General features: G+C 36.2%; 1 protein-coding gene, 1 non-coding gene and 1 pseudogene across 2 annotated transcripts; 2 read left to right on the top strand and 1 right to left on the bottom strand.

Moving 5' to 3' along the window:
* Nucleotides 1-17,149: 17,149 nt before the first annotated feature.
* On the bottom strand, nucleotides 17,150-17,255 carry LOC140854220 (small nucleolar RNA R71). The gene has a single exon (XR_012137353.1). It is a non-coding gene; the product is annotated as a small nucleolar RNA R71 (small nucleolar RNA).
* Nucleotides 17,256-35,645: 18,390 nt separating this feature from the next.
* LOC105058281 (uncharacterized) lies at nucleotides 35,646-44,571 on the top strand (annotated as a pseudogene).
* Nucleotides 44,572-46,599: 2,028 nt separating this feature from the next.
* Nucleotides 46,600-48,207, top strand: LOC105058124 (nuclear transcription factor Y subunit B-3). Its single transcript, XM_010940921.4, has one exon. It carries the CDS (start codon nucleotides 47,291-47,293, stop codon nucleotides 47,930-47,932), a length of 642 nt encoding a protein of 213 aa, XP_010939223.1. The 5' UTR covers nucleotides 46,600-47,290; the 3' UTR covers nucleotides 47,933-48,207.
* The last annotated feature ends 23,882 nt before the right edge of the window (nucleotides 48,208-72,089 follow it).

Raw genomic sequence — 72,089 nt, 5'->3', positions numbered from 1 at the left:
CCTATAAAAAACCAACTCGGATACCTAGTGAGCCATTTGAGCCTGAACCAACCTTTGAGAGCGAACCTATCCCTGAGTGTCCACCAGCCAAAATGTCAGCAAAACACGATCAGATTGAGAGAATTTTGGATGAGCAGATTTTTTCCACCCGGAGTCGAGGCTATCAGCGGTATCTGGTCAGATGGCGAGGTCGACCGGAGTCTGAAGATACCTGGATCACTCAAGAAGAGCTGCAATGCATTGATCCCGATCTACTTGAGCGTCACCAGAGCGGAATCGACCCACACTCGACAGGGTCGAGTTTTTTCCACCTCGGGAGAATTGGTGCGGACACCAGAGCCATCAAAAATTGGCAACATGATTTAAGGCCATACTTGAATTTGTCCACGTCACCTTTGGAGCCACCACTCTCCACATGCCAAGAGAAGAAATATGCATGCCAGTATGTGCCGTGCTCATGCCAAATTGTGTCAAGCATCAAGCACCCATATGGAGTTCCATTTCTTCCTTAGAATTCCTTAAGAGTTCTTGACTACTTATTTTGTTGAAGGCTGATTTCTTTCCTATGGTAGATTATAATGCTTTACTTTTTTGTGGAGAGTTGATTTCTTCCTTGTAAAGATAAGAGATTCCTAAACAAACAGGACCCTTAGAGTCCTATATAAATCCTTGTATCTTTTATGAAAAAAATAATGAATGATTTTACAAACTCCACAAATACTTGTGTCAATCGCTCCGAGAGGGAGAGGGTGTGAGATCCAAAATTACCTCACAAGGGGAGGGTGTGAGGCCCACTTTCTATCCTATTCCTTCTACTTAAGATTCAGTGTTCCTGCGACTCTGATCGACTCCACCATCTATCCACGCAAGCCTATTCCGTCAAGAGAAGATCTGTCTCCTCCAGAATTTTCATCTGTCGTGCTGAGAGAAGGAGTGATTTCTTATTCTACAGATCATATGCTGTCAAGGACCTTCGTTCCTTAACAGTTGATCTTTGATTTTTTTTTTAATCCGATGTTGGTAAAGACCTAGTTCTTTATCGATAGATCTGTTTGGTTAAAAGATTAAGAGCCCTAATCAGAGTAGTTTCTTAACTACCACGATCCAGATTCTTATCATCTTTTTGGATTTTCTCATGGGTTTAATATTTTATTTTCTCTCATTCCATTCTTATTTCTTTTTTTGCATTTACTCGTGAGCATGTTTAATTTCTGCTATCTGTTTATGAAATTTTATATTACTAATTGTTTACTAATCTCTCGAATGGCATTCGTCTGTATCATTTAGATTGATCTCGCTTTAGTCTCGTATCAATCAATCACGCCTCCTGAGCAGAGTATAGGCAACTATACTGTCTGTCCTGGGAATAATGAGCCCCTGGCCGGATGTGATTTGTTGTTGATGAATAGAAGAGAGCTTGATTATTAGGATTGATTTTTTTTTTTAGGATTGTCCCGCATCATAAATACTAAAGTATTGATGATGAAAATAAAATTTTTGCTGCAAATATAAATTATTGACGATAAAAATTTTTATCGTTAATATTTAAAAAAATTTAAAAATTATAGATTATTTGTGATAAAAATATTACACCGTAAATAATCGAGTATTTACAATGGAATACTAATTTTCATCACAAAATATGAGATGATTTACGACAAAAATTTTTTATCGCACTACAAGAAAATAGAGTTTTTATGATGAATTTATTTATGATAAAAATATTTTCATCATCAATAAGGATATTTATGATGAAAAATTATTTTCATCATTAATAATTAAATATTTATGATAAAATTTATTTTTCATCATAAATAGCTCCATATTTACGATGAAAAAAAAATTCATTGTAAATACCTATTATTTATGATGAAAATAATCATCATAAAAAACAAATTATTTATTTTAATTTTATGTTTTCAAATATTCATGATGAAAATATTTTCATCATAAATAATGTTAGTATTTGTGAGGAAACCATATTTTTTGTCTCAAATACATGTTATTTACGATGAAAACTTTTATCACTAATATTTGAAAAAAATAAAAACTTTAAAAATTTAAAAATTATATATTATTTATGATGAAAATATTACATCATAAATAATGAGTATTAGCGATGAAAACTAAACTTCTATCATAAATATTGAATTATTTACGACGAACAATTTTCATCGCTAATATTTGAAAAAAAATAAAAAATTTAAAAAATTTAAAAATTATAGATTATTTACGATGAAGATATTACGTCATAAATATTTGAGTATTTATGATTAAAAAAATTTTCATCGTAAATATCAAATTATTTACGATAAAAATATTTTATCACTAAGACATGAAAAAAATTGATACATATTAAAAATTCAAAAATTATAATTATTAGTGACTAAAATATTACATCACAAAAACTTGATTATTTGCAATACAAAAGCATTTTTGTCACTAATATTTGAAATAAAATAAAAAATTTTAAAAATTTAAAAATTATAGATTATTTGTGATAAAAATATTATATCGCAAATACTTAAGTATTGAAGATGAAAAATGATTTTTCATCATAAATACCTGAATATTTATGATGAAATTTTTTTATCGCTAATAGATAAAAATATCAAAAAATTTTAAAAATTCATAAACTACAGATTATTAGCAATGATTATTTTATATCACAAATAATCTACTATTTATGATGAAAAAATTTTATTGCTAATATTTAAAAAGATAAAAAAAATTTAAAAATTTAAAAATTACAGATTATTTATGATGAAAATATTATATCATAAATAATCTAGTATTTATGATGGAAAGTAGCTTTTCATCGTAAATACCTAATTATTTACAACAAAAATTTTTCATCGCTAATGGATGAAAAAATTAAAAAAAATTTAAAAATTCAAAAACTGCAGATTGTTAGTGATGAAAAATTTTTTTCATCATAAATAGTCAATTATTTATGATAAAAATATTTTCGTTGTCAATATTTTTAAAAAATAAAAAATATAAAAAATATAAAAATTATAGATTATTTGTGATGAAAATATTGCATCGTAAATAACTTAGTGTTTGCCATGAAAATATATTTTTCAACATAAATAGTTTATTATTTACGATTAAAAAAAATCAAAAGTTGATCATTATTTGCGACAATACTTTTCCTCTCTAAGTTTCTCTGAATCTGTCTCATTGCTCAATTTTGTATAAGTTGTTGAATCTATGGATTGACCAAAGGTCACAGAGTATAAAGATCTTGTATCTGCCCAAGAACATAGAAAAGAGATAATACTGGATCTTTATACGTTAAAATATGATCCACAAAAAGGTTATTCATATGGTACTTGATCTTCATAAAGAATAAAATTTTATTAATTTTCAATTGTATAAAGAACAAAACTTTATCAATTGTTCGATGGACTAAATTGTGTCATATACTTCTAAACTATATGCAGAGGGCCTTTGTTGGGTCCTTCAGTATTATTTTTCAAGAGTGCATTTATAGTCTTAATTGGTATGCGATGATTGTTTATCGCAGATACTCTCGAACTAGCTGAACTCTTATTATTGCTATCTAGTTCAAGATTTATACTAAGATTGACATATTCTTGAGCAGATATTATCCTTTTTACTATGCTACTTTTGTATCGGATCTCAAGGGTCTTAGCTGCTTGCAGATTAAATTTGAGTTCGGATGTCCATTCAAATCTTTTCGATCAACTCATGACAGTATTGCCATCAAAAAGATAAATCTAATTAGTTAGATTTTTTAATTATAAATTATGTTTGATTGTTAGTTAACATCTACAATATATCAGTAGAAAAATACTTCTCATCCGATGGTACATGATTACGTAATTTTTTTGCGTACGTAATTTTCTTATGTATGTAATTTTTTTAGAGAAAAAATTATAAATTAACTATTTATATAATTTTTTTATTAATATTTTATTTTTCATCATGAATATTTTTTTAATGTCATTTTTTGTTGTTCAATTTTTTGAATAAAAAATTTTTTTAATGAGAAAAATCTAAAATTAAATTTTTATGAAATTATTATTAGAGAATTTTTTTTACAGAAATTATTTATGATGAAAACTATATTTACGTTGCTAATAAAATTATTAGTGACTAAAATTTAGTTTTCATCACAAATAATTTTTTTATAAAATTTTTTAAGATAAAAAAAAATTTTAATGGAATTTTTTTGTAGAATTATTGGTGATAAAATTTTAGTTTTCGTTGCTAATAAGATTATCGATGATGAATCTTTTTTGTTGTAAATAATTTTTTTATTTTTTGACCAAATTATTAATGATGAAAATTATTTTTCATTGCTAATAAGATAATCAATGATGAAATATTTTATTTTCATCACAAATAATTTTTTAAAAAATGGAGATAATTTTTTTGTGAGAATTATTAGCGATAAAAATTATTTTTTCATCGCTAATAACCTAATTAATGATGCAAAGCTTTTCATCATAAATAATTTTTTTTGATGAAAAAGTTTTTTAGTGAAAAAATGAGATACTTCTTTTTTTTTTTTAGCGAGAATTATTAGTGATAAAAATTATTTTTCATCGTTAATAGTCTTATTAATGATGAAATATTTTTTTCGTCGTAAATTATTTTTTTGCTGCAAAATTATTTTTATCAAAGAATATTTTTTTTGAATTATTAGTGATGAAAATTGATTATTAGCGATGAAAATTTACATCGCTAATAGTTTACATTCCATCAAGTCCCATCGCGAAACCCATTTTCTTCCCCTTCCCCCTGTTTCGTGCGAAATCTGTTCCCCCTTCCCCTTCTCTGCTCTCCCCCTCTCCCCGCCACCGCATCCCGCCATCGCATCCGCCACCGTCCGCATCTGTCTGCCATCCGTCGCCATCCATCGCTGTCCGTCGTCGGAGGTAAGGATTTATTTTTTTTTTTGGTATTTTCTCAGGCCACCGGGGGCTGGGTGGGATGGGGCCAGGCCGGGCCAGCGAGGATGGGACCAGGCCGGGCTGGGCTGGCGGCGACTATGACCGGGCTGGCAGTAAGGATTTTTTTTTTGGTGTTTTCTCGAGCCATCGTGGGGCCGGCGAGGATAGGGCCGGGCCGACGAGGATGGGTCGGGCTGGGCCGGCAGGGATGGGCTGGGTCGGGTCGGTTCGACAGTGATTGTGATCGAGCTGGCAGTAAGGATTTTTTTTTTTTTTGGTATTTTCTTGGGCCACTGGGGGGCCAGTGGGGATAGGGCCGGGCTGAGCCGAGCTGGCGGGGATGGCTCTAGGCCGGGCCGGGCCGGCGGCGATTATGATCGGGTTGGTGGTAAGGATTTGTTTTTTTTGGTATTTTCTCGGGCCACTGGGGGGCCGACGGGGATGGGGTCGGGCCGGCGACAACTGTGATCGGGCCAGTGGGGATGGGGTCTGAGGCCGGGGAGGGTTTCAGCAGTGGGGAGGGAGGAAGGGAAGAGAGAAAGGAGGGGGAAAAAGAAAAAAGTGAAGAAAAAAATGAAAAAAAAAGAAAGAAAAAAATGGAGAAAAAAGAAAAAAAAGAAAAAGAGAAGATCAGGTCAGGGAGGGGGCGACCGATGGTGTTAGAGACGGGGCTGGAGAGGGTGTCGGCCGGTGGAGACGGGGTCGGGGAGGGGGGATCGGGGTAGATGGAGTCGAGGAGGGTGTCGGCCGGTAGAGACAGGACCGAGGAGGGGGCAACCGGGGTAGACGAGGTCGGAGAGGGTGTCAGTCGGTGAAGACAGAGTCAAAAAAATTATTTGATTAATTATATTTGTTGCATAAATTTTTTAGTATTACTGCTGAAATTATTTAATTATTTGATTAATTATTTTTTTCACTAACACAATGCACATTGCTGTTATTTATTATAATTTAATTATTTTATGTATTATTTTATATACTTTTATTTATTATAATTAAATATAAAAAATATTTTTATTTTAGAAAAAATTTTATTAAAATTTTTGATGAAAAAATTTCAATGCGGAGTTATTCTTTTTTGATAAATTAGAAATCCATCTTCGAATGCATGTTCAAAAATAGTAGTTAAATTATATTGAGCCATAGAATGTAATAATGATATGCGATATAATTGTATTCATTAGAATGTAATTTATTTTTTATTATTATTATTCAATATTATATTTATTTATATATCAATTATTACAAGATATGGCATCAGGAGACAGATGATGACGTTCGTATTCACAGTCTACCCCGAAGGTTGAGGCACCTTCACCGATCTCCATTGCCACACCGGCTCCATTGTTAAAGGGTTCTTGATCATTGTCGTAGGTGGTCAAAAAATAAAAATTAACTCAGACTATATAGATAAGGTGAGTTGGGATCGTCTCCATAGAGATTTAGAGCGATTATCTTTTTTTTTTATGAAAAAAAAAAATAAAAGAGAATTGATTGCAGAAGGATTAACAAGAAATAGAATAGCAAGAAATCAAAAGTGTAAATTAAATTATGAAAGAAAATAATTCAGAGAAATAACCCAGGAATTCTGAATCCACCATGCAAAAAGATTTATTTTCTTTCTTTTTTTATATTGTAATATTTAATTCTTGTAATTATGATATTAGTATAGTTTATCTCTAAGGGATACGAACTGTATCAGTAGATCACAGCTCGTCCTATTGGAGTATAAACTATCTAAACTTAATTACAGGATATAAGATTTAATCTAGCATACCACGATCTATCTTTCCTAAGCACGTACCATATCCAGAGATCACGGCACGTCAAGAGAAGGTATAGGTCATGTAGGCTGGATCAATACTTCAGAAAAAAATAAAAAGATATGAAATAAAAGCAAAATTTTATTGCATAAAAATTAAATACAAAAAAAAATCCCTTTACAGGCTTCATCATATTTCTGGATTGAAGGGATTTAACCTCGCATCAACCTCTCTAGCTCCATAATCTCCCAATAATTGATCTCTAAAGCTCTTTGAATTTTTTTTCTATTTTTTCCTTGCTTTTTCTCTAGTTTTTTTTCCTCCTAAAGCTTATTTCCGAACCTCCTATTATAGATGAATTTTTTATATTTTTTTTGGTAGGAAAAGGAGTCCTAAAATCCTTAGAAATCGTATAAAAATATTTAAAAAATTTTTTGACTATCGGATCAGGCTTGGACCACCCAGATCTGTCCAAAAATCAGCCTTTTACTCCTTATCAGGGTCGGATTCGATTCTGACCATCCGATCGTGCTTCAGATGAGATTTGGATCGTCGATCAGTGCTTATGATCTCCTATTCAAAGTCAGAAATATCCTCAGCCATCCGATCGCATGATAGATCACTTCTGGACCGTCGGATCGCATAAAAGTTCTCTTATAAACCGACGACGAACAGCAGCCGTTGGATCTCGAGATGGATGAACGTAGATCATTGGATCACATAAAACAAGCTTCCGCCATCGTGGATCGCATCTGTGGACCATGTAACTATTCTTGTGGACCGCGCTCTGGCTCTGTGGACCAATCGGCCGGTCCACCGTGCATCGGAGGATATTTTTAGATTTTTTTAAGATATTTTGGCTCCATTTTTGCTCTGATTTTTACCTAAAAAATTAGAAAAAATATGCATTAAATTTTTCAAAAATTTTTCTTCATTTTGGTAATTAAATTACTCAATTAAATTAATATTTTATTTTTCATAAATATATCTAATTTCATTTTTTTTCTAAAATTACTTATTTTTAAAAAAAATTAATAAATTCATGAAATTAGATTTTTAAGAAGATGTTAACACCATTAATTACCAAAAATATATACAATAAATATAAAAATATACCACTTATCACACTTTCCAACTTGAACTTTGCTCGTCTTCGAGTAAAGAAAGAATTTAGATTTAAGTACTATTTAACTTAAAGTCTCAAATTTTACCAAATAATTTTGAAAAGGCCACTGATATACAGTAGAGCATGAGTGAGATATGTCATTGGAGTATTAATACTAATCAATATAAGAGTTAAACTAAGAACACTAAATTTTTTCTGAACTTTTTTTAAATTATTTCTACCTTTATCTCTAAATCATTAACCTTCTTATGGATAAGTACATTGTTACTTCCATCCTTCATTTATTGAACTCTTTTTTTTTTCTTAATATTGTACCGCTATTGAGTATCTTAACCCCTTAAGCTTTCTGTTTGACCCATGTAGCGAGTTTTCAGCTAATGACTCTCAAATCAGATGGCTTTAGGGCACTAGATATAGAATACCCCTCGGACCTACTTGCTTGAATCAAACAGGCTATGAGTTAAAACTAGCTTTACAACAAAGCTTCTTTGGCCTTCATACCGTTTGACGTGAAACTCAATGCTTGCTTAGACAAAGAGGCTCGATTACTCAGCATGAAATATTTGAATTTTTTTTTTAAATATACGAAGAAACGTATAGTTACCGTACACAAGTCCATAAGAAGTAAACTCTTCTTTGATGCTGGTAGAAAAATTTAAAAATGCTCAAAGAAAACTGTTTAAGTTCTAAACTTAACTCCTTATTGAGTTTTCTTAATACTTGATCCCTCGATATCTCACAAACTCTCTAGTCTGTACATCAATTTTTTTTAAAAAATACTTGGTTTAACTCAATTCTTAAATATAATCTAATGCTTAAATGCTAAATACTAACTTACTTGAGGACTTTTGAATTTTTTTTTTATTCTTTCCCCCCAACTTAATCGACATTATCCTCAATGGAGTAGGAAAAATGAAGGGTGCATAAAAAGAAAAAGAAAAAGGAGAGATGTCACCAGATCCAGAAGTTTTTTTTAAAATTAGTGCTTCCCTTATCTTAGCTAATATTGCCTTCAAATCTGTATAAAAGATATAAAGTAAGCCTTGATTAATCTGAACATAATGCAAAAAAAAATAAAAGCAAAAACTGAAAATTGGGTTGCCTCCCAGAAAGTGCTAAGTTTTAAATCTTCAGTCAGACTGAACCTAGGATACAGAATCAATTAGAATAAATAGGCTCATGGAGAGCCATGGCCTCCTCCTCAATTTTAGTAAGCAATTTCAAGAATAGTTTCAATCGTTGTCCATTTACTTTAAAAGTAGCACCATTACTTAGATTTTTGATTTGTACAGCTCCATGAGAAAAAATCTCTTTTACAATATAGGGTCCTGTCCATCTAGATCTAAGTTTTTCAGAAAATAAGTGTAGCCTAGAGTTATACAAAAGAACTTTTTGACTAGATGAAAATAATTTTCTAAGGATTGCTCGATTATGAAATACCTTAGTTCGTTCTTTGTATATCTTAGCATTGTCGTATGCCTTATTCTTGATTTCCTCAAGTTCATCAATTTGTAACTTCCTATGTTGTCCAGCCTCATCTAGGTCCATGTTTAACTTTTGGATGGCCCACATAGCCCTATGTTCAAGCTCTACTGGCAAGTGACATGCTTTACCAAACACAAGCTTGTAAGGAGACATTCCTAAGTTGGTTTTGAAGGCAGTGCGATATGTCCAAAGAGCATCTACTATCTTCAATGACCAATCTTTTTTATTGGTATTTATAGTCTTCTTTAGGATTTGCTTGATTTGATGATTTGAAACTTCAACTTGTCCATTAGTCTGGGGGTGATAGGGTGTGGCCAATTTATGGGTGATGTTGTATTTCTTCATCAGGGTTGCAAAGGTTCGATTACAAAAATATGTTCCCTAATCACTTATAATGGCTCTAGGGATTTCAAAATGAGAGAGAATATTTTTTTTTAAAATTTAATAATAATTTTACTATCATTCGATCTACACGACACAGCTTCTATCAATTTGGACACATAATCGACAGCCACTAAGATATATTCATTTTCGAAAGAGTTTGGACGTGGTCCCATGAAATCGATTCTCCATACATCAAAAATCTCAACAACTAAGATTGGATTTAATGGCATCATATCTCTTTTTGTGATCCATCCTACTTGTTGATATCTAGTGCAGCTTTTACAGTACTCATGTGCATCTTTAAACAAATTGGGCCAGTAAAATCCACATTGAAGAACTTTTACCGTAGTTTTCTTGGCTCCAAAGTGGCCACCACAGGCTTGATCATGATAAAAAGACAAGATACTATTGATCTCGTGGTCCGGGATACATCTTCTAATGATTTGATTAGGACATTATTTAAACAGATATGGATCATCCCAAATAAAATACTTTACTTGGGCAAAGAATTTGTGTTTGTCCTGAGTGTTCCAATAAGAAGGAATCCTACCAGTGGCCAAATAATTGACAATATCAGCATACCATGGTTCTTTGGTCACGGACATGAGTTGTTCATCAGGAAAAGATTCTTCTATTGATGGTTCGTTAGAAGGTGCATCAGTCAATCGGGATAGGTGATCAGCCACTATATTTTTGATTCCTTTCTTATCCCTGATTTCTAGATCAAATTCTTGAAGAAGTAAAATCCATCGGATCAAACATGCTTTTGCATCTTTCTTTGTCAAGAGATGTCTAATGGCTGAGTGATCAGTGTATACAATGATATGTGACCCAACTAAATAAGATCTAAACTTTTCTAAGATAAAGATAATAGCCAAAAACTCTTTTTCAGTGGTTGAATAGTTAAGCTGCGCATCATTAAGGGTTTTACTAGCATAATAAATAACTCGTGGCAGTTTATCAATTCTTTGTCCTAAAATAGCTCCGATGGCATGATTAGATTCATCACATATGAGTTCAAAGGGTTGAGTCCAATCAGGTGGATGAATGATGGGTACAAATGTCAGTGTCTTTTCAAGATGCTCAAAAGACTCGAGGCACTCAGAAGCGAAATTAAATTTGATGTCTTTAGCAAGAAGATTAGTCAGTAGTCGAGCTCTTTTGCTAAAATTTTTGATGAACCTCCTATAGAAGCTAGCATGTCCTAAGAATGAGCGAATTTTTTTGACTGATTTGGATGGTGATAGATTTGCAATCAAATCTACTTTGACTTTATCTACTTCAATTCCCTTCTTTAAGATAACATGGTCAAGTGCTACGCCTTCTTTGATCATAAATTGATATTTTTTTCAATTAAGCACTAAATATTTCTCCTTACACCTTTCTAAGATCAATCTTAAGTGATGTAGGCACTCAAAGAAGGTAGAGCCAAAGATGAAAAAATCGTCTATGAATATTTTTAGAAATCTCTCAATTCTATCAGAAAAGATGCTGATCATGCACCTTTGAAAAGTAGATGGAGCATTACATAAACCAAAGGGCATATGTCTATAGGCAAAAATTTCAAATGGACAGATAAATGTGGTCTTCTCTTGGTCCTCTAGTGCTATAGGAATCTGATTATAGCCGGAATATCTATCAAGAAAATAATAGAACTCATGTCCAGCTAACCTTTCCAATATTTGATCAATGAATAGTAGGAAAAAATGATCCTTTCTTGTGGTCGTATTTAATTTTCTGTAATCAATACAAACTCTCCATCTAGTTTGGACTCTAGTAGGTACTAACTCATTTGCTTCATTTTGGACCACTGTTACTCCAGACTTTTTAGGCACTATTTGAATTGGGCTAACCCATGAACTATCTGAAATAGGATAGATAATTCTATTATCTAGTAACTTGAGAATCTCTTTCTTCACTACCTCTTTCATAGCTAGGTTAAGTCTTCTTTGGGGGTCTCTGATTGGCTTGACTTTATCCTCTAAATAAATTCGATATTGGACAATTGAAGGGTTGATCCCTTTGATGTTGGCCATGGTCCAGCCTATGGCTTCCTTATTCTCTTTGAGGACAGCTAAAAGTTTCTCCTCTTGGGTTTGATCTAGGTCTGATGTGATAATTATGGATAGAATTTCTGATGGACCTAGATATGCATATTTGAGATGCTGAGAGAGTGTTTTGAGTTCTAGTTTAGGTGCTTCCTCAATTGATGGCTTGTGTATAGGTTCATCCATCCTCATAAGTAATTTGACAGATGGTTGTCATTGTGGATGAACTCTCTGATCACTAGATGAAGATATTTCATAAGCTATTTCAAATTCTTGATCTGATCAGAGATTACAGTCAAAATCTTCTCCCCTAGGTCCATGGTTTCATAGATCTCACCCTGAATCAGATTTACATCAACGAATTGGTATCTTTTTTTTCAAGATTGAAAATATTAAGATCAATAGTCATATTTTTAAATGAGAGTTTCGTGAGTCTATTATGATAATTGATTAGGGTATTGGTGGTCGCTAAGAATGGTCTTCCTAAGATTACTGGAATGTGACCTTTTGGATTAATCACTGGTTCAGTCTCGAAGATCACAAAATCCACAGGATAAATAAAATTACTTACCTTGATTAACACATCTTCCACAACTCCTTTGGGGACTCTCACTGATCGATCTGCCAATTGCAATGTCATTTCTGTAGGCTTTAATTCTCCTATCCTCAATTTTTCATAAACCGAATAAGGTAGGATATTCACATTAGCCCCTAAGTCTAATAAGACTCTGTCAATGATGATTTCTCCAATAACATAAGAGATTGTAGGAGATCCTGGATCTTTGTACTTGACAGGCATGTGGCTTGATAGATATGAGCTTACACTAGCCGTCAAGAAGGCTTTCTTGAGAACATTGGTGGTCTTCTTCTTTGTGCATAGGTCTTTGAGAAATGTGACATATGTGAAAACTTGTTGGATCATATCTACTAGAGGGATATTCACTTTCACTTGTTTAAATATTTCTAAAATTTGATCCATATGGGCTGAGTGTTTGTTAGACCTAAGTCTATTTGGAAAAGGAGCTATAAGATTGGTAGGTGATATCTTGAATTGCTTAATCCCTGACGTGAATTCTTCAAGTGACTTGGGTGGTTTGTTAATCTCTGTTGACTCCTTAGACTTATCTGGATCCTCAAACTCGGTCTGATCGATCACTTGCTCATGAGGTGGTTTAGCCAATAGTTCATCTTGATCTTCAGGTGTACTGACATAGTTGTCTACTTATTTTTCAGACCTTAAAGTGTGAATTGCATTTAATTAGTTGATCTGGGCTCCTTGTTGTGGTCTTTGATTGTTCTGGGTCCTAAGATTAGCCTCGGATTGACTCGGTAGTTTATCTTTTTCTCTTTCACTTATAGCCATGGCTAATTGACCTAATTGCATCTCTAAACGGATAATAGCCTGGGTGTTGGAAGTTAAAAGCTGGCTTGTGGTCTGCATAAAGTTGTTCAGTGTAGTGTTGGTGCTAGCAGATGATTTTGCTAGGATTTTCAGACTCTTTTCTAGTGAGTTAAGCCTTTGATCATTGCTGAAACCTGATGGGGTATTTGATGATTGAGTGAGTCTGGGGTTGGATTGAGTGAAAGCAGGTCTAATTGAGTTTGACCCTTGTGATCAAGAAAAATTGGGATAGTTCCTCCATCCTGGATTGTATGTTGGTGCGTAGGGGTCATTTGTGGGTCTTTAATGGGTTGCGTTTACCTATGCTACTTCATTCTCTTCTGGACCCATCAAGAAAGGACATCCTTCCATCGTGTGGTCTGTGGCATTACACCCATTGCAAGTTGTTGTTGTGACTTGGTTTACTTGGGTGTATTTCTTGAGTTCTAGAGCCTCTATCCTATGGATCAAAGATGCGAATTTAACTTCTTCAGCTAGGGAAGGTTGAACTTGATATACACCCCCTCTTGAAGGTGTGTGTCTGTCGGATTCCCTAGTAATCTCTCATTGTAGGCTCTTTTCTGTTAGGTCCTCTAGAAATTGTTAGGTTTCTATGAATTTTTTATTCATGAATTGACCCTGACACATAGATTCTAACATGATTCTTGAGTTTGGATCTAGTCTTTCATAAATGATTTCGCACAGCCTCCAAGTGTCTATTCTATGGTGTGGGCATTAACTCAAAAGATTCTTAAAGTGATCAAAGCACTTTCAAAAAGACTCACCTGGTAATTGATAAAATTGATTAATTTCATTCCTAAATTTGACAGTCTTATGGTGTGAAAAAATTTTTTTCAGGAACACTCTAACAAAATCTTCCCATGATGCGATGGATTGATTAGGAAGACTGTATAACCATTTTTTGGTACTATCTTTGAGGGCAAAGTTGATCAACCTAAGTTTTACAGCATCCTCAGTGAGCTGTTGAAGCCGCATCATGGTGCATACTTCCTCAAATTCCCTCATAAAAATATATGCATCCTCGATTTTGATGAAGTTAGGAAGCATGTTTATGATCTGAGGTTTAATTTCAAAATTGGTATCAGTTTGTAGCAGTCGGATACATGAGGGTTGGGATATCCCAACTGGATAGCAAAGGTCTTTCAAGACCCTAGGTTCATGTTCGGGTTCACCCATGGTGGGCTTAAGGTCTACTGGACTCGATGCAAAGTTTAGATCTATTCTCACTAATCGACCAGATAACCTTGTCCACGAAGAAATTTATGAATTTTTAATTATTTTTATAATTATTTTTATTTATTTTTTTTAGAAGAGGAAATAGATGAGAAAAGAATTTTAAAGATGGGGGCCTAAGGAGTCCTAAATCTAGAGACGATAGAGAAGAGCATTTTAATTAGGGTTAATATTTATAGGTTAGTAGTCACGTTATACAATCAATCCTAGCTAAGGATAACCCTAAATCTAGACAGCTTCTAACTTGTTAAGGTTGTGATAAACACTTAATTTAAGTCATTTAAAGCAAAAAATTATATTTAATTTATTTTATTTATTAAAAATTTGATACTTTTTTTATATTTTACAGGAAAGGTGATCGTCGATACAAAGAGTCTGATTCGCAGATCAAAAAGACTCAAGTTTGAAGAAAATTAGACTTAAAACAAAATTAAAATAAAAGAAGGATGCATCCGGTATTATAGAAAATGAAGATACTATGCAAGGAACCCAAAAAAGATATAGACATCATTTTAAAGAAACAAAAGTTTCTTTTTATAATTTTCTAATAAAAAAAGAGCGTAAGTGGTTTCCTAACAGCTAACGGGTCCGTGAAAGAAGATTGTGGGCGCGCGGCATTGCGGGTGCGCGGCATGGCGGGTTCGCGTGGAGTTTGTGCTGGCGGACACAGTGGCGACAGACGGACGCTCATGATAGCAGATGGATCTGAAAATTAAAGGAAGAAATATAATACTTGAAAATACTTCAAGAGGAAGAATTTGTATTTTCTTTATCTGCTTGTGATCTTTCCATCTCATCCATCCATCTTTTAGTTCTTAGTACTTTCTTTAGTCCCACATCTAAAAATCATGTAAAACTCCTCCCTCCTAACACCTATAAAAAGGCTCTTGTACTTTCATTTGAGGATCATCCCAGAAATTCTTCTAGAGCCTTGCATAAAGGAAGAGAAAGGGACTACTCCATGAGCAGCTAGGCTAGCAGTCTCGGAAGTGGAGAAGAAATTTTGTAACGACACAGAGTGGGTTTATTATTCTAAACTTTCTTGTATTTCTTTATATGCAATAAAGATTATACTTTTTATTTAAATCGTCATGAGTTCTTTATTTGCTCTCTTTCATATGCTTTAATTTATGCTAGATTAATATTAAGAATAACTTTTATTTTTCGGAGACGCACCGTGATCTACGGGTACGGAACGTGTCGAAAAAAGAAGAGTTATTTACCTAGTACTTTTCGAAGACGCGTCGTGATCTACGAGTACGGAGTGTGTCAAAGAAAGATAGATATTTTTTTTAAAATTAATCGCATCTATTTAATTAAAAAAAAAGGGATACAACTCTACTAGTGCAAAATTAATTCAAAACTCCCGAGCTCTTTATTTTCTAATTACATCAATTTTAAGATAATTTATTTTCTAAATCAAAACAACGCTTCTTTCTTTTATTTTGCAATCTCAACTTAGCCCAAGGTCCCTGAGGATACGAACTCGACTCATCCTACCTACGTAGTAAGTAGAGTTCTTTTTGGTGCTATCAACGACTACGCATCAAATTTTGGCGCCGTTGCCGGGGACCTTGGCACGGTTGAATTAAAAAAAAAATCACTGATATTTCATAATACTTAACTAAAATAGCGTAATCTCAAATATAAAAATTTCTAACTTGATTGGACACCTTATTTCTTTGCATTGCATCTCCATAATTAACTTTAAGGGCACAACCCATTAACTAAGATAAGGTAGAGATTTGATCACCCTTCCTTGGCCCACAAATCACTCCCTTGCATTTGTATAACCTAGACCTTAATCTAAAATTAATTAGACATTGACCCTAAGGATTTCAAGCTCATTAGGATAAGTAACCCTGAGAGTTGAACCAGGTTAGACTTGGTCAGCTAGCTGGTATCTAGGCAAGTGGTTTGCGGGACGACTAGACCCGAAGGAAGGTGATTTTTAATTGGTTCCGTTCGCTGACCTAGCCAATTTAATTGGTGTCTAAGGAAAGTAACGGAGGGACTCCCACCGACCTTACACTTATCTGGCCAGTTGGTTGGTCAAGCTCCGACTTGGAGGGCTTGAAAGCTAACTACAGTTAGGAGCTGTCTAGAACTAGGATAACTTTAGGATAGAGAGTCCACTGCGTGCTAAATTGATTGTAATTAAAATCTAACCACAACTAATTCTTCTATTAGTTTTAGGACTTCTTAGGATCTCTTCTTTAGAACTCTTTTCTCTCTTCTCTTCTCCTCTTAATAAAATAAAAACAATAATCCTTAATAGACTAGGATAGTCCTACATAGACCTTTTAGTTGCATATTAGGTCGACGATCACTAAAACCTGACTTGCAACCATTAGATGAAGAATTAGAAAAGACTCTTAGGACTATCCGAGTTAGAAATATGGCTGCACCTGGTGAGGCTAATCCTCCACGCTCATTGAGAGAATATTTCACTCCATCCTCGTATACCTACTCTCCATGCATTCAAGCACCTCCAGTAGAAGCTACCCAATATGAGATTAAGTCTAGCATTATTCAAATATTGCCATCATTCTATGGACTTAGTAACGAGGACCCATACAAACACTTGGATGAATTTCTTGAAATTTGTTTCACAGTAAAAATCCAAAACTTCTCCGATGATGCCCTTAGGTTGAAACTGTTTCCTTTCTCACTTAAGGACAAAGCCAAGTATTGGTTAAACTCCTTAGACTCTATAACCATTTCAATTTGGGATCATCTTCAGAGAGAATTTCTCAAGAAATACTTTTTAATTGGAAAAACAAATCAAATTAGAAAAGCTATCACTAGTTTTTTCCAATTAGAGGGTGAACTTTTTCATAAGACATGGGAAAGGTTAAGGGACCTCATTCATAAATGTCCACACCATGCTGTCCCTAAATGGCAATTTTGTCAGTATTTTTATGATGGTCTATCGGAGAAACACTGACAAATGGTTGATGCATCATATGGTGGGACATTCATACTAAAGAGTGAGGATGAAGCCTGGCAGCTTTTTGAAACACTTAGTGAGAATTTCCTACATCATATGTCTGCCACCTCTAGAGAACAACCCATGCTTCAATAAAAAAGAAGTGAAATTTATCAAATTGGAAACGTCATAGATATCCACAGTAAGGTAGATGAACTGTCCCAAAAATTAGATCATTTTTTAAATACTGGACAATCCCCGATTCCACCTAACCCAATCCAAGAAGTTTGTGCATTGTGTGCAAGTCTGAACCATTTTGTTAGTGAATGCCCAGCCACACCTCAATTTTTTGAGTTTATGCATGAGCAGGTTCAGCAAGCTCAAGTCCAACAAGCTCGCAGACCAAGAAACGATCCATATTCGAACACTTATAACCTCGGCTGGAGAAACCATCCAAATTTTTTCTGGAGACCACAACCAGTGGTTGGCCCTGCCGCACCTCGACCTCAATATCAAGACCCAACATATAGGCATGGACCATATCATCAATTTCAAAATGCTCCTCAATCGTCTACTACTGGTCACAGCTCAGTTTTTAAGGAAAAAGTTTTGAAAGCACTAGAACGATTAGAAGTCAACACTCAGACCCTTAACTCTCACACACAATCCATTGCTAAGCTAGAGACCCAAATAGGTCAACTAGCGACTGCATTCAGTAGGAGGGAAGGAGAAAAATTATCTAGCCAACCCGAGAGCAACCTAAGAGGATAATTTGTGATTGAGAGCTCTAATACCCCAGAAGCTTTTTCTGAACACGCCAAATCAATCATGACTCTGAGAAGTGGGAAGGTCATTGAACACACTAGTAAAACCAATTTGACCGACTCTAAATCTCTAACCGAAGCCAAATCACCCAAGAACAAGAAGGACCTTAAAATAGAAAATGAACCAACTGCACTGGAATCATCTTACTTGCCTAAAGCTCCATTTTCGGATGCCCTGAAAGCCCCTCTTCCTGCAGATAAAAAGGAAGGAAGACTCGACGAGATGTTGAAATTGTTTAAGCAAGTCCAAATTAATCTTCCCCTTCTAGATGCAATCAAACAGGTCCCTGTTTATGCCAAATTTTTGAAGGATTTGTGCACCCAAAAAAGTAAATCTAGATCACAAATCTCAAAGAAAGTACGCTTCACTGAACAGGCTAGTTCTGTCTTCCAGCATGTTACTCCTCCAAAGCTTAAGGACCCAGAAGCCCCCATCATTTTCTGTGTTATAGAAGATTATCACATTGAAAAAGCTCTTCTGGACTTAGGGGCAAGTGTAAATCTTTTATCTAGTTCGGTGTATGAACTTTTTGGATTCGGAGAACTGAAACCCACATCAGTCACACTGTAATTAGCCGACAGATCAATTAAGGAACCACGTAGAATGCTTGAGGATATCTTGGTCAAAGTAGATGAGTTTTACTTTTCAGTTAATTTTCTGATTCTCGACATGAAACTAAGTGGCAACCCAAGATAAATTCCCATTATCTTAGGACAACTCTTCCTAGCTACGGCAAATGCATGCATTAATTGTAGGACAGGAGTCATGGACGTATCATTTGGGAATAAGAAACTGAGACTGAATGTGTTTAGTGCTTCCCAAGGACCATCAATGGATAGTTGCTTCGAAGTAGATACACTAGAAGACATTATAGAAGATGCAACATCCATAATTCTAGCATCAAACCCCTTAGATACTTGCTTGGCTCACTTTGGAGTGTATGATTTTGAGGAATATATGAAAGAAGTTAACACCTTGTTGGATACACCATACGATAAAATCACTCCTCCATGGACATCAAGTATGAGCCATTGCCCACATTAGCCAGTACACCAATAGTCCCATCTTTAGAATCACCACCTACATTAGAATTGAAACCCCTTCCTACTACACTCAAGTATGTATTTCTAGGACCCAATGACACCCTCCCGGCAATCATTGCATCAGACTTGACCCCTAATTAGAAAGCACAATTGGTTGGTATTCTGAAGGAACACAAAAAGGCTATCGATTGGTCCATTGCCGATTTAAAAGGAATTGACCCCTCCATTTGCATGCACCATATTCATTTTGAGGCAAATGCCAAACCCCATCGAGATATGCAGAGGAGATTGAATCCAAACATGCGTGAAGTAGTAAAGAAAGAGGTGGTAAAGTGGTTAGATGCTGGAATCATCTCCCCATATCCGATAGTAAATGGGTCAGTCCCACTCAAGTAGTACCTAAGAAATCAGGTATTACTGTGGTTGAGAATGAAGAAAGTGAACTACTTCCCACTCGCATATCATCTGGATGGCGAGTATGCATAGATTATAGAAAACTAAATGCCGTTACTAGGAAGGACCATTTTTCATTGCCCTTCATCGACCAAATCTTAGAACGGTTAGTAGGATAAAGTTTTTTCTATTTTTTTGATGGTTATTCAGGGTACAATCAAGTATCTGTATTTTCGGATGATCAAGAAAAGACTATCTTCACATGTCCCTATCGCACCTTCGCTTTTCGGCGTATGCTATTCGGGCTCCGCAATGCACCCGCTACATTTCAACGGTGCATACTGATCATTTTTTTGGATATGGTGGACAAATATCTTGAAATTTTTATGGATAATTTTTTTGTGTTTGGAACCACCTTTGAGGATTGTCTCCATAATCTTTTCAAAGTTCTTAAACGGTGTATGGAGACAAATCTCATCCTAAGTTGGGAAAAGAGCCATTTCATGGTGCAGAAAGGAATTGTATTAAGACATATTATTTCTGAAAGAGGGATCGAGGTAGATAAAGCCAAAGTTGAGGTCATTTCAAAACTACCACCCCCTACTTCAGTCCGACAAATACGATCCTTCTTAGGTCATGTCGGATTTTATAGACGCTTCATCAAAGACTTTAGCAAGATTTCAAGATCCCTGTGCAATCTGTTGGCCAAGGACACACCATTTATCTTTGACGAAGACTGTTTGAAAGCATTCAACACATTATGAACAGTCCTGACAATAGCACCCATAATAAAACCCCCTAACTGATCCATTCCATTTGAGATTATGTGTGATGCCTCTGACTTTGCAATAGGTGCCGTCTTAGACCAAAAAATTAATAAGGAGCCACATGTGATCTATTATGCTAGCAAGACTCTTTTCGATGCCCAATTAAACTACACCACAACAGAAAAAGAACTACTAGCAGTAGTGTTCGCCCTTGAAAAATTTTGCTCATATCTGTTAGGGTCTAAGGTTCTAGTTTACTCTGATCATGTAGCTCTGAAACATCTCCTCTCAAAGAAAGATATTAAACCACATTTGATCATATGGATCCTTCTTTTACAAGAATTTCATCTGAAAATCCGAGATAAGAAGGGTTCCGAGAATGTGGTAGCTGATCACATCTCCAGGATCTTAGTTGAACACACGATAGGCATAGATGAGGTCAAAAAAAAATTTTCTGACGAACAACTTTTCGCAATCTCCTCTAGCCGTCCTCCATGGTTTGCCCATTTTGTCAATTACTTGTCAACAGGACAAGTACCTTCTCACTGGATAAAACAAGAAAAGGATCGATTTTTCTCGCAAATTAAACATTATTTCTGAGAGGAACCTGAACTATTCAAATACTGTCCTAACCAAGTTATTCGCCGTTGTATCCCTGAGAGTGAATTCCAAAGCATTCTCACTTTTTGCCATTCTTTGGCATATGGGGAACATTTTAGTGGAAGAAAAATTACAGCAAAAGTGCTGCAGAGTGGATTTTATTGGCCAACGCTTTTCAAAGATGCACATGAATTTGACCGAAGTTGTCTGCAATGTCAGCAAACAGAAAATTTATCCAAGAAGGATATGATGCCGCTGACCCCCATTTTAGTAGTAAAAATCTTCGATGTTTGGGGGATTGATTTCATGAGATCTTTTCCAGCCTCATTTGGATTTGAATATATTCTGGTGGCAGTTGATTACATGTCAAAATGGATGGAGGCAATAGCTACACGGACTAATGATAATAAAGTTGTAACTAGTTTTATCCAATGAAACATCATTAGTCGATTTGGCTTCCCAAGAGTGATCATTAGTGATGGGGGGACTCATCTTACGAATAAACATTTTGAAGCACTTATGAAAAAATATAATATTACATACAAAGTGGCCACACCATATCACCCACAAACTAATGGTTAGGTAGAGGTGTCAAATAGGGAGATTAAACATATCCTAAAAAAGACGGTTAAGCCCGATAGAAAGGATTGGTCTCTTCGCTTAGATGATGTATTATGGGCTTACCGTACAGCTTTTAAAACCCCTATCGGTATGTCACCCTACCGATTAGTTTATGGCAAAGCTTGCCATCTGTCGGTTGAATTAGAACATCGTGCACTCTGGGCCATACGAATGTTTAATTTTAACATGAAGAATGCAGGTTCTAATCGAAGGTTGCAAATCAATGAACTGGAAGAACTTCGCAACGATGCATACGAGAGTTCATGAATTTACAAGGCTCGAACCAAAGTATTTCATGACAAATATATCTCTAGAAAATCATTTGAGTTAAATCAAAAGGTATGGCTTTTCAATTCCAGGTTATGCCTTTTTCTCGGTAAACTTTGATCCCGATGGAATGGACCTTTCATTGTCACACAAATATTCCCACATGGAGCAATTGAAATTCATGACCCCCGGAATGGCAATACATTTAAGGTAAACGACCAACGTTTGAAGCCATATATAGATGAAATTGCACATAAAGAACGAATCGACACCATCTACCTGTGTGATCCACTTTATAATGAATAATAAATTTGACGTCTGGCTGAAGACGTAAAACTTAGCGCTTGTTGGGAGGCAACCCAACGATTTCATATTTTTTTTACTTTACTACTGCTGCAGAAATTTAGAACAAGAGCCTATTAATCAATGAAGCTATCTTCAACTTTCGAAGCAAAGTTATCTCAGGTGTACTCTCTTCTTTTATTTTTTTTGCTTTCCTACTCCATTGAGGACAATGTAGATTAAGTTGGGGAGGGAAGAAAATTAATCAAATCCTCGAGTATGGTCAGAAATAATTAGTTTTGTGTATCCAAATTTTATTTTGATTAAGAGTCAATTAGGAATCAATGAATGATTAACGGTCAAGATAATTTTAGAGATACTGAAGAATAAATTATTAAGAAAACCCAATGAATGGTAGGGTTTAGACTAGATCAAATTTTAGGAGTGATTCTACAACCCTCTTCTTACTGATCTCAATAAAGAATCTGCTTCATGAGAGATTGGGTGGAAAGGTTGAGGTATGCAAAAATTCTCTTTAAAATTTACTTTAAAAAAAATAGTGGATAATAAGGAGACTAAATTGCAAGAAGATAATAAACCTCTCTCACATTAAGTTAGAGGATTTAAAGAGTAAAGTGGAGAGTTGGTGAAAGAAAAGCTCTTGAAATTTCTTTAGTTAATACTCAGCCACTAATTGGGTCAAATTGATAATCCAATGAAGTATCTCTTTAATGGTTTGACCAGGTATCATTTACCTTTTGGGATGCCTAACTTAACTTTTTATTCAAGACCGAGTCGGTACATAATGCTGATACATCTATTTTACTCGAGGACGAGCAAAATTCAAGTTGGGGGGTGTGATAAATATTTAATTTAAGTCATTTAAAGTAAAAAATTATATTTAATTTATTTTATTTATTAAAAATTTGATGCTTCTTTTTATGTTTTACAGGAAAGATGATCGTCAATACAAAGAGTCCGATTCGCAGATCAAAAAGATTCAAGTTTGAAGAAAATTAGACTTAAAATAAAATTAAAATAAAAGAAGGATGCATACGGTATTATAGAAAATGAAGATACTATGCAAGGAACCCAAAAAGGATATAGACGTCATTTTAAAGAAATAAAAGTTTTTTTTTTGTAATTTTCTAATCAAAAAGGAGCGTAAGTGGTTTCCTAATAGCTAACGGGTCCGTGAAAGAAGATTGTGGGCGCGCGGCATTGCGGGCGTGCGGCATGGCGGGTTTGCGGGGAGTTTGTGCTGGCGGACACAGTGGTGAACAGACGGATGCTCATGATAGCAGATGGATCTAAAAATTAAAGGAAAAAAAATATAATACTTGAAAATACTTCAAGAGGAAGAATTTATATTTTCTTTATCTGCTTGTGATCTTTCCATCTCATCCATCCATCTTTTAGTCCTTAGTATTTTCTTTAGTCCCATATCTGAAAACCATGTAAAACTCCTCCCTCCTAACACCTATAAAAAGGCTCTTGTACTCCCATTTGAGGATCATCCCAGAAATTCTTCTAGAGCCTTGCATAGAGGAAGAGAAATGGACTACTTCATGAGCAGGTAGGCTAGCAGTCTCCGGAGTGGAGAAGAAATTTTGTAACGACACAGAGTGGGTTTATTGTTTTAAACTTTCTTGTATTTCTTTATATACAATAAAGATTATACTTTTTATTTAAATCGTCATGAGTTCTTTATTTGCTCTCTTTCATATGCTTTTATTTATGCTAGATTAATATTAGGAATAACTTTTACTTTTCGGAGACGCACCGTGATCTACAGGTACGGGGCGTGTCGAGGAAAGAAGAGTTATTTATCTAGTACTTTTTGGAGACGCGCCATGATCTACGGGTACGGGGTGTGCCAAAGAAAGATAGGTATTTTTTTTAAGATTAATCACATCTATTTAATTAAAAAAAAAGAGATACAACTTTACTAGTACAAAATTAATTCAAAACTCTCGAGCTCTTTATTTTTTAATTACAATAATTTTAAGATAATTTATTTTCTAAATCAAAACAATGCTTCTTTCTTTTATTTTGCAATCTCAACTTAGCCCAAGGTCCCTGAGGATACGAACTCGACTCATCCTACCTATGTAGTAAGTAGAGTTATTTTTGATGCTATCAACGACTACGCATCAGGTTGCCTTTGAGCACTCCAGATAAAAGACTAGCCACTCAACTGGTCAGGTAAGTATAAGGTCAGTAAGGGTCTCCTCATTGCTTTCCTTAGACACCAACTGAGTTGGTCAGGTAAGCGAACAGAATCAATTAAATAACCACCTTCCTTCAGGACGTAGTCCCTGAACTACTTTCGTAGACACCAATCAAACTGACTAATCCTAACCCGATCTTACTCTTAGGATCTCTTGTCCTATTGAGCTCGAAAGTCCTTAGGGGCCAACGTCTAATTGATTTTAAGTTAAGGTTTAGGTCAATGCAATATGCAGGATGGTGGTTTGTGGGCCAAGGAAGAGTGATAAAATCTCTATTTTATCTTATTTAGGGTTTGTGCCCTTAAGATGTTTTATGGACTTATGTAATGCAAGAAGAAAAGATGATCAGATTTGATAGTTAGTTAAGAGAAAATTGATTTATTTTTTTTTTTAGATTTTGTGATTAAATATCTAATTTCTTAAGTAGATTATGAGGTATCAATATAGAGATTTTTTTTTTGAAAGAAAGTAAGTTTAACTAAGAAACTAGATAAGTTAGAAAGAAATTTAAAAAAAATTAAATTTTTTTTTAATAATCGTGCCTAGATCTCCGACAACAGTGCCAAAATTTGATCACTGTCATAGGCAATCAAAAAAATAAAAATCAATATAAACTATATAGATAGGATGAGTCGAGATCGTCTCCACAGGGATTTAGAATGATTATCTTTTTTTTTATGAAGAAAAAAAATAAAAGAGAATTGATTGCAGAAGGATTAACAAGAAATAGAATAGCAAGAAATCAAAAATATAAATTAAATTATGAAAAAAATAATTCAAAAAAATAACTCAAAAATTCTAAATCCACCATGCAAAGAGATTTATTTTCTTTCTTTTTTTATGTTGTAATATTTAATTCTTCTAATTATGTTATTAGTATAGTTTATCTCTAAGGGATACGAACTATATCAGTAGATCACAGCTCGTCCTATTGGAGTATAAATTATCTAAACTCAATTATAGGATATAAGATTTAATCTAACATACCACGATCTATCTTTCCTAAGCACGTACCGTATCCAGAGATCACAGCACGCCAAGAGAAGATATAGGCCATGTAGGCTGGATCAATACCTCAGAAAAAAATAAAAAGATATGAAATAAAAGTAAAATTTTATTGCATAAAAATAAAATACAAAAAGAAGAAAATAAGAATCTATTTATAGGCTTCATCATATTTCTGGATTGAAGGGATTTGGCTTCGCATCAAGCTCTCTGCTCCATAATCTCCCAATAATTGATCTCTAAAGCTCTTTGAATTTTTTTCTATTTTTTCTTTGCTTTTTCTCTGATTTTTTTTTCTCCTAAAGCTTATTCCTAGACCCCCTATTTATAGGTAAATTTTTTATATTTTTTGGTAGAAAAAAGAATCTTAAAACCCTTTAAAATCATATAAAAATTCTTAGAAATTTTTCTGGCTATCGGATCAAGCTTGGACCGCCCAGATCTGCCCAAAAATCAGTCTTTTACTCCTTATCAGGGTCGGATTTGATTCTGATCGTCCGATCGTGCTTCAAATGAGATTTGAGCCATCGATCAGCGCTTCTGGTCTTCTATTCAAAGTCGGAAATGCCCTCGCCGTCCGATCGCATGATAGATCGCTTCTGAACCGTCGGATCGTGCAAAAGTTCTCTTATAAACCGATGATGAACAGCAGCCGTTGGATCTCGAGATGGATGAACGTGAATCATTGGATCGTGCAAAACAGGCTTCTGCCATCATGGATTGTGTCTGTGGATCGCGTAACTATTCTTGTGGATCGCGCTCTGGCTCTGTTGACCAGCCGATCGGTCTATCATGCACTGGAGGCTATGTTTAAGTTTTTTTAAGGTATTTTGGCTCTATTTTTGCTCTGATTTTTACCTGAAAAATTGAAAAAAATATGCATTAAACTTCTCAAAAAAAAATTTTCATTTTGGTGCTTAAATTTTTCAATTAAATTAACATCTTATTTTTCATAAATATGTCTAATTTCATATTTTTTTCTAAAATTACTTATTTTTTAAAAAAAATTAATAAATTCATGAAATTAGATTTTTAAGAAGATGTTAATACCATAAATTATCAAAAATACCTACAATAAATATAAAAATATACCACTTATCAGTTCTGCACCGGTAGGTCCCAGTGAGGCAGGTCCCAGTGAGGCAGATCCGAGTGAGATGGGTCCGAGTGGTATTATTATACTTTTTATATAATAAAATTTGATTCTTTTATTTGGACAGCTATCATACTAATGATTTATTTATTGTTGCTTCAGGCCAGACTTCACCTGTAGTGAAGCGAGGGCGAGGTCCATTGAAGAACCTCGCTCTAGAGCATTGGAGATGCGAGCACCCGGGACAGCGTCTCCATATCGAGATACCATCCGGCTACACCAGGCCCATTAGAGGATGGTGCGAGCCGTGGCAGACTGAGCTGGGCATCATATGCCGCAGCTATGCCCCCGTGACACTCTTCGATTGGCGTCACGTTCTACCAGCTCAGAGAGAGATTTTGTATATCTAGTTACAGATAAAATAAATTATATTATGAATATTTAATTTGTATAGTATTCTTTTAATATTTATTATTGGCAGGGTGTATTCGACATCATTGATTTTGAGGAGGATCGTGTGAGGTGAGCTGTGGACACTCATTTATCATTGCATTTCAAGGATTATCGCCATCACATGCATCAGCATTGGTACCATGTGGTGCAGGATTATGGGGAGGAGGCAGCGTAGCAGTAGCCCTATGACAACATCACTATGGATGACTGGACTGTCATATGCCGGCATTACGAGGATCCGACATACCAAGTTACAATCCAAACTTTTTTTTTTTTAGAGTTTAATGATTGAATTATTTATTCTTAAATTAAATTTATTATCTACTAATTTGACTGGTAACTGTACAGAGAAGATGTGCCCAGAACATCACAAATCGAGCGAGACAGACCGTACCATATTATGGGGGTTCGAGGTTGTTCTCTCATCACATGGAGCACATAGTAGGTAATTTTTAATTTTTAATTAATATATAATTCTCTAATTATTTAAAAATTTTTTAATTAATTCTCAAATTGTAAAGAGATGCTGAGAGTGGCGAGCTTCCTGGTAGGATCGATATCTACCAGCGAATCCACCAGTGACGGTCAGAGGAGTGGACGATGGAGAGCCAGGAGCTCTTTGTAAGTTTTTTCAATTATTTTTTTATTCGTACTTTGATTTTTATTATAAAATTAAAATAGCTATAACTTTAATTTTCAGGACTGTATGACAGACATGAGATCCTAGCCTACCTTTGAGGGCTCGACCGCTCCCACAGATGATGAGATCTATGATCAAATGCTTGTTACGAGATCCTGTTATGTTAGAAGTCTAAGATATGGGATCACTGCTCCCTCATCCTCACACTCATCTAGGACTGACATCCATTCTGCGTGCGAGGCTCGACTGACGGAGGTGCAGAGGCAAGCTGCCAAGGATCGACAATAAGCTGAGTAGCGAGCTCAGGAGTTGGTTGCACGCATTGATGAGTATCAGCAGCTTCAGATCCAGATGATGGAGTGGATGGCATAGATGGAGCAGACGATACAGCTGATGAGACAGCAGCAGACCGGTCCAAGCTCTTTCGAGCGCTCTCCTTCCCTAACTCGTTCTCCAGATGCGACACTTGATGGCTTCTTTATGTACTTTTTTATTTTTATTTCAAACTTCTTATAATTTTAATTTAATATAATAAAATAATAAAATTTATTTATCTATTTATTGTATAAATTTTTTATTTTATTTTTTTAATTTATAAAAAATATTATAAATATAAATTAAAAATATATATTCATAAATTATTTTTTTAAAAAATATATTTAAATTATTAGTGATGAAATTATTTTTGATGAAATATTGATCGCCAAAAATATTTTAGTATGATAATTTAAATTTTTAATAAATATAAAATTATTAAAATTTTATATATAATTAATAGCGATGAAAAGTTTTCATCGTAAATAATTATTAGTGATAAAAATTTTTATCAAAAATTATCATATTGATGACGTAAGTATTTCATCGCTAATATTATTTAAATTTAATTTTTAAAAAATTTATTATTAAATTAATAGTGATAAAAAAAATTTGTTACAAAAAATTTTATTTGCGATGCAAATTTTTTATCACTAAAAATTTTTAAAAATTTTATTTCAAAATTTTAATTAAATTAATAGTGATGAAAATTTTTTCATCGCTATTAATTTTTTATTTATTAGTGATGTTATAATTTATCGTAAATATTTTTTTATATCATTAAAATTTTTCGTTAAAAATTTTTAACAATAAAAATTATTCATCATAAATAAATATTATTAGTGATGAAATATTTTTTTCATCATAAAATATTATTAACGACTCGATTATTTATGATGAAAAATTAGCAATGAAATTTTCATCGTGAATAACTATTAGCGATAAAAATAGGTTATTAGTGATAAAAAATTTTTATCACTAATAACCTATTTTGTTGTTGTGTTGCTAATATGTGAAAAAAATAAAAAAATTTTAAAATTTAAAAATCATAGATTATTAGAGATAAAATTTTTTTATCATAAATAATTATATATTTGCAATGAATACCAACTTTCATTGCAAATACTCTAATATTTACGATAAAAAATTTTCATCATTAATATTTAAAAAAAATAAAAAAATAAAAATTATATATTATTTATGATAAAAATATTACGTCATAAATAATTGAGTATTTATGACAGAATGCTGATTTTCATCATAAAATACGAGATGATTTACGACGAAAATTTTTTATCGCTAATACATGAAAAAAATAAAAAATTTAAAAACTACAGATTAGTAGCGATAAAATTTTTTTATTATAAATAATTATATATTTACGATGAATATCAACTTTCCATCGCTAATACTCTAATATTTATGACGAAAAGATTTCATCGCTAATATTTAAAAAAAATTAAAATTAAAGATTAGTTGCGATAAAAATATTATATCGTAAATAATAGGTATTTTCAATAGAAATTTACTTTTCATTGTAAATACTCATCTATTTTCGATAAAAATTTTCATCGCTAATATATTAAAAAAATAAAAAAAGTTTAAAAATTCAAAAATTTAGGATTATTAGTGATGAAAAATTTATTTTCATTATAAATAGTCAATTATTTGAGATGAAATATTTTCATCATCAATATTTCTAAAAAAAATTAAAAGATATAAAAATTATTTATGACAATACTTTTCATCTTTAAGTTTTTTTGAATCTGTCTCATTACTCAGTTTTGCATAGATTGTTGGTTCTATGGACCGACCAAAAATCATAAAGTATAAAGATCTTGTATTTACCCAAGAACATAGAAAGAAGATGATACTGAATTTTTATATGTTAAAACATGATCCACAAAAAGATTATCCAAAGATTCTCAAATGTATACCAAACTAGTCCTCCTAATCTTTTTTAAATAAAAGCTCTTCTAAACTTTTTAGTAGTTGTATAAGTCAGTTGCATGATTATGTAATTAAGTCATGCATAATAGGTGTAATATTCATCAAGTTCAAAATTTATAATATTAATTGATCATATCCAAACAGCAAGATATCTTTTATGATAAATCATATTAATTATGGTGTCTCTATCTAAGTTATTCTAATAAAGAAAGAAAAAATGGAGCATAATTAATATCATACAAAACAATAATATTTATCATAATTTTTCATAATAAATTAGTATTTTTTTAAATATTTAGTTACCCATAAATTGTTTTAAGTTTAATTAGAAGGTATGAAAGGTAATTTTGAGCATTTGGTTATTTCAAAGGACCAAAATCAGTTCCCAACTTGAGGATCCAAATTCAAAAATATTTATAATGACTTGGACTGATAAGAACTGAAATGAGTTCTACTCAAGTAATCAAATACTCTTAACTCAAACTATACTAAAGCATACTTTTCATAGTATTAAATGGAACAAGTTTCAGTAACAAAAAATTGAAACTAATAGAATATGATTGTATAAGATGGATATGTATTGCATAACTTAGTGAAAAAAAGTTTAAAACTTGGATTTAATATAAAAATAAATATATATAAAAAATTAATATCTTTCTTAGTTTATTCTTGCTTGAAGAAGAGAGAAAATTAATGTCCAACTACAATAAATATTATTTATCATTATCATTTATTTTAAAAAATTTTAAGAATAAAGATTGGAGGAAATTTGATTGAGATCCAATATATTTATTAACTAATTTTGAGCTCCTGCATTGTGTGTGGATTCTAGATCATATAATGAATTATTTTTTAAAAATATATATATATAAATAGTAAAATAATGTCCATTCAAATTTTTTTCATGAAAAATAATTAGCAATAAAAATTATTTTTTGTTGCTAATAAGATAATTAATGATGAAATATTTTATTTTTGTCATAAATTTTTTAGAAATTTGAGATAATTTTTTTATCAAAAATTATTAATGATGAAAATCTTTTTTCGTCGCTAATAACCTAATTAACAATGCAAAGTTTTTTGTCGCAAATATTTTTTTTTTGTGAAAAAATTTTTTTAGTGAAAAAATGGGGTATTTTTTTGACGAAAATTATTAGCAATAAAAATTATTTTCCATCGTTAATAGTGTTATTAATGATGAAATATTTTTTCATTGTAAATAATTTTTTTGGTGCGAAATTTTTTTTATCAGAGAATTTTTTTTTGAATTATTAGTAATAAAAATTGATTATTAATGATGAAAATTTTTATCACTAATAGTTCACATCCTATCATGTCCCATCGCACGAAACCCATCTTCTTCCCCCCTGTTTCACGCGAAATCATTTTTCCTCCCTCCCCTTCTCTGCTCTCCCTCCTTTCCCCTCCATCGCTTCTCACTGTCATGTCTGCCGTCGTCCGCATTCACCCACCGTCCGCCATCACCCATCCGCAGTCTCATCGCTTCTCGTCTGTCATCGAAGGTAATGATTTCTTTTTCTTTTTTTTTGATGTTTTTTCAGGCCACCAGGGGCCCGATAAGGATGGGGCCGGAGATGGGCCGACGGGGATGAAAATTTTTAGCGATGAAAAATTATTCATCGTAAATAATTATTAGTGATAAAAATTTTCATCAAAAATTATCATATTTATGACGTAAATTTTTTATCACTAATATTATTTAAATTTAATTTTTAAAAAAATTATTATTAAATTAATAGCGATGAAAAATTTTCATTGGAAAAAAAGTTATTTGCAACGTAAATTTTTCATTGCTAAAAGTTTTTAAATATTTCATTTCAGAAAAAATTTTAATTAAATTAATAGCGATGAAAAAATTTTTATCACTATTAATTTTTTATTTATTAGCGACGTTATAATTCATCATAAATATTTTTTTATGATTAAAATTTTTCATCAAAAACTTTTAACGACTAAAATTATTCATTGTAAATAAATATTATTAGCGATGAAATATTTTTTCATCATAAAATATTATCAACGATGCGATTATTTACGATGAAAAATTAACGATAAAAATTTCATCACCAATAATTATTAGTGACGAAAATAGGTTATTAGCGATGAAAAATTTTCATCGCTAATAACCTGTTTTGTTATAGTGATATCTTATGTTCATATTATGACATCCTACATGCAGAAAATCATAATTTTGATGCAGGATATCATAATATACCATAGGATATCGTAATTTTTTTTCAAATAGTAGGAGTATTTTCGTCATTTAAAATTTTCAAACAAAAAAGCAAAACTGAAAGTATTAAATATGCGTTGAAAAGCGGTTGGACAAAAATATCTCTTCTATATTATGATATTCTGAACCATATTATGATATCCTGAGCTATATTATGACATCCTGCATATAGGAGGTCATAATTTGATATAGCATGTTATAATATGCCACAGGATGTCATAATTTTTTAGGTTATATTATGATATTCTGCATGTAGAAAGTTATAATATGCCATAGGATGTCAAAATTTTTTTAAAGATTAGGGATATTTTCGTTATGCAAAATTTTTAAACCAAAAATCAGAACTGTAAGTGTTAAATGTGTATTGAAAAGCGATAGCTATGTGGACCAATCATATAAAGCGATGCGCTTCATATCAGATTTTGTACACTACCCGTAATGCATAAAAAATTTCTCAAATGATCGTTCATGAAAAATTCTTGAGATGCTGCTAGTCCAATTCGGCCCATATTTGCGCATGATGGTGCAACATAACTCGTTTGGGCCCATATTTGTGTCCAACCATACGTTAATAGACATTGACTAACCTCTGAACATGGCTCAGATCGAAGTCATAGATCTAGGCACACCGGACCCATTTACCCTAGCTGCGGAAAAGAAAAAAAAACTCCCTCAAGCCACCTGGCTTGGCAGCCTTCAAAAAAAAATTGAAAACCATTTTTTAGAATTTTTTATTATTTTTATTATTTTTTTATTTTTAAAAATATTTTTTCTCCAATTTATTTCTCAAATTACCGTCCACGTGACAATTTCACGGACACCTTGGCGTTGATGTATTCTTCATTTTTTTTTTGGACGAACCGGGGGCAGAGGACCCACGGGTGTGCGGGGATGGCTTGGAGAAGTCATGACGGGGCCGGGCGGGGGGAATAGGGTGGGGTTTAGGGGCTAGGGGGGTGGTATGGAAAAGTCGCGAGGGGCGATGGGGGAGAGGGAGCCGGCGAGGGGGGAGGCACGGAGGAGTGGTGAGCGTGCAGGGTGGGTGCAGAGGAGCAGTTGGCCAGGGCGCGGGTGAGAAGAAATCCCAAATAATAATAATAATAATATATTTATTTTAAAAAATAATTAAAAAAATTATTATAGTTAATTGTTGAAAAATTATTATTTAAAAATAATAAAAATTAATATTTTATTATTATTTTTTAAAGTTATTTTTTAAAAGTAACATTTTATTATTATTTTAAAATAATAATAAAATATAAAATAAAATAAATAAATAAAATATTTAATAATATTTAATAATAATTTTTTAATAAAAAAATAGATTTTTAAAATAATGATAAAATATTATTTTTAAAAATAATTTTAAAAAATATGCAAATGGGCACGGAGGAGCGATGGTTGAGCGGAGGAGCCGTGGGTAGTGTCAAAGGGGGGTGTGGGTGTTCAGTGCAGAGTCGCAGGAGGAGAAAAAAATTAAAAAAAATTAAATAATAATAAAATATTATTTTTAAAAAATAATTTTCAAAAATGCACAGATGGGTGTGGAGGAAAATTTAAAAAAAAAAATTGCTAGTCATAATATTTTTTTGAATGAAAATTTATATTTATATCACTTTGTTATGACAAATGAAATATGCATAATTTTATTATTTTAATTTATATGATAATGATTATAATAAAATATAAAAATATAAATTAAATAATAAATTAAGTTTTTAATACTTTAGCTAAATAAAAAGTTACTTTATCATAAGACGACTCTATAAGTCGTCCTACGATAGGACGATTTATAGAGTCGCTCTATTTCAGGACGACTTACTAGTTACTGACTCCATCTTCCACATGGTGGGTCGGGCTCATGATTTCACTAATCGGAGGCCCAAGTGGTGATTTCATTGAAATCACTGGCCTAAATGGCGATTTCAGAATTATTATTTTTTTCTTCTCCTCCTATGCTCTTTTGGTTAGGCAATTTTAAAAATAAAATTTTATTATTTTTTAAAAATCTTCCTTCTTCCTTCCTTCCACATATTTTTCAAAATTATCTTTTAAAAAAAATATTTTTATAAATATTTTTTATTTTTTTTAAAAAATAATATTTTATCATTATTTTAAAAATCTATTTTTTATTATAAAACCTTCTATTTTAATATTTTTTAATAATTTATTATTATTTTTATTATTTTTTAATATGTATTATTATTTATTTTTTTTCTTCTTTCTCCTTTTCCTGCATGCCACAACCCCCTCCCCCCTCTCCCCGCCCACCCCCAATATCTCCGCGCACCCTATCCCCTGTAGCACCCGACCTATCGTGTCTCCGACACTACCCCCCGGCCCCTTGACTGTCTGCACCACCCTCTGCACCATCCCCTGCTCCCCAGTGAACTCGCACCCGCCACCCTCCGCAGTCGCCTCCATCGCCACCCTCACCCACCCTTAGGGCTGGAAGTGGGTCGGGCTGGATCGAGCCAGACCCCAGTCCAAAATTTTTTATCGGGCTTCGGATCGGGCTTAGGCCTGAAAATGTTAAAAGATCTAGGCCCGAGCCTGGGCCCGAGCCAGACCCGAGCCCAGCCCGAACAAATTGGGCCAGCCCACCGCCAACATCAGCACCGAGATCTGCTTCGCCAGCATGTTCTCCGCTTTAAGGTTTTCCTCCTGCACAGCCTCCGCGCGGGCCATCAGTATGTGGACCAGCCGGATCCTGACTTCCTGCGAGTCTACAATCACCACCGGCAGTGCTCCTGCTATCGACCCCGCAACCATCAACGATACCTCCGTCACGGAAGGCATCGACGATCCCATCCCTCCTACTCCTACTACTCCAATACCTCCTGCATGAGATGAACATAAGGAAGAGGATGAGGTCCTCATCTGCTTGCGATTTGATGCATTCAGCTCCACCGGCGGCTCCAGTCTGTACACAATGCAGCTGGAGGCGGCAGTGACGGTGGAGGGAATGGGCTTGAGATTGTACTCCGATTGGCACCGTGGGGTTGGCAAGTCGACGGTGGTCATAGTAGAGCACTCCGTTGGATCGAGAATGAAGGCTGGAGCTCCAGCAGTGGGGACCGATGGCAGATCGAGCTGGTTACTTTGGTGGTTTGGAATCGAGGCAAAGGGGAGGGGAGGAGGCGGGGTGTTGAGCTCGGAGAGCATGCCCTTGAGCCAGGTGGAGAGGTCGAAAGGGTTATAGTGGACGATGTCGGAGGCGAGGTGGGAGAGGAAGGCATCATCCTAGATGGCACTGCTGCCCATGGCCATCTCGAGCTGCTCGAGCTTCAGGGCGATGTCCGCTATGTCTGAGGATCGGATCTTGTACCCGAGTGCGGCCAAAAGCTCATCCACTCTATCGTTCTGCTCCTCCATCGCTGTCATCTTGCCCTTGCCGCTCGACAGCATCTTTGCCCTGGATACCCTCCAACTCCCCTGCCGCTCTCTTGATGCTCTCTCTTCATCGTTCCCCTATTCTGGCTTCCAATCGAAATCTATGGTTTATGGATCTCGGGGGCAAGGGGAGATTTGAGATTAATGGAGGAGAGAGAGAGATCGATGGCGGAGACCAACAGCCGACAGGAGAGTAGGGAGGATCGGGAGTGAGGACGGCAATGGTCGACGGACAGGGTAGGGCATATGATCAGGCTCGGGCCCAGACTGGGTCCGAGCCGGGCCAAAGGTAGGCTCGAGCCTGATCCGAAAGTAAAACGGGCCCTATATTTTGGCCCAAGCCCGGCTTGAATAATTTCGGACTGAGTCCGAAACCTGGGTTGGGTCCAGCCTTACCCACCCCATTGTGAACCCGCATCCCATACCCCACAGCCCCCCGCATTGCCCCCTGGTCACCTGCATCGCTCACCGACTATCTGCGCTACCTTCTGGCCACCCACACTGCCCCCGACCCCTAAGTGTGCACCCAGCATAGAGGAGAGAAGGAAATTGCAGGGTGGGCCAGTGAGTCCAGTGAGTCCAGTGAAATCACTGGTCCAAGCGGCAACTTCACTAAAATCGTGGGCTCAAGCTGCGATTTCTACCTCTTCTGATCAGGTGGGATTGAAGTGGGCTTAGATGGCTGTAAAATTATTGCTTCTACGGAGATTTCATGTGTACGATATTTTTGAAAATAAATTTCGGATGATGGTACTTTTAAAATTATTAAATAAAAAAATAATTAAAAAAAACTTTCTTTTCCCCATTCTGGGTTTTTCATCGTCCCGGAAATTAGTAAGAGTTTTTCCTCCTCGCAAGCTCCAATTTTAAAGAGAAGCCTTGTACTTTTTTTTTTTTTTTTGTACTTCTTTGGTGGTTTGTTCTTTTTCTTGGCTTCGATCCGAGAGATCGAAAAACAGAATATTGGAGTGCCGATCTTCTCCTAACTAGGGTTTTCTTTTCTCCAAGCCCTCTCTACTCTGTCTTCGCTCCTGTTTCGATTTCAAATAGGCGCTCGAGCTCTCGATTGTTTGGTTTTATCTCAAGGTGGAATCCTCGCTGTGGCGAGAAGGGGGAGGAAGAGGGCGATCACGGAGTCTCCCCTCAAGCCAAAGACCGATTGCGAGGCTGTGCCGAGCGAGAACAGGACGCCGCAATTCGTGGAGCATCAGCGTGCGTTCAATAATCGGGAAGGTATCGATTTCATATATTTCATCGTGATAGATGTAAAGAATTCTAGTGAGTCGTTATCTCCACGGTTTTATTGTAGTCGCCAACCATTTTAGAGATTTCTTTTTTTTTTAAAAATTATTGGGGTTTGTATATCTAAGAAGATGCCTCTTGTTCATAAGAATTTCGTCTGCGTAATGCTTCTTTTCCATCATCAGGGAATTTGATTGTAAAGGGAGAGTTTTTAATCTTGATTTAACCTCTCTTTCCTAGTCAAAAAGGACCTTTTTTTTTTTTTTTGAAGGATCCTTTTGAGATCCAGTTAAACGATAAGAATCCAAAATCTGTTTTTTTCCCGGCAGGAATCCAAAATCTATGTTTTAGTTTCAGGGATACTTACATTAATGGCCTTATGCATGCACATTGCTATCTGTCTAATGTAGCTTTCTTTCTTCGAGTTATTTCTGTTGTTCTGACAAATGGATGATGCTACGTTTGCAAAAGCGCATTCTAGTTTCTAACATTTTAAAATGTGGAAGCAAGCCAATTGCTATGTACTTGCTAAGCCCATGTCGCAGGGATCCACCACCTTCTTAGCATCAAAAGTTTGCAAATATGAAAATTTTATCCATTTCAAAGTCTTTAGCTATATAAACCAGTAAATCTTGATAGCTTGGCTGTGGATTTCCTTCCTTCCATCCGGGCAAAGAAAAACAAAACAAAGGAACGCTCGTAGATGATGGAGATTAGCGTTCTAGGGGATCATTAGTCCAAGGCAACAATTTTAAATGTAGCTTGAATGATCTTATATAAGGGTTTGTTTGGCTTAGTTAAATCTGCCTATATTAGGGTTCTTTGGTTATATTCACATAGAATTTCATAGATATAGTCCATGTAGGTGACTCATCTGGCTCTCTCTCACATGCATTTCTTCTCATCACTTCTCTCATATTCGCATATAATATTGGTATACTAAGTGCAAGCACCATAACACTATCGACATTGCATACTTTAGGTTGCAATATGGATTATCAACATGAGTCCTACTTGATTCCTCTCTTTTTTCACATATCTGGGTTATCTGTTTATTCTCTCCTTTGGTGAAATAGGCTAATCACTTGCTCAACTATTCTTTTCAGGTATAAACGCAAACACAAAGGAATAACTGTGATATCTTGTTTGTGCATGGATTTCAGGTCTCTCATACAGATGACCCTCTTTGATAACCTTGCCTATTATCTTCTTGTTCATTAGCACCTCTTCTTTGAGGACTCCTCTCTTCCCCCTGTCTTCAACATATAAACCCAGATGTTACTCACTTTACATTCAGGTTTAATTTGTTAATAAGGTGATACTATGCCACTTCATCTACCTTCTTCAAGTCTTTCTTTCCTCTTCTAAAGTACCATCTTGTAAATATAGTATTTTCTTTCCAGCAGTCATTCCTATTTCCCCAACTGTCAGAACTTATTTGCAACCACAGATCCAGTTAAGAGCTGCAAAAGCATCCAAAACTGTCTAATGGATTTCTTCTATCACGGCTGACCAGGATGGTTTGATCTAGGTGTTGCGAAACCAAACCAATTGTATGTAGGTTTAGCCAAACTGTATCTTCATTTTCCAAGATGACAACCATGGGTCTGTTGATTGATATAATTTTGGTTCACAACCAGCTATTATAATAGCTCATCATGAAGAGTTCATTAATTCTTAAGCCTTCATCTTATACATTTACTCCTCCATTCTCATGTTTTTGATCCTCATCATGCTTGTTTGGACCATCATCGTCCAACATTCTGATCCTTAGCAGATTTCAGGCTTTACCGTTAATCTGGATCTCTTTTCTTTTAAGTCTTTCAAGTTGGCCATGTTTGTGATCAAGTAATTCTCATGAGCATATCTCCAGTTCACCCACCCTATTCGTTCACACTAAAAATGTATTGCTCATTTGTTACTAAATCTTCTGAATAATAAATCCAAGATAACTGAAATTACCAATGGAAATTTCCCTTGGTCATCAAGTCGACTAACAGTAACATTACTATGTATCAGTTATACTTGCATTCTTAAAATCTGGAATTTAGATTGTTGTTTTTCCAAAAGCATCCCTCTATTTCTACATTCTACCATTCCAACTAGCATGCACCATGGGATCTCTTCCAAAAATATGTACCTTTTTCACTTACAACCTTAGTTACTTTAAATGAGCAGAGGGAGTGAGCAAAATGATGTTTTTAACTAATTTACAGTATGATAAGTGCTTAGGATGTGAGACTATAAAACTATATTTAAGTATGCCGTAAAATGGTGAAAATTACTCATTTTCTTATTCTTAAAGAAACATATTGTTGTGAGTTAAATGATGTTACAATGGCAAACCACACTGTCATGCAGAGATTGATTTTGATATGCAAGAAGAGATACCAAATTTGAGTCTTGGTGGAAGTTCTAGTACGCAAGTGGGGTATAAGTGTGTCAATGTGACTCTGGAGAAGATTTTTTATTATGGGTGAAGCACCTTAAGTAGTAGATTCTAGCAAGCTAATGACAAGTGCATGGAAAGATCCCAATTTAAATACTAAGTCGGTAGAACTTTTCAACAGAAGCTAGCTATATGCTGTCGACAAATGTGTCTGGAGGCTTAATCATGAGCACAAACATGGAGCCTATCTGGCTTTTGAATCCTTATAGACTAATCAATCCCCTTGCCTCCCATCTTAGTCGTCCTATCTGTCCTGATTGTACATTCTCCATTATCTTTTTCTAAAACTTTTGTTCTCAGGTTTATATTTTTCCTATTTAATGATAATATGCACTCTTCACTTTTGTCAGCAGTACATACTCATATTTGATCGCTGGTTTTTAGTCAAAATTGATTCTAAAGCCATAAGTTGCTCCCTTTTTTTGTTGCATCTTTTTCTTATCGCTGATTCTTGATGTGATTCACAACACTTCTTTCCTTGTTTCCATTAGTGCTTTAACTAATCAAAGCAAAGGTTTATTCTTGGATAGTTGAATGTCGAATTGCTGCAATTCAAGCTATTTGTGCAGCAGAGACTGAAAACTTGCTTTCTCGGTTGTGCTTGCTTTGCTCTTACTTGAGTAAGGAACAACAGGAAACTCCCGCAATAACATTTTTCCAAGAAAATTTGCCGAACCCCTCAGCGATAAGAAATGAGAAGTATAAAGTTTTTGAGTTGCAATGGAATGATAAAGACACGTATTTGCTTGCAAATCAAGTTGATGGTAGAAATATGCGTGCTTCACTTGATTCTGTCCGTGGCCTTCAGTTTTCAGTAAACTCAGGTTTGTATAACATTTTATATTTTTCCATATATATATGTGTGTGTGTGTGTGTGTGTATGCGTGTGTGCGTGCATGCTTATATTTCAACTCTCTGACTCTATATTAAATTTATCTTAGCTGCTTGATATGATTTTTGACAGTTTGAAAGAACTTAGAGGCTGCAAACCTGCAAATTCCTGATTTTGTATGTTAGGTAAACATCGCCTTTCAAAACCTCTGAGTCTCATTATCTTTCCTTGAGCGTACAAACTTATTTTGTTTCAATCTTCCTGCATTCTGGTTATTGAATGAACCATCAGAAGACCAGATGCCTGGAACAAGAGATGCTTTCCAAACTCCTGAGGTTTGTATCTTCATCCTATGGTCATGTACCTCTGTATATGCTTGAGGCTATATTTTGGCTCAGAGATTGATAATTCTCCCATGAGCTTGTTAGATGCTTAACATATGCATGAAATCACCTTTATTAATTAAATAAATTTGCATTGATGATGTTGCAGACACCTTGCACCTGTTAGATGCTTGAGGCTATATTTTGGCTCAGAGATTGATAATTCTCACATGAGCTTGTTAGATGCTTAACATATGCATGAAATCACCTTTATTAATTAAATAAATTTGCATTGATGATGTTGCAGACACCTTGCACCTGTCATTAACCCTTGTAATTTTTTTTTCCCCTTCCAAGAAGCAGAGGGATCAGTTTTTTAAGCTCTGGATATTATCATATTTGTTCCAGACAACTGGTAACGGTTTATCTTTTGGCATGACTCCCAAAACTTCAAGGCTTCCAAAGCATGGTGAGATGCTCATGTCTGTTATGGCTCACCACTTGGGAGTGTACAAAGAAGACAACTTGGCAGCCATACACGGTACTTGTTTTTGCACGTTCTCAACTATTTGCTGCAGGTCCTTTTATGTCTCTTCTTTCACATTCATTTCCTTCAACTGGAAATCTTCAGAATCTGGAGATGGAAGCCATGATGGTGCCTCCTAAAATAACAGAGTTCGCATCTATGCTGGTCAGTGTTTTGTCAGTGTGGAAAACGGGTCATTTTTTCAAGCATTCATGGTCAAAAGCTTTTCTGGATTGTATATGATATTATCTATTTTATTTCAGGAGTAAGTGGAGCGAACGATGTTAACTATCACATTAGTTATCTCATTATCTTTAAAGAGTTTAACACATTTTCAAAAAATTCAGGTAAACTATCTACTTTGCCAATTGCTGACCTTAGGTGCTCTACAACAAAGATAACGTGCTATTCTTCACAAAGCGTCGTCTTGACATCTGGCCATCTGGAACTTTGTTAAACGCTGTGAATCGTTGCTTTTGACTCCCATGGAGACATCCAAACACAAGAAACGTCTTTGTGGATTCTATCCACTCTACAGTTAGTTAAAATACTTGCTAACCTGAATTCTGTAAAATCTCTATACTTGGGATGAGAGCAGGTTAGTTACACATTTAAATGTAAATCTTGTTGGAGCTTAGATCTTCAATGGCAGTTCCATATAAATGTATCAATTCCCTCTAGAATTCACTGTCTTCATCCCTTCGCTATCAGATGTTATGTAGTGCATAATGTTGCAGAAATGCTAATTTTCATTAGCTTATAGGGTATGCACTTCATCAAAGTTTACTTGACCTGCAAGTGTGTTCTTCCCATCTGAAGTGTTATCAAGACATCTTTATACAGGCATTTTTCCCCCTACAGTTGAATTTATGTGGGGCAAGGAGATAATTTCTTAGACACATTCTAATGCTAATAACCGAAGTTAACAGAAGAAATAATAACATGCAATTTTATCTTAAAGAAAAATATTTATCAGTCAATTTTTGTCATTTATACATCATAAATTAAATTGCATGAACACCCCCAACTCTTCTGGAGCTTATATTTATTGGCATCTCTTCCATATCTTCATATGATGCAAATTTTCTGTTGCTGAATACAGTAGGCAGACCAATTTGCTGTAGCACAAGCCTAACTTTGCGAGAAGTTTCCTCTGCGCTCTTATCATCGGCTACAATTGCAAGAAAAGGTATTCTTTTTAAATCCCCATCCACAACGTTTGTCTGAGGCATCTTATACGAGGCCCACTTCCCCCGTTTCATCCTTTCTGCATGGTTAATGGTTGGACCATTCTGCCAAAAAGGAAAAAAACCAGAAACGTTTTTCAAGTGTTTGTTGTATATGAAGGAAGATGCAGTGTCAGTTGGCTTCGTATCACTTTTTCCAAAATTCATTCAATTCCCTCAGGTTTGTTCATTCATTTTTTCCAAATTTATGACATCTAACTTGGTAGTGTAATTCATTTTATGCCGACCTTATGCACCCACCCCTAAAGACAAAAGATCATCATCACTTGCTGTCCTAAAATTTTTCAGTGCAAAACCTAATGGCCATATCGAAAATAGGGTTGGATTATTTTGGAAAATATATTCTACCAACCGCAATATGCTGCTGTTGTGGATAAAGCTAAAGCAATAATAATATTTATATCATTCATGCGTGCAGGTGACTTCCCATGAGGTAAATATGTGAACAAGAAGGAAGGTGTAACAGATATATTTTATGCAGATCGTACCAAAAGAAAAGTATTGGTGATTTTCAAAAATCCATTTAGCCAATCCCAAAGTGTTGGTCATATTTGAAAATATATTTGGACAATTCCAATTTGCACTGATGTGGGTAAGGCTAAAATAAAAATAGTATTTGTATCGTTCATCAGCGCAGCTAATTTTCTATGAGATAATCGTGTATGATTTTTCAAGATAAAAAAGCACCTGATCAATAAAAAATAATAAAAAAAAGAGAACATAATTCCAATAAAAGGCAACCAAGGGTCATATTTTTTTCTAATCTCAGTTTTGTTCTGGTCTCAAATAAGTTCATGGACATATCGCAGAAGTCCAAACCATTGATTGGAATGTTTTTATGGACTCAAAATAGCTATGATGATTGAACCTAATAGGACTGCAATTATGATCTAAAAAGTGATGAGTACTTGGGCATGGATTTGTAAACCATCTATTTGCCAATAGAAACATTAGTCTACTTGTATGCTTGATATGGTAGAATCCTTTTAGTGTTCTAATGGAACCTGATATAACATTCTTATTGTCCTCTAACATAAATTGAACTTCCAAAATGGAATTATTTTGATTCAAACATTTTTTTCAACTAACTGACTTGAATAATTGATCTTAGATTTTATTTAAAGACCAACCAATTATATATTTTCCTATGGTTCAGGGTGTAATGGATCATTCTCCAAGATTTGTGTAGGAAAACAACCCAAGAACTAGCCTCATAGATATCTTGTTTGCATCATGATCGCACTCCATGTTTGCTCTCTTATCTTATTTAGCATGATATTCTTACTTTCATAATCGATCTCTCTCACCTTATTTAGCTTAATATGCAACCTTCTATAGTTTACAAATTTATATATCAATCTTTACTTTTTCCTGTATATTGTACAGCTTGCATTATATCTATTATACACTTGTACATCTCTATAAGTAGAGGGCTTCTCAAGAAAAAAAAAAAAGTAATATCAAATTTTTGGATTTTTTTATCAATATTTTGTGAGGTGGAGCATTGGTGAAGTCTTCCGTGATGGCTTGCGTAAGTATCACGAAGGTTTTGGCAAGAATGTCTCAATTCAGTATTGAAGGTCAAAGATAAAATATGCCACCAATGGTAGAGTTGGTTCGTCTGTTGTATCTCATCTATCCAAGCCCCATGCCTATCAAGTAGATGTGCATCTATTTTGGATTCTTGCTTGTGACCCTGAGCCCATGTAACTGCAAGTTAAATTTATGTTGTTGGGCTCAGATCTCTGCATTGTATACTCAGGTCTCGCTGAAGCTGGTCATTTTAATGTTCTTTTGTCACAAGTTTAATTTGTATCATGACCTCATTACGGTCGATACCAGCTAATGCTTAGGTTGTTGTCGTCCTGATTTGCACACCTAGGGAGCTTACCCTGGGGGGTGTATTTGAGGTCACCAGCGTGCACATCACAAGTGCTACTTGTTTTGCCACCAAGGTTGTCTTGGAGATTAATATAGGTTAGTAATAAAGATCTATTTTTTTATGCCAAGAACCTATCATCTGGTTCGGTCACGTGATATAGCCGCATAAACTCTAAAGCGATGCTCTAAAGATCATATAAGACTTATAAATTATATAAAACCTCCAACAAAATTAGAATTTATTTAAAATAATAAATAATTAAATATGTCAATTAAAGAAATTCATCATAGCCATATAAACTTATTCAATTATAATTATTCAAATGTCTATTAGTATTAGAAATTGAACTAATTTTCTCTAATGATTGCTGGCAGCTAGTATTGATGAGACTCTGGAGGCTTGGACCCCTTTAAATAGCATTGAAGGAGAGGAGTCCAACTCTCCTCCAGCTTCAATTTCTATCTGCATCGGGAGGAAGAAGAGTCCCATTGGGAGTTTTCTTCATCGGTTCTTTTTCTTTTTTTTTTACTGCTTTAAAGATCATGCGGGGATCTTTTTTGGCTTGATTCAAATTGCTGGGATATTATATGCTTTTCATAGTATTTGATTGTTATGGCAAAGTTTGATACAAAAAGAATTCTTGAAATTCCCTTGTTTCCAAAAGACATAATTCCTTTCCAGTACTCCCAGCACCCACCAAATTGAGTTTTGAGATTATCTTGCATTGCTCTTTGGATGTGGTTGTAATTGTTCGGCCCCAAAGGGCAGGGAGATGGCTTCTCTCTTACTTTTAGGTGTAGTTATTTTGAATCGTGTGAACCATGATATAATTTCTTGGCTCCTTCCACTCTTCCAGAACCATATGGTCCCCAATCCTTCTCTGTTTCTTAATTGATCAATATAATGTGATCAATTATTTGAATCATTCACATTTGTCTAGATTGAATGTCTTAGGCATTAAGACATGAAAAGTTACTATAACGAATCTAGTCCCACTTGCCAAAAGGCCAAAAAGGAATGGTCCCAAAGCTTTTATACTCATGGGGCTGCATAATTTAGACCCAAACCACCGACCATCATGATGGATAGGAACGGTAGTCCATGCACTCACTTTTTGACATCCTGATAACTCGTGCTTTCTCACTAACAACATGAGGGGACCATATAAGATTGGGATGTTGTGCCACGAGAGGTGCAAAATTGTATACGGAGAGGATGTGTCATAAATTCCAGTTAAAAGTTAAACTTTTATACGAAGTTAGATCCATAGTGTCTTAATCTCTAATGGCATCATGTCGCATGCTGTCGGGTTAAAATATTGCTTGCTCTGATGAGTAATGCAGCACTTTTGCTAGCCCTTTGTGCATTGATTATCTTATCTAGATCTGCAACTTTACATTTAGTAAACTTGTGATTGTTAGAACATGTAAGAAAGATTCTTGTAATGAAACAAGGACATGCAAGTTGCAGAGACATGGGACAAAATATTGTCAATGTGTTTGTATTAAACAAAGAAGAAAACTAAATAATAAATGTCTATACCTTTCTATCCAACTTGCATTAAAAAATTATAGACCATAGCTCCAACTTGAGAATTTCCAGATTTTCTGGAGTCTCCTAGGTTTCTTGAGGGAAGCTCAAGTACTCATAATTCACTAGAAAACATGATCTCTAGTTTCTGGGACAGCTGCAAATTAAAATCTAGTGCATCTTGAAATGTTATAATAAAATTTCTGACAGTCATTTTTGTGATAGTTTGCTTCATTAACTTGTTAATTATGCAATAATTAGCATTGCTTCAACTTGTAAAAATTTTATCATAAGCAAAGGCTGCAAGTCAAAGAAAACTTTTGAGTACAGGGTGAACTAACTTTCTCATTATTTTATAATTCCAAGTCCATCTTTCGTTGTCTTATGTGTACACAAGAGATCGAATCCTCGCTGGTTCACTTAGAAAACCCTAGGTCATAATAAGATGAACTCTCCCTTTATTTTATAATACCGTCCATCTTTTCCTATCTGTCCCACATTTATACAAGAGTTCTAATCTTCTCCAGTTCAGGAGAGACTTGGCAAACTCTAGTTCACAATAAAACTAATGGAAAAGCCAAATGTTGCAGTCACAAACATCTATACGTTGGATGGTAAACCATGTTGCATAAATCCCAAAGATAGAACTACTTGAGCTTCATAATATACATGAGATAGCATGATGAAATTGCAACAATATTCATATATCATGCGACAACCCAAGATTATAAAATCATTAAATTATGTATGAGATAGTGTATTACAATCACATTGGCTTCTATATAATCATAGACTATAGTATGATGCATGGATATTTACTTTTTACTCCACATCGCGTAATAAGGGTACAAAAAAAATATAAAAATTTTGCTAATTTATAGTTTTAGAAAAAATTATGTGGACATGCATTGACCAAAGTGGCCATGAATACATGCAAATCTAAACTTTGTGCAAGACTCACACCGTGTCACGTCAGCGACACCATCACCGACTTTAAAGTGGGGCCCGCTCCCATCAACGACCGAGATCAGCGCCACAGTCCACGCATCGACGGTCTACCCGATCCCACTTGGCCCATACTTATCGGTAAACAAACGGCACATAATTATCCACGTGCCGCTCTCGATGAGATATTAGGACCGCGATCCAACGGACCCGGGCACCCCGGAGGCTCTCTTCTCTCTCTCTCCCTCGCGCTTCCCCTCTGGCCCCCAACACCCACGCGGTCTCCGACGCCGGCGTGCTGTCCTAGCGCCCTCCTTCTCCGGCGAGGCCAAACCCTAACCCTAATACATGGAGTCTTAGGGCTTCCAGAGACCCGTAGGTCACTCGATCGGTTCCTTTCTCTCCTTGTAGTTACGACAAATCCCCTCTGCCTTTTTTTTTTTAGTGGGTCATCTTCGCTGTTAGCATGGAAGACTTGGAAGCCTAATCCTCCTGAAACCTCCGCATAGAAATAACCCATCTTTCCTTCTATCTGGATCGAATTCTGGAACCCTCGTCGCTTAGAATTCCCGCGGAAACAAACCATACCGGTTTCCGCTTCTTTCCACCTCTGGGTCTTGCTTGTAGACCTATTAGATGTTCTTGGTGGACCTCAATTCCATCGATTTCTCTACATATTTTATTACCTAATTCCAGTATAAAATCATATCTGAATCCTCTCAGGTCCTTTTAGCGTGCAGAATTAGACGCCGTCTCTGAATCCTATGAACTCTTAGCTGGTTTTGTGTAGAAACGAGGTCGAAAACCCTAGATTTTGATCCGGAGATTGGTGAAAGGCTTCGAATTTGCTCCGGGTTGTGGAATTTGGCGTGAAGTTGGGATTTTGATCGATGCCGGATTCGGACAACGAGTCGGGAGGGTATAACAACAGCAATGCGGCGGGGAGCAGCGACTTCTCGTCCCCGCGGGAGCAGGACCGGTTCCTGCCGATCGCCAACGTGAGCCGGATCATGAAGAAGGCCCTCCCGGCGAACGCCAAGATCTCCAAGGACGCCAAGGAGACGGTGCAGGAGTGCGTTTCCGAGTTCATCAGCTTCATCACCGGCGAGGCCTCCGACAAGTGCCAGCGAGAGAAGCGCAAGACCATCAACGGCGACGACCTCCTCTGGGCCATGACCACCCTCGGCTTCGAGGACTACGTCGAGCCCCTCAAGGTCTACCTCCAAAAGTTCCGCGAGATGGAGGGCGAGAAGGGCGGCCCCTCGTCGTCCCAGTCCCAGCAGAAGGAGGGAAGCAGTGGCGGCGCCATCGGGAGCAATGGCGGCGGCGGTGGCGGTGGCGTTGGAATATATGGTGGTGGTGGTGCTGGTGGGATGATGATGATGGGGCAGCAGATGTATGGGTCGCCGCCGTCATCATTGGCTTATCACCATCAGATGGCAATGGGTGGGAAAGGCAGCATGGGTGGGGGTGGTGGTGGTGGGAATTCTTCCTCTTCTTCAGCTGGGCTTGGAAGGCAGGGCAGGATTTGATGGTAAAACTATGTTGATATATAGTTCATGTTAGTGTTTTTGCTGTCTTTTTATTGCTTGGGCTTTTGTTACTTTTTTCCCCCTCTGTTTCTAGAGTCACAGTTAGGTGATTTTGTAATTAGAAACATTGTACTGAGATATGTAACATAGTGTGGAGTCCTTGGATGATGGGGTTGGGTTGGTCTCTGAATTATCTGATTGGGGAGAGAGAGGTGATATGTTGTATAATATTACAAATTTATGATCATGAATTTAATCTACTTCAGTTTGGAGAACCAGGAATTTTGATTTAGTTGGTTTTGGATACATTGGGTAGTATATGCTAGTGAGGAAACAACAATATACTCCATTTGCATGCATTTTTGAGCTCAAATGATCATGTGATATGATGCATGGCAACCAGAACTCTAGGAGGTTGTAGAATGGCTTCCCCATTTCCATTTCTGAAAAAACATATGTTATACTGCCTAAAATAGGGAAAAAAATTTAAAAAAATTAAATTTATCTCAGGATAAGCAGCACCTAAACCTCAAAATTTAGTAACAATGTAATATAAAGAATTGTTGGAAAACTATGAATTCATTTTCTCAATAATTGCAACCAAAACTCTGACCAGGTGCTTGCATAAGTGAGCTAATGGTAAACTGCAACTCTCCTATTACCCTGTTGAGCAGCATTTACATCTCCAACATTGATAAGAGATATAAGGACTGAAGAAGATGGCCAACCTGATCACCAAAGAGAGCTATTGTTTTGTTTAGGAATTTATGCTTTCTTAGACTCTCATATCATAATAGATGGTGCAAGCAATTAGATCATCATTTCACATCTAGCATGTTTTAGTTCTAAACAGGTGAACGGAGGAGAGGGAATGAGAAAGATTTATTTTGAGCGTGGTGAAACTTACCGGGATGTTGTGGAATCATACTCTTTGTATGTTTATCAAAAACTTGCGGCATGCTTCAAATTTTTAAGGAGTGTGTTACTCTCTTTGTTACTTTCTATGAGTCTTCTTCACAAATTTGTTTTCCTTGAGACAAAAGTGTACGTAGTTGGCTTATTCCATAGCAAATCATCCAAAAGCTAAGGTAAAAAGCTGACATGGATAAAGATGGATGGCTAAAAGCTCACCTTTGAGATATCATTGCAGAACACTTCCAAAACATCAAGAAAACGGCGAAGGTAGGAGGGGTTCTCATTGGCCAGGGCAAGATTTTATCCATGCATTGTCTGTTCCTGGGGAAGCACATGAAAACATGGCTTAGTAGTTCAGGAATAGCTGCTCAAATAAGTTCCAAGGTTTCCCCTCTTGCTGCATGAGGGAAGTTGGGGGTCTGGCGTGCTGCATGGTTCTGCGTTCCTTTTGCTATTTAGCTACATATTATATTAAATGGCAGTACCGTGAATTAAGAAGTAAAAGATTACAATAAAAGAATGAATATAATCAAAAGTAGACTAAGTTAACAAGTGTAATGCAAGCCATCAATTCCCACGGGAAGGGATTTTAGCAGGTCTGTGGCGGTATAAAGCTGGGAGAAGGAAGAAACATGGATGAATTTGACATGGGTAATTCCCAATTGAGTTTAGTTAGGGAAATTTGGTACCCCACCAGAGTGCAGGTTAGGCATGGGTTAGTTCGATCTCCTTGTCAATCTGACACAATTCGGTTACAGTTTCGGATGAGCTTAGGCCAAGTTTTATAATTTTATTAGTTCACAACACTTAGTAAAGCTTAAGGTCTTTTCTTTTATGGATAAATATCATAAAAAAGTTAATCATTTTTTTATTGACCAACTTACCTATATTTTCATACTTCTCTAGATGGGTAAATCATTTTTTTATGGACAGTATTTACCCATGAAATGGGATAAAATCTTATCTACCTAGGAGGTGGTTAAATCATTTTCTCATCAACCAAAAAAATATTTTTTTTATTTCATTCCTAATATACCCTTAGCCTTATAATAATAATATAATAATGTAATATATTATTATATATATTATTCATAATATATTATAATATATATTATATATTATAATATAATGATATAATATATTATAATATAATCCATTATACTATATATAATAATATTTATATAATATGTATTATAATATATTATTATAATATAATATACTATATTATATTATAATTTAGCATAGTATATTATATTAACAACACAATAATATATAATGGTATAATATAATATAATATATTATATTATATTATAGTATATTATATTATTATAATATATTATAATAATATTATATTATATTATATTATTATATATAATAATATTTATATAGTAAGGATATCATAGAAAATATCGATAGATCTTAGTAATTTATTTAAAAAATTAATAATATAAAAGAATATGGATAATAGATTCTCGAGCTATTTTTTAATACATAAAAAAATATAAATAAATTATTATTTTTTTAAATATTATTTGAAAATATTTATTCAAAAAAATATAGATTTTTTGATAATTTTTTTATCCTCAAAAGAATGGCCCTTTACAATACAAAGCAAATGAGTTTGGCTTCCACTTCTTCAAGATACATGTAAACATTAAGACTGAGACAAGCATTTCTAACTGCCAATTAAAACCTGAAAGCATTGGAAAGTGAGAGAGCGTTGCACATTGAGAGTGCCAAGAAAAGTCAGGCGGGAAGGCTGTCAGCATTGAAGCAGCACCTCCAATCCATAGCTGGAGTAGGGCACATGGAGTGGAAAAGTATGGGCACAGTAATGAGAGAATGGATTTCAAGCCAGGCCAAAGGTTGGTGGTCCGTCGGTGCTTTTAGGTTTTGGTTGTGCTTTTGACACATACAGGTAGGCATAGATGGTTAAGTTTGTGGTCTCTCCGCTGTCCAAGGTTGAGGACTGTTTGGAGACAAAAAATGCCATTACTCTCCACCCTCTTCTGTTGGAATATGCTAACGGAAGCAGCATAGGATCTCCACAGTATAATCTTTATGTTGAAAAATTTTGTACCATTTTAGATAGTTGCCACGTCATTCATCTCGGAGAGGGATGGCTCTTAATTATACCGAAAATATATGTAGGTACTTTTCAACATGATGCATGATGTTTCGTGGAGATGAAGAAAAGTCATTTATTTTTAAGATAGATGATGTGACAGCTATAATAATATCATATTTTGCAGTACAAAAGTCATGTAGCAAAGAATCCGATTCTCATATACTGAGCTTTCTATGTTAGAAATCAAACTTAAAAATATTTAAGTACGCACTAACCAATTGAGTTGGTAAAGTCATCAAGGATTTGATGCCGATGGTCTGAGCCCACGCGCACCCTGATCCCGATTGGGGATTTTCGTTGGGGAGGTAATTGAGAAAAAAAAACCAAGCTAATGAAGCAGTTACTCAAAGTAGCTTGTCAATTGCTGTCAGTAATATATATCTATTTGCATGTATAGATGGAAAGAATTGGGAGATACTGAAGCTTCTTTTATTGGAACCAAGTGGGAGACATGATAGCTTAAAAATTGGTGCTGTTATCACAATAAAAATTAAAAGAAATTTGTATTGGGCATGCCCGAATCTTAGATCTTGGAGACATGTCGCACTCTGCCTGACAACTTATCCTCTATCCGGCAGAGCTTAACCCCCGTATTCTGTGCTGAAAAGCCAGTTCACTTCAAATCAAAATTTCAATCAAGAGCGCATGGGAATGATAGGAATAATTTTAGAGGTCAATAGGATTAGCTGTGAAAGAGGTAAAGCAGCTCGATACGTATCCTTAGATTTTTAAATTTTTGCAGGCTACTTGAGCTTATGGTGCCTTCGCCTCTACCACCACCAAGTTAAAAGGTCAATAGAAAACTTTTGATCTAATGACTTGAGGTGACAACAAATTTTATCCTTGGGATACCGCCACTTAAACCTACTAGGTTGACTCGGGGAGTTACAAAGAGATATTTTGAGAAAAGCTCCATTGCACATTTCCACCAAGCGAAGATATATGGCCTGATTGTCCACTAAGAAAAGATATTCCTATCATCACTTTGGTGCAGTTATCATTATTATTATGGTTATCATTATTCTTGTTTATAGGTAAACCTCAGTGTTGTACCTTTGGATGTAAAGTGGGAAAGAAAAAAAAAAGAGAGGAAGTCTTCTTCCAACATGAGCTCCTAAGCGTGCAGTACGGGTCCAAGGGAAGATTTTATCATTCCCTTGAAGAGTGCTGGACCGGTTGGCTGCTTCCACTTAGAAGCTTCTTGATGGATTGAGAGTAGGGGGACAATTGAGTTGAGCTAAATAAAATAGTTGGAAGTTTGAGCTCGATTGAACTTAAAATATTTAGACTCAAAACTTAGCTCGAGATCGATTGAGCTTTGATATCCCAAGTTTGAGCTCAAATTGATGAAAAATAACAAAAACTCAAGATCGACTCGACTCAACTCCAATATCAACCGAGCCATCTTTGAGCTCGAATTTGAACTCAAAATCAAGCCTTAATTTATTAATAATATATATTAATATATATTATAAATAAAATAATATTATTAAAAAATATATATATATAAATCCGAGTAGACTCATAAGCTTTCAAATCGAGTATTCTGCTATCCGAGCTCAATTCGAAAAACTATTCGAGCTACCTGAACTTGACTCAAGCTCGATAATAACTGAGTCGAATTGAATTTGAAATTTAGTCAAGCTCTCGTGAGTAGCTCAACTTATTTGCACCCATAGTTCAGAGGAATTATGAACCACCTCCATCCATTTGGACTACTCACTTTTAGAGACTTCACTCCAGTAAATCGAAAAAGAGAGATACTCTCGTAATGGATTGCATGTTAGTGTGGCCATATCCCTATTTGTTTTTATTTGACGAATTTAGATACCAATTAAAATACTAATTGGATACAAGAATTCGTATCCATTTTTATTTTAAATGGTTGGGAATACATATTGGATATTAAAACATGCTGTAAGAATTTTAGGTTTAAATCTTAGTGACATTATTTTAGATAATTCTTGGAAAATAGTGTATAACTATGAAAAATGGGGGTAAAGTAAAATCATCTAGTATTTTTTGACTTGATAACCATCAAGAATTAACGAATAATGTATTGTGAGGACTATTGGATGTTGTGTAGGATCCGATACTACATGGTGCAATAGAAAAGAAAAAAAAATAAAATAAAAAATACAATACAAATACGTAGATCGACCTCAAGCCTACCTCCACGAGGCGTGCAAGCTTCATTATGAGAGAATAAAACACAATCAATATAGGAGGAACTCACCACTCAACCCTTGTACAAGAGTTTCTAAATAAGAAATCCCAAAATCTTCATAAAAGCTCTCTGAAATCTCTCTTGAAGCTATTCTGCACCTCTAGGATGTCACCAGCTATACAATGCAACAAATGGCTCATCAATCGGAGCTATATAGGCTCCAGAACCTCAAAAATACTGTTACACTAGGAATATTGCATCCCAATCAACTCTAAAACCATCCGGAGCCGTCCGATCGTGACTGGCTTGCACCAGAGCTGTCCGATCACGCACTACAGCCTTAAATCAAGCCTGATCATACCCAGATTGAGTTTCAACCATCCGATCACGACCGCATGCGATCTAGACTATCGAATCATGCACAAACGTCTCTGGACCGTGCGTGGACTGCGTGATCGATCCATGTGGCCTCCATGGACCGCCCAACACCCAGTGGTCCATGGTGACTGTGCAGGGCACTGGGCCTGGGTGCCCGCGTACACTGGGCCGATCCGTGCGTGCTCGCAGCGTGCGTGCGCATCCATCGGGCCCACCCATGCGCTGGGCCGCATGCACCTGCATGCACGCACATCTGTCGGGCCCGATGGCACCACCGTCGGCCTCCACTGCCTCATGCACCATGCCACCTACTCCGAACTTCTTTCGTACGTATCTTCGTTGTCTGGACTCCGTTTGGACTGTTCTTGAGCTCGTTAGACTACGTTCGTCATCCTGAATCTCGTTGTAGGCTTAGTGTGGATCGAATCTCAAGATATCAAATCTCAACAATCTCCACCTCGACTCGATATTCGATCTCCATCTATTTCTGAAAGTCTGTGATCTATCTTACCCCCATGCCCTGGGACATACCTGCTGTCTGATGGATGGACAAATGAAAATCGAGCCAGGCCGCTCAATCCTACCTCCATTATGGGCTGTGCCTACTCTGACCAAAGATCTGCTTAGGAAAGTCTCCTGCAGTAATAGAAACTTCACTCTACTACGTCGCCTCTCATCCTTCCAAGTCTCTCATCTAGTACCCGATTTACCTCCACTTCGCTCTGGACTCCCAACTAGATAGTAATATCCTCTCGTCCTCTTCTTCTCCTCTAGAATAACCCTATCACCATGCAACATCTTCAGGATTCCTCCATCAACTACCGTCCTATAGCCTCTCGAATTCTGTCTACTCAGTGAGATAAGATTTTGTCTGAAATCAAATATGTATCGGACCTCCTCTAATCTCCTCACTACACCATCATGTATCCTCCAGCTGACCGTCCCGATGCCTTTGATCGCATAGCTCAATCCATCCAGTAGATAAACAGTGTCCTCACTGCTCTTCAGGAAGTCAAACTGCTCATCTCTGCAACATACATGATGGTGCATGCAGAATCTAAAATCCACTAATGGAAAAAAGTAGATACTTCATCAGATATCTTTAGGACATCATCCTTTGACTCACTACTGATCGTCGCTGCAGTAGCCCTCGTCCGATCCTTGAGTTGAGGGCAATCTCTGGTTAGATATCCCAACTCATCACATTGATAACATCTGATCTTGCTCAAGTCTCTCATCCTGGATTTGGACTGCCCTCGTCGCGATCTCCTGTCGCTCTATCTACCGCCTCCTGCTTCTTCAGAAATCACTAAAGTTGAGCTACTGCCATCTGAGCTCGAAGCTGGGTTCTCCCTCCTAAGAACTTTGTTCTAGAGATTCACCATGGTGATCTCGTCCATCTTGATGGTGCTCTACATTAGGAAGAAAGAAGAAATAAAATAAGAAACATAATACAAATACGTAACCAATACAAGAGGAACTCACCACTCAATCTTTATACAAGAGTCTCTCAATAAGAAGCTTCAAAACCTTCACAAAAACTCTTTGAAACCTTTTTTGAAGTCTTTTTACATCTTTAGAATGTCACCAGCTATCCAACGCAATAAACAGCTCGTCAATCGGAGCTATATAGGATCCAAAATCTCAAAAATACTATTACACTAGGAATATTGAGTTTCAATCAATCCTAGAACCATCTGTGGCCGTTCGATCATAATCGGCTTGCATCGGAGCCATTCGATCGCGCACTACTGCCTTAGATCAAGCCTGATTATGCCCAGATTGACTTTTAGTCATCCGATCATGATCGCATGCGATCTGAACCATTGGATCATGCATAAACGCCCTTGGACCATCCATAGACTGTGTGATAGATCCACGCGGCCTCTGTGGACCGACCAGCACCCTGCGGTCCATGGTGGACCGTGTAGGGAGCTGGGCCTAGGTGCCTGCGCGCGCTGGGCCAACCCGCACGTGCATTCATGCTGGGCCAGCTCGTGTGCTGGGCCATGTGCGTCTGTCGAGCCCGATTGTGCCGCTGTCGGCCTCCGTCGTCTCGTGCATCGTGCCACTTGCTTCAGACTTCTTTCATACATATCTTTATCGTCTGAACTTCGTTTGGACTGTTCTTAGGCTCGTTGGACTCCATTCGTCATCCTGGACCTCGCTGTGAACTCAGTGTAGACTGAATCTCAAGGCATCAAATCTCAACATTGAAAATAGATAAACTTAATTGTGCATGGATCTTAGAGTCCAAGTTTGATAAAATCAAGAAATGCTATTTATTGGTCAAAGAGTCTTTTATATTTCCAAGAGACCTTGTTTCAAGAGAGGATATTGGAATTAATAAACTAAATTAATATTATCTTGTTATTAGCAATGACTTTTAGTATTTTCTATGAAATTCACTTAGAATTTCTCTCCATGTATAAAACTAAAGTATTGCTTATAAATATGGCTCTTAGTATTTTGTGTAGAAGGTAGTTGAAGGATTATAAAATTACCTATATAAAGGGAGGTACTAGAGCCATTTTGGATCAAGAGAGTTGAAAGAATTTCAAACAAAGTTAAATTTTTCTTCTTCTAATAGGTCAACTCTCTTCATCTCTTGCGTGAGAAAAACTACAATACTCCTTTCCTCCTCTATCTATCATAATAAAATAGTATTAGAGCTATGGCTAATGTAGAGGGGCTTTTATAATTATCTGTTTCTCGTCTTACCAACACCAACTATGAGAATTGAAGTATCCAAATAAAGGCATTGCTTGGATCTCAAGATATTTGGGACATGGTCGAAAGAGGCTATGAAGAATCTGGAGAAGGAGATACTCTCATGGTACAACAACGAGAGGTCCTACGAGACAAGAAGAAAAAAAAGATAAGAATGCTCTCTACTTAATCTACCAAGCTATAGATGAGTTGGCTTTTGAAAAGATTATTGCGGCCACCATCTCCAAAGAAGCATGGGAGATTTTCTAAAATGCATATAAAGGAGTTGAGAAAGTAAAGAAAATTTATCTTCAAACTCTTAGAGGTGAATTTGAAGCCCTACAAATGAAGGAGTTCGAATCCATCTCGGATTTCTTTACAAGAGTCTTGATCGTCATCAATCAATTGAGAAGGAACGGCCAAACCTTGAATGATACATGAGTAATAGAGAAAATTCTATGCTTATTAGATGCCAAGTTTGACTACATCGTAGTTGCTATTGAAGAATCAAAGAATTTAGACGCCACGATAATTGATGAACTCATGGGTTCCTTACAAGCCCATGAACATAAGCTTAACAAGAAGAAGCAAGAGCCTTTGGAGTAAGCTCTTCAATTTAAGTTCGCTTTGAAGGAAAAAAAAGAAGATTTTAACAATGAAAGGAGTCAAAGAGACTGAGGATGAGGCCATGGCCAATGGAGAGGCCATAGACGTGACCATGGATGTGGATGCTACAATAACAAAGAGGAGTTTAGCCAAAGTCCAAAAGGAGGGTGTGGACAAAGAGGCTCATCTAGAGGCTAAGGGTATGATAATTTCAAAGTTTGTTATTTCATTTGCAACAAACCCGATCATTATGTTTCAGATTATTGTATAATGATGCTAACCAAGTTAAAGAGAAGGCTTATTATGCAAAGAAGAAAGAAGAAGATGGTGATGAAGTTTTGTTGCTAGCTTGCAAAGAAGATAACACCAATGGGCAAAATATATGGTACTTGGACACCGACGTAAGTAATCACACGTGTGGCTACAAGAACATATTTGTGGAGTTGGATGAATCGGTAAATAGGCATGTGTCTTCTAGTGACTCCTCTAAAGTAGACGTGAAGGGCAAAGATAAAATCTTTATTCAATTAAAAGATGGAAGTCATAAATTTATTTCTAATATTTATTATATATTAGAGATGAAGAATAATATTTTAAATTTAGGATAACTTTTGGATAAAGGATATGGTGTGCATATGAAAAATAGAAGTTTATTTTTGAGAGATCAAAAAAATAATTTGATAGTCCATGTTCAAATGACAAAAAATAGAATGTTCATGCTTAATATCAAACATGTCAATGCTAAAAATTTGATTGCAAGTGTGAAGGACAGTTCATGATTTTGACACTTGAGGTTCGAACATCTTTACTTTGATGGCCTCAAGCAACTATCAAGCAAGAAGATGATGAAGGGCTTACCACATATTAATTCTCCAGAATAATTTTGTGAAGGGTGTATTTTTAGCAAGCAACAAAGAAAGAGTTTTTTCGAAGAAGCTTCTTATCATGCAAAGAAGCCACTTGAACTAATTCACACTGGCATATGCAGGCTAATTTCTCCAACATCCTTTGGAGAGCATCGTTATTTTCTAACTTTTATTAATAATTTTAGCAAAAAAATTTGAGTGTATTTTTTGAAGAAAAACTTTGAAACATTTTTCACATTCAAAAAGTTCAAAGTAATGGTGGAAAAAGAATGTGGATACTATATCAAAGTCTTGCAATCCGATTGTAAAGGCGAATTCATATTCAAAGAGTTTGAACACTTTTATGAGGAGCATAGCATTCGATGACTCTTGATAGCACCTTATTCTCTCCTAAAAAATGGCGTGGTAGAGAAAAAGAATCAGACAATTCTTGATATGGTTCCAAGCATGCTGAAGATGAAGGATATGCTAAAAAAATTTTGGATAGAGGCCGTAAACTATATAGTCTACTTGCTCAATCAATATCTTATAAAAAGCCTAAAGGATATAACTCCACAAGAGATATGGAATGGAAGATGACCTCGTGTTTCTCACTTGAAGGTTTTTGAAAGTATCGCCTATGCTCATACCCCAGACCAAAGAAGAATGAAGCTTAAAGATAAGAGTGAAAAGTTTATCTTTATCAGCTATAATGCTCAATCTAAATCTTCCAAACTTTTTAATCCAAAAATTAAAAGGATTCATATTAGTAGGTATGTGGAGTTCCATGAAGATGGCATTTGGAGTTGGCAATCAAATAAAAAGCTATATCATGAAGAGAAGGAACCAAAGGTGGATTTTGAAGTTTTTTCACCACCTTCATCTTCACATTCAAGAGTATCACCTCCTTTACATGATAGTCCTATGTAAAAAAGATAGAGTTTGCAAGAGCTATATGAGATAATAAACGAACTTAATCTCGTTTGTCTTTTGGCTAACAATGAAAATATTTCTTTTGAAGAAGCATTACAAGATAAGATTTGGAAAGCCACCATGGATGAGGAGATCAAAGCAATAGAGAAAAATGATACTTAAAAACTTACTACTATCCCGGAAGGCCATAAACCCATAGATGTCAAATGGATTTAGAAGAAGAAGAAGAATGCTCGAAGGCACATAGAAAAGTACAAAACAAGATTGATGGCCAAAAGCTATAAGCAACAAGCTGGTATTGACTATGAAGAAGTGTTCGCCATGATTACTTGCATGAAAACTATAAGATTGCTTATTTTTATTACAGCATAATTAAAATTATCAATTCTTCAAATAGATGTCAAATCGACTTTTTTGAATGGATCTCTAGAAAAAGAGGTCTATGTGAATCAACCCAAAAGGTATGTGAAGAAGGATCATAAAGAAAAAGATTTGAAGTTGAAGAAGGTACTCTATGGTTTAAAACAAGTACCTAGAGCATGGAATAATAGAATTGATACATATTTCAAAACTAATAACTTCATGTAATGTCCATATAAGCGTGCCTTATATGTCAAGAAAAAGATTGAAGATATATTGCTTATTTTTTTGTATGTAGATAATTTTATTTTTACAGGAAGCAACTCTCAAATGTTTGAAGAATTCAAACAAGCTATGATCCAAGAGTTCGAGATAACAGATTTGGGGCTTATGTCATATTTTCTCAGCTTAAAGGTCTAGCAAAATATTGAAGGCATCTTTATTTCTCAACAAGCATGTGAAAAGGAGATTCTTAAGAGGTTTAAGATGGAAGATTACAAGCCAATAAGCACCCTCATTAATTGTGGAGTCAAACTATCAAAATTTGAAGAAAACAAGGTGATGGATCCTACTTTATACAAAAGCTTAGTTGGAAGCTTAATATATCTTATATGTACAAGACCGGATATTCTATATGGAGTTAGCTTACTAAGTCGTTTCATAGAGGAACCAAAATCTACATATTGGAAGGCTGTAAAAAGAATTCTTTGTTATATCTGAGGTACTATATCTCATGGATTAATGTATTCTCTTTCTTATGATTTTTGATTTTTTGATTATTTAGATAGTAATTAGGGAGGAGATTTGGATGATAAAAAGAGTACAATTAGATTTATTTTTTATCTGGATAATACGACATTCACTTGACTTTTTAAGAAGCAAGCTATTGTGTCTCTTTCTATTTGTGAAGCAGAATATGTTACGACATCTTCATATGTTTGCATGTCATATGGCTTAGAAGATTATTACAAGATATTCATTTATCTTAAATTGATACTACAAAGATATATATATATATATATATGGATAGCAAGTCGGCAATAGGATTAGCAAACAATCCGATCTATCATGAAAAAAATAAGCATATCGACAACTATTTTCATTTCATGAGAAAAATGTGGAGTTAACTTATGTGAAGACTCATGATCAAGTTTTTGATATCTTCACCAAGCCACTTATAGCGAATCCTTTCCATAAGTTTAAAAATCTTCTTGGAATAAAGGATGGAAGATAATTAAGTTTAAAGGAGGGTATTGGAAATAGATAAACTTAATTGTGCATAGATCTCAGAGTCTACATTTGATAAAATCAAGGGATGCTATTTGCTGGTCAAAGAGTCTTTTGTGTTTTCAAGAGACCTTATTTTAAGAGGAGATATTGGAATTAGTAAATCAAATTAATATTATCTTGTTATTAGCAATGACCTTTAGTATTTCCTATGAAATCTACTTAAAATTTCTCTCCATGTATAAAACCAAAGTGTTGTTTATAAATATGACTCTTAGTATTTTGTGTAGAAGATAGTTGAAGGGTTGTAAAATTATCTATATAAAGGGATATACTTGAGTCATTTTGAATCAAGAGAATTGAAGGAATTTCAAATAAAATTAAAGTTATTTTCTTCTAATAAGTCTACATAACTGTAATACTCCTCTCCTTCTCTATCTATCGTAACAAAGACTTGTTTAGAAGTCGGAATACATAATTCATGAATATTATATGTAGGGGTGGGATTGGGACAGCTTAGGTCAAAAAAAGTCCTCAATCTTATACTTGGTTTATTTTATAATTAGCTTGAAAAGAACAAATTCATAGAAAAACCTATTTCTCATATATGGACTCATGTCCAACCAGTGAATTTAATGATGACAATAATTTATTTAACTATAAGAATAGAAATAAGATCATGTAAAAAGGATTTAGATTTGGACATCACAAAAAAGTGATAGAGATATGAGAATAAATTAAAATATAGATTTAGATAAAAAGTGGTCTATATATATGTTGAACTCAATGTTCTCTCTACTTTTTTGTTCAATATATTTTGTTTTCTTTTAACTGTTCACTGTGAAGGGTTCATTCGAGTCCATGGCTTGCTGCATTCTTAATATTATCTTTGAGAAGTGGGACTATGTTTCAAGAGTTTCTTTAATCCATGGTGACTCATCAGGTCCAGGGGTTAAAAAACCAATTTTTTTATAAATTGGGTTCATCCAAAATGTCTCAAATTTGCCTCAAACAAAAGTAACTTTTTTTCCAACTCTATTTATTTGGTGCAATTTTAAGCAACTTAATTGGTCTGGCTCAAATGCCCCTCCTTATGTTATGAATATATGAGTGATCTTTAAAGTTCGATCATGTTGCGGTCAAGGATACTCCTGGCTCGGATGGATGGGTTGGTCTCTACTATCACATACATGAAGTATTATCCATTTTAGCCTTAGTCTCCTCCCACAACAGTAGCCCCTCAGTCATGGGGGAGTATGTGTGGGGCAGGAGGCGAAGGCTCGGATGGATAGATCGGTCTCTACTATCATGCGTGTGAGGTATTATCTGTTTTGATTTGCACCTAGAGTCTGGGAACTGTATGGATTGTTTTGAGCCTCACGATTTCGTCTTTTAAAAGGTATCTCACGGGAAAAAGAAGATCTCATTTCATAGAAGCCATACTTTTTCTTGACTCAATCAATATGGGATTAAAGCTATACTCCTTCCATAATAGGTCACAATTGTGAAGTAATTTAATAGATCAAAATTCCATTATCCTTATTTTCTAGGGATAAGCATAAGAATAATGACGTGGAGCCCAAGTGGGCCACCAAAATATAAGTTCCACGCCATATGGCTCAAGGTGATTAATGCAGGTCAATCAAGTTTAATCAACCAAGGAGCTAAATTTTCCATAAGAATAATGATGTGGAGCCCAACCGCACTATCAAAAGATAAGTGACATGCCATATGACTAAAGCTGAATAGTATAGTTCATGGCGTAAGTTGGATAGATGGGGGTTGTGAAGCAGCAATCCTTGCAATGTAGAGGCCCGTAATATTTTGGCCCAGCCTTGGATGGGCCTAGACTGGTCGACTAAGCTGCACAACGTGTGTTGGCATGTGCGATGAGGAAGACCCTGATGGAAGTCTTCTTTCTCCCCAAGTTAATTTGATAAGAAGGGATTCTATGGCTCATTGGAGCTCTAGATCTCGATATAAATTTTCCTCCCCTCTCCCTCTAAGCAACTTGCCCCTCATCCCCCATTCACCACCGGTGAAATCGCTCAAGTTTCTCTTGATTTTTTAAGTTAACATCTGTCAACGAATCACCATCCATAAACCTCGCTGGAGTTGAGGGATAACTGACTCTTTAACTTTTTGTCTCCTCCTTTCTCTGGTCCCAAGGTCATCGTTTGTCACCTTGAAGCCATCGTGGGTCATTACTGAGGGTTGCCGCTATGGAAGGTGGCTGGCCAAAAATGTTTTTTCCTTCCCCTATTTTCACAAAGAAGAAGAAGAAAATGGGAAACAGAAAAAAAAAAATCTCGTCTCTCTCTTCTCTTCTTTTTCTCTCTTTAGATACCCTATAGGCTAGTGGAGGGTCCATACATCTAAACAAATCCAGATCGACCGGTTGACCTTGAAAGGGGTTTTGGATCTATAGTGTTATGGTTGACCTTGGAATAAGACATTGGTTGTTTTGAAATTGAACAAGAAATATCATATGAAATTATTGATGATTTAATGATTGTATGAAGGATTTAGACTGGCCATGATATGGCTACCAATCACGGACGGACTAGATCGTGACACTTTAGATTGTCAATTATTAGCTAAATTATAATATCTTGGTTTGCCACTGTGAGCCGAAGTACGGATATTTTGGTTTGCTACCCTGAGCTGAAGCATGGATTATAATTTATCAATCACGGGTCGAAGCATGACCATGGTTAATCCAAAATTGAAATATAACTATTGGTTTGGATCATTTTAGTGATATATGAATGATAAATCATATGAAATATCTGGTGATATTCACGATGGATTTACAATAATACACAATGCGTGATATATGCTTATATAATCATTGACTTATATTGATTGGATATTTGATCTAAGATTTCATGATTTATATTTTCTCTTTAATATTGCTCTTTTATTATTTTGAATTATATTATTATATCAGTACGAATATATGAAAATTGTTAGTGGACTATAAAATTCACACCCTTAATTCTCTCTTTCCTTTTAGAGCCATAGGATGCATAGTATTAGTTGGGTTGGGCACAGAATTTCAAGCATTGCAAGCTATCAGTTAGTTAGTTAGTTGATTTTTTGATAGCAAATGGACATTAGATTTTGTATATTATTTGATAATAGTGGATTTATTTAGTTTGTCTAATATAATCGAAATTTATGATTGATATGATACTTCTAGCTTTATTAGAGATTTTATTATTTTATAGGCCTTACACGATCTTTAAGGTATTATTCGAGAGTTTATATGGCCATATAAGTGTTGGATTTGGGGTATGACTTGCATGGTTTGTGAAAGGAAGGTTTTTTTTTTTTCTCCCTTTTCCTCCCGTTAGGGTTGGGCTCCAATATTACAATAAGGATAATCACCTTTCTATCAGTTCATGTCACCTATATCTTTTTCAGATTAGGCAGATCAACATCGTATAAACTCCTAAAACTTCTCTTGCACAATATCGCATTTTGTCAATAAATTCACACCCTTGAAGGAAAGTAACTGAGGATACCTAAGAGATTATGCAAATGACCGTGAAGAAGTGATTATTTATCCCAGCAAAATTGCACCTCGGCTTCAGTTAGTGTTTTCAAATAAAATGACTTTGTTGGAAGAATCTTATTGGAACTAACATCCAAAGAGCCTTTGCCTAGTCAGGCATCCAAATAGGCCACTAATGTCCTATGCTTAAGCCTTGATGCTATATTTAGATGCCTTGAAAAAAATCCTAAACTAAATAAGTATGCAAAAATTTTCCAAAATCGGTAGACTAATAAAGAGGATGGCATCTATCAATAGATCTACAATGCTGAAGCATTAAAAAGTGAATCTATGCTCTTTTCCTTCCTTCGAGAAACTTGTTTAGAAAAAAAGAATGCACAAATATTAAAGAAGCAAGTTAGACATTACAAATATTAGCCAAGTGTTGGGGAATACCCGCTGACCGACCGACTGCCGGAGGGCCCGACCAACTGCCGGAGGGCCCGACCGACTGCTGGAGGGCCCGACCGACCGGAGGGCCCGACCGATTGGACGGCCCGACCGTCCGACCGCCTGACGGCCTGACCACCCCCGTTGGACGACTCCGACTGGCCGATAGGCCGACCGATCGTTGGTCGGGGCGACCGACTGACGGGAGCCACCAGCGGCTAATCGCCGACTTGGGGTATGTCGGGCGTATCCATCCCGACCGACTGAACCCGGGGGTCTGAGGCCCGACTTGCATGAAGCTCGCCGACCGATCGGAGGAACCCGACGCCACTCCGCTGGCTGCCGACCTAGGGTCGGCTGACTCCTCTAACCGCCGAACAGCCGCCAGACGTTGTCAGCTCTGACACGGACATGCGGCACAGTTACCTAGGGGCATTGTCCCACCGAGGGCCGGGTCAACCCTGGTGATTAGACGGCCGCACGGCGACATGACGTTTTCACGGCGGCTCTGACAGCCCACAGTGAGTTGACAGTTCCTCACTTGTCCGCGCCATTAATGACGGCGCCATACCTAGCTCCACTATATATACCGGGGAAGGCAACAGTGCAAGCGGTCGATCCGCCCGTCTCTCCCACATACGCAGGCTCGCTCCTCTCTCCCTCTCTCTTTCTCAGAGCTCTCTGTCTGCATTTCACTGTTGCCCAGTCACCTCTCTGACTTGACCGTCGGAGGGTCCCCGCCGGAGCCGCCTCCGGTCAGTGCGGACTTCCTTTTGCAGGTGCACGCTTCCCGGCGATCGGGCGACGAGGCGATTGACCGCAACACCAAGGCTCTGGTAGAATATTAGCCCTGGCAAAATGATTGAATTATTGAACGTACGTGCAAACCGTTACTTTATTATCATTTTCTACACTCATTCCTTTAAAATCTTCATCCAAAGATTGAAGTCTCAAAGGCAAGCCGAGGGACGAACAATATTAAACAGAACCAAGTCATCAGAAGGGGAAGTAATTTCTCCTCCATTCACCAGCATTCACATTAAACAAGTTGAATTTAATGGTGAGGGACTATCAACGTGCTTTGATTCTTACTGGAGGGGAAAAGGGTGCCCTACCATGTTGTTCCTATGCAGAACTGATAGAAGCTTGCCTTGGACTCTATTGTAAAGTTAAGTATTGGCTAGGAAAGATTGGCAAGTAAACTCAAGTTACATCATCTACGGATCAAGGGTGGAATCTATCTTCCACTTGCTCATCAAATGCCCTTTTGCTCATAGCCTATGGAACTCCATCAAAATCCTCTAAATTTGAGAGAATGATCTTAAAATATGTATGATCTTTGGACCGATTGGCGAAAATTTCAGCCGTCACTATGAAGAGAGAGGGAGATCATCTATTTGCGCCTGTTTTGAGAGTTTTGTAGGACAAGAAATACAGGAATATTCACCAAAAAGAAGTTTTCAGTCTACTCGACTCTTCAAAAGTGTCATATATATTTTACTCTAGAAACACTATGTACTAAAATGTTGGTTGAAAGTCATAGCAAGCTGTTTAACAGCCTAGTGTCCTTGGTGGATCCCCTCTAGCTAACAATCTTTTCTAACTCTTATGCCACATCTTATAACTCTTGTATGTATCTTCTTTGCCTAATAAATAAACGAGCATAATGGCCGGGCCATGCCCGAGACTATTAATTTCGCAAATACATAAAAGTAACCAGCACAATAATAAATTTCAATATAAATCAAATTATAAATATAATAATTTAATTTATACTTTAATTGAAGCAAACAAAAAAATAAATCAAACATTCATGTACGGGATGCAATTTAATCCAAGCCTCCCATTCAATTAAAAGGGCTGAAGACAGAAAAAATAGAGAAAATATGCTCTAAAAAAAATCATGAATTTGGTATTTACATTATCATGAGAACAAAAATCCATAAATTAAAAATTTTGTAGCCAAAGAAGTAGCTTATCAATCAAAAAGGATCTTATTTTTTTTAAAAAAAATGATTTTGTAGTATATAATACATTTTACCTAAGGTAAATTTATACTTAATATGTTTATTTGAACATGTCAAAAAAATGAAATTGTATTAGATGCACTTCATATATTTTCAAAATAGAAAATCTCATTATATAAGTCTCCATAAAATTGATTGATATTTTTTAAGCTCTTAGAAAAACAGAAAAAAAAATCACATATGGATAAGAGATATGTTAATATACTTCCAAGTTATGTCCCTTTAGGATTTTTTTGTTAACCTCATGCAATGCATGAGATATAATTTTTTTAAAATAATATTTGATTTTATTTATCTATTTTATTATATATATTCTAAAATATCTATAATTCATGCGTGCTAATATCTATGATTCCGAGCATAATTTCTATCCAAGATTTTAAAACACCACCTCCTATCTTACAAAGCTAATGTTCAAAAAGTAAAGAAAAAGACACATTACACCATAATCAATATTATTATTTGATTAATAATAAAATATTATTATTTAAATAATGATAAAATATTATTATTATATAAATAATAAAATATTATTATTTTATTAATAATACAATACAGCATCGGAGGGGCATGGAGCAGCGATGGGTGGAGGTGCCGTAGATGATGCCGAAGGGGGCTAGCTACAAGAATAAATATTTTATTTAAATATATTTTATATTTTAATATTTAATTAGATTTGATTTGAACAATAATTATATTCAAAAGTCTGTTTCAGATAATATCATTCCAACAAAACTCACATAACAATGATAGAATGGTTATGGTTGCTTTATCTATTTTATGGTCAACTATGTGGAGTGGTTATCAGATTTTGAAAAGATTTTCAGATCAGACTAAGTCTAACGGCAAGCTTCGGGTTGGCAGACATAAAGGTCAGTGAAGAAAGGTTATCGAAGTAAGGACCGACGACCGACATCATCTATGGCTCCTTCACCAGCCCGCCATTGCTCCACATGCACCCCTCCAATGCAGTGTTGTATTACTATTACTAATAAATAATATTATTTTATTATTAATAAAATAATAATAATAAAATATAAAATATAAAATATATTCAAATAAAATTTTTGTTCTCCACGGCTAGCCCCCTTCGGCATCATCTGCAGCGCTTCCATCCGCCCACCACTCCACACCCTCCGAAGCCATGTTGTATTAATAATAATAATAAAATAATAATATTTTATTTTTAATAAAATAATAATATTAAAATATAAAATATAAAATATATTCAAATAAAATTTTTATTCTCTACGGCCAGCCTCCTCCGGTATCATCTGTGGCTCCTCCACCTCCCATCGCTGCCCCACACCCCTCTAATGTCGTGTTATATTATTTTTATTAAAATAATAATACTTTATTATTAATAAAATAATATTATTTTATTATTATTCAAATAATAATATTTTATTACTAATAAAATAGTAAACTTTTATTATTAATAAAATAATATTTTTTTTGTTTCTTCCTTCCCTTCTTCCTCCCTTTCTCTCCCCCGATTCTCCACCTTCCTCTACTCGCGGCCGACCCGCACCCAACCCCCCTCTGGCTCACCACCCACGGCACCTCTGCTCGATCTTTAGCCGACTCTAGAGTGACACGAGGTGCCTCACTTTCTTTGTGCAAAGAATGAAACGCCTCCATTACCTTTTGGGAGGCCTACGCCTCATAAAAACTGTCTATCTGAGACTGTCCATTGGCCCGTAGGTCCTGAGATAAGGTTAGAATTCTAGCTCTTTCAGAGTGGTATCTCACTGATGGCTTGAGCCCCCCCAGAAGGAAGCCTCCTTTTCCTTCCATCTAAGCTACACAGGAAAGGTCCAAAGCCAAACCCAGAGAATAGTAAAGTTTCATAGGATCTTTCTGTCCAGGTACAGGTAATCCGCATCTTCACAGACATGTCTATTTCACTGAGCCTCTGTCCGAGACAGTTTCTAGGTCGTTATGCCTTTTGTGTGGGTCGGAACTTACTCGATAAAAAATTTTGCTACCTTAAGATCGTTATAGTTCCAACCGCCGTTCATCGGGGCTTCCGCCGCTCCTCCACCCCTCCCCTCGGGCCCCATGCTCGGACCTCTCCGTCGCCATGGCCACCACCCTCTCCCCTCGCAATGTCCAAGTCGTCACCGTCCACGCCACACCCCCTACGGCCCCTCACCCGTCGTTCCTCCACAACCTCCCACGCCACCCCACGACTCCCTTGCACCGCACCCCATGCTCCCTGAGGCTCCGATGAAGCCCCCCACCCGACACCCCTCCTCCCCCCAGCACCGGTGAAGCTCGCACCCGGTGCCCCCTATAGCTCTATGCGACCCCTCCGCCCTTCCCGACCCCCGCGCTCGCAAACCCCACCCTTGCCCCCGCCCCCGCCCCCACTCCCTGCGTCTTCCACCTATGCCCCCTAATGTCTTTCGCCCTCACCCCTCAATACAAAAGGACAAAAAATCTTCAACCCATGACTCAAAAGGACACTGCAGGAAAAATCAAACTTAGACACATGGCATTATAGGAGAATATCCTATAACCTTACATGTCAACATGGAATACCATCTTAATACCCATATATTACTTTACTATTATTATATAGATATAGATAAATAAGGGAAAATCTCTTACTTCCTCCTTTTCCTTTCAAAAACAAGAGAGAGAGAGAAACTCCATCATGTTACGTTGCATAGATCACCAACTGCTGGTTTGCAGCAAAGTTCAAAAGGTCTCTCCTTACCTTAAATTATATAACTTCTCAGCTTCGATCACACCCTGCAAAAATCAAATCTTATACAAAATTGAAATTCACATCTAGTAGAAACACAAGTGTACATGGGATGTAAGTTCAACCAGGATAGAACTCTCACACCTCAAGAATTACAATGGCAGCCTCCTTGCCAAAACTTTGTATTCACCACTTGAATTACCATACCCATTTCTATCAAACTGTCCCAGAATTAGGCTTCAGCTGAACCCATCCATATCAAACTGCCCTGGAACCTGACATGAGTCATGCATCGCATCTACATAGTTTAAACTGGCCACAGAATGGACCTGAACAGTCCTACCCGGTTCTTGTCAGCAAATTTGCTTAGGATTAACTAATACAAATAGTCACGAGAAGAAATACAAGTAACAAGCACAATAAGAAGAAAGAAAAAGAGCAATCTTTTCTTAACAAAGCAAATATGATATTACATGTTAGGATTTGATATGTCGAGATTCGATCCATATTGAGCCCACAGCGAGGTTCATGATAAAAAATGGAGTCCAACGAGACCAAGATCACCTCAAACAGAATCCGGATGGCCAAGATATGCGCCAGAGAAGTCGGTACGAAACTCGAAGCGGTGGAGGACTGTCGGCGGCGGGCGGCGGGCGGATGGAGTGGTGGTGGCACGGCCGCACGGGGCAGGGCGCGGCCCAGCGTACGGGCCGGCCCAGGCTCGGGCACACATGGCGAGGCCCAGGCTCGGGCGCAAGCACGCGAGTGCGTAGGTCGGCCCAAGCCGAGCACGCTACGCTGGGAGCCCGATTGTCCGATCCACCGTGGATCGGGCGGTGCACAAAGGAGGACGTGGACCGTGTGGGTATTTTTCATACATTTCTCATGGTCCATGGTACTATTTTGTGGATCCGAGTGTGATCGGGGGGCGTGGATTGATCCCGGTCTCGATCCAATGGTTGATGGGATTTTATGGGCTTATTTGGGCTTGATTAGGAGTCCTAATCCATTTCTAATTGTTGTTTAAGCCTTTAAAAGGCCTGATACAGTGGAACAGAGGTGTGTGGTGGTTTGGTGACTTGGTGCGGTGCTGATCAGAGAAGAGCGTAGGAAAATCGAGAGCCCACGCGAAGAGAGAGACCTATGACGTTGAGGGAAGAAAGAGCAGAGAGGCTCCTGGATAGCGGACAGTGGTCACTTCAGAGGTTCAGGAGGTCTTCCTAAAGAGAGAGCTTTTGCGAGAAGAACTTTCTGTGAGAGAGAAATTGGATATACGAGGGTTGAGGGTGAGATCTCCTCTTATAAATTTTTTTTTCTCATAGTAAAGTTTGCATGCCTCGTGGAAGCGAGCCCTTTTTAGCTGATCCACGTAATTGATTATTTTCTATTTTATTTTTTTTTCTTCCTACTACATCATGCGGTATCGAAAAGATCCTAGAAGGTGGTGTCCTGACCAGACATCCAGCCAACAAATGGTATCAGAGTGAGGTGGTACAAAGATGTAGATTGTAGCGGTGGTGAGCAAGACTGAAGATGGAGAAGACAGGATCAATCAAGATGGAGATCAACAAGTTTGATGGAAAGAACAATTTCTCTTTATGGCAGGTAAGGGTGAAGAATGTGCTCATCCAACAAGGATTGATTGATGCTCTCTTGTGCGAGGAGAAGCCGACCACTATAGAGGTGTGGGATTGAAAACGGCTACAGATGCAGGCGGTGAGTACCATCTGCATGTACCTAGCAGATGAGGTGGTAATCCATGTGCTTAGCGAGACTTCTCCGATGATACTGTGATCGAAGCTTGAAGAGTTGTACATGATGAAGTCTCTCACCAACATTTTTTTTCTTTGGAGGTGTTTTATCAGCTATGGATGGATGAGAGACAAAGTGTATAGGAGCATCTAAGTCACTTCTAGAAGATCCTCACCGATCTCCTCAGATTTGGTGAGAATATTGAGGAGAAGACCAAAGTGCTAGTTTTGCTAGCATCGCTTCCACTTTCGTATGAGTCCTTGGTGATCGCTCTTCTAGTGGGGAAGAGCACCATCAAGATGGACGAGGTCACCGTAGCGATTCTTCAGAATGAAATTCTCAGGAGGAAGAATCCAGCTTCGAGCTTAGGTGACGGTAGCTCAGCTTTGATGGTTTCTGGAGCAGGAGGTGGTAGATGGAGCGACAGAAGATTGCAACGAGAATGGTCCAAGTCCAGGAGGGACTTGAGCAAAATCAGGTGTTGCCGGTGTGACGAGTTGGGGCATCTAGCTAGAGATTGCTCTTAACTCAAAGATCGGATGATGGCTGTTGTAGCGATGGTCAGTAGCGATTCAGAGGGAGATGTTCTGGAGATATCTGATGAGATATCTACTTCTTTTTAGTAGTGGATATTAGATTCTGTATGCACCCATCATATATGTTGTAGAGAAGAGCAGTTTGACTCCTTGAAAAATAGTGAGGGCACTGTTTATCTGCTGAATGAATTGAGCTGTGCGATCAGAGATATCGGGATGGTTTGCTGGAGGATACATAATGGTACAGTGAGAAGATTAAGGAAGATTCGATACATATCCGATTTCAGATGGAATCTTATCTCACTGAGTAGACTGGATTCGAGAGGCTACAGGACAATAGCTGGTGGAGGAATCCTGAAGGTACTACGTAGTGATAAGATTGTTCTAGAGAAGAAGAAGGGAAGGAAAGGATATTATTACCTGACAGGTAGCCCAGTGCGAGATGGAGCTTCAGGAGCCGATGGAGCCCAGAGTGAGGTGGAGCTCCAAATGGAGGTGGATCGGGCACGAGACAGGAGACTCGGAAGGATGAGAAGCGATGTCATAAAGTAAGATTCTTATTGCTGTAGGATGATGCCCTGAGTAGGTCTCAGGTCAGGAGGAGTACAGCATTCGATGGAGATGAGATCGAGCAGCCTGGCTTAACTCTCATGTTTGCCCATCCATAATCAGCAGGCAATTATCCCAGGGCATGGGGGCGAGGAGATCTAGAAGCTCTTGAAGTTAAGAGGAGGCTAAATATCGAGTCGAGATAGAGATTATTAGAATTTGATATCTCGAGATTCGATCCATATTAAGTCCACAGTGAGGTCCGTAATGAAAAATAGAGTCCAACGAGATCAAGATCACCACAAACGGAGTCTGGATAGCCAAGATACGCATGAGAGAAGTCAGCATGGAATCCGAAGCGATGGAGGA

Source organism: Elaeis guineensis, chromosome 15 (genome assembly GCF_000442705.2).
Source record: "Elaeis guineensis isolate ETL-2024a chromosome 15, EG11, whole genome shotgun sequence".
Lineage (NCBI taxonomy): Eukaryota > Viridiplantae > Streptophyta > Magnoliopsida > Arecales > Arecaceae > Elaeis > Elaeis guineensis.
This window is presented reverse-complemented; position numbering and strand designations above follow the sequence as displayed.

Coding starts and splice junctions, on each gene's coding strand:
- LOC105058124 (XM_010940921.4), top strand. CDS start 47,291: ATGCCGGATTCGGACAACGAGTCGGGAGGGTATAACAACAGCAATGCG.